The sequence below is a fragment of the Patagioenas fasciata genome, chromosome 9 (assembly GCF_037038585.1).
Source record: "Patagioenas fasciata isolate bPatFas1 chromosome 9, bPatFas1.hap1, whole genome shotgun sequence".
In the NCBI taxonomy this organism is placed as follows: Eukaryota; Metazoa; Chordata; class Aves; order Columbiformes; family Columbidae; genus Patagioenas; species Patagioenas fasciata.
The window spans coordinates 13,614,000-13,674,762 of record NC_092528.1 but is presented as its reverse complement, the minus strand read 5'-3'; the positions used below and the strand labels follow the sequence as shown (position 1 = coordinate 13,674,762).

Genomic DNA, 60,763 nt, shown 5'->3' with positions numbered 1-60,763 from the left:
TATTCTCCAACTTGTAAAGCCTTTGCCACAGGAATCCCTGGCTGGTCTGAGGCTCTTTGGCAGCATACAGAGAGTCTTCAAATGGATACACAGCAGATGGCTGTGCTTGTGCATTCAATGCATCTTTCAAAATCTCTGCTATTATGTGATTTTAAACTGATGCTTTTCATACCCCAGTGTCTTGGTGTGGTGGGTCCTGCCTGTATAACGGAACAGGAGTGTTCTGGGGAAGACTAAAATAATGGCAATAAAAAAGCAGTTTTGCCTGAATACAGCAGAACACCTATCTAGAAAGATAAGCAATTCTGTTGCAATCAATAGAGTTATGTCTGTGTACCAGTAACGTGTCAAGTGCAGGACTATGGTCTTGTGTTGTATAATAATTCCGTTTCAAGCTTTTACAACTGTGACTCTCCATCTCCTCAGCAGCCGCAGAGTAGCACATTCCAATGACTGCCACGGAGCTCTGCTGATTTGAAGCATTTTCATGTTGTTTTGCTGAGGAAGGTGAGGACGAGCACTTCGGGGCACTTGGGAGTCGGGTGTTGCTCCGTGAGTGTGGCAGCTGTGTGAGCAGAGCTGTCCTCTGCCTGCTGGCCTGAGCAGCTTCCCTGGAAAGGTTTATTAGTTTCCTGCTAACCAGGGGTCAAGGTATGGGGATGCAGTGGTGATCAGAGTTTGGATGAGGCCTGGTCTCTCTTCACCTCTTTTTTTCTTAAGTCACCACTTAGTCTGTTCACCATTTCAAAGAAGGAGCAGAGACAGGCATGAAATCCACGGGAGTACCTTTCTTTTTTTCTGTCTGCAAGTTGATGATGATAATCATGATGATGATTATTATTATATATTTTGTCACTTGAATGATATATAATCAGAAATCTGAGCCAAGCAAAATAAGGATGATAAATACGTTACCACAAGCAAAATATATGGAATATTTACCTCTGTGTTCTTTTAGTTAGCTGTTTTGCACAAAGTATTTCAACAGAGCAATTAATCCTCTTTGGTTACTCTGTATAACTGTATTAACAGAGGATGAAGTAATGATTGTTAATGATGGGTAAATTACTGTCAAAGCTGGTGAATCCCATGTGGTTTTGTTATGCATTTAAATTTATCTGTTGCATATTCCTCCACAGGGGACTAAGAGGAAACTGGCCGTTCAGATCCAAGTAACTAACCACTGTGTGTCTATTATCAGCAGAGGTTGTGCTCTACTTAAAATCTAACTTATTCCAAATGTCACTTCCAGATGATCCGAAGAGAAGTGCTTACAGACGCCTGACTTGAGGAGAACAGCAAGGGAAAGGGGAAAGGGCATTACATGCATCCATCTCATCAGGAAGTTTTGTCACATTGTCAAAACCCCAAAATGTTTGAGTTGCCAAACACAGTTTCTCTTGCCCTCTAAATCAGTTCAGTATGCTGTGCAGAAAAGCAGTCAGAACAGCAGTGTCCTTGAAGGACCCAGTACAGCTCGAATATTCTTAATTGAAAATAATGAACCAGATGTTCTGCATATACTGGGAAACTCAAAATGCATCCCTACTGTGGTGGAGCCAGACCTGCGATGGATGGAGTGGGACCACATGTTGCTGGGACATGTTTTTCCCCTGGAGCTGCCTGGGGTCTCCGTCCCCTCCCTGCGTGTTGTCCTGGGCATCTGCACCCCAAACCGTTCCCGACCCCATCCTGCCCTGTGTCACCGCTGACCCCAGCTCCAGGGTGACCCAGCCTTTCGCAGGGCAGCTCTTGCCTCCCTCCCTCTCTGTGCCTGCCCTCGCGTACACCCAGATGTGCTCCACAGTTGCATATTGTTTCATATACTTATTTGGAGTCAGAAAAAGCACAAACGGAAAAACAGCTGCTGTAACAAGTTACCTGACTTGTCCTTTTCCGTGTGGCTTGGCCGCAGCCCCGGCTTGCAGGAGCAGGGCTCAGTGTCCTCCAGCCTCCCCGTCTGGCATCTGGTCGGCTTTCAGCTGGAGCAGGATCCAGGCATTTACAGTGAGGAACGGGGGCTTGTGGGAGATGTTTGCATGCAGTAATGTGCTCAATGGCTCTCAGTCTAAGTATTGAAAAATGCAAAACACCCTGGAAAAACTGCAAGCCTTTGGTACCTAACTCTTTGATGATCATGTAGCAAGCGGCTAATAACTCTAATAACTTGGGATTGTTTAAGAGTATGCTTGTTTCCTCTTCTACTGCTTAGTTAGGAGAAAAATGAAATCTGACTTGCCAGCCCTGTTTAGAAAAATCTTTGTATACTACTTTTCTCGTCTGAATGATAGTGCTATTTATTTCACTCTTTTTACTCTGTTTCAGATTAAATATCCTGGTATGTATTGATTTACTATTTGAGTCATTATAAGGTAATCAATTTTCAGGTTCTAGCAAGGATTAATCTGCCAAGATGCAGTTTCACAGATGAGCTTTCAGTGAGACTTGCTGAATTAGCTTGCTGGATCACGTGTTGTATACAAGCATCGTTTGCACTGAGATTTATCTCAGATGGCAGCATCTCCTGTCTGCAATAGGAAAGTAGTTCACAGACTCGTGTCACCAAGAAAGGGTGACAGGAAAAGCTGACAAGTGGCCCTAACATCTCTAATGCTAACGTCTGACAAGAAGCCAGGCGCTGGCTGGGCCACTCGTGGTGTGGCGAGGGGAGCGGCTGCCCTGGTGTGAGCACGTTCCCAGCACCTGCAACACTGGGCGATGGTTGTGGGGGGGTCTGGAGCACAGAGGTTATGTTAGAGCTAAAACACTTGTGAGAATTTCAAGGCCCAAATAGCAACGTGAATAATTTTGGTACATAATTGTTTTGTTCAAATGCATGTGTAATAATTTATATTATAAAAGCACATTATAAATTTCAATGTACATCTGTGGTGTATATGGCTTTTAACACCTTTGCTCTAGTCTTCTGTGTGAAAATGCATCAGCTACTCTGTGAACTTCAGTTGATCTGTGGTCCTTCCTCTAGCCATCAAGTATATTGTTTAATTTTTTTGGACAGTACACACATCACTGATGGGCACTTCATAAATATAGTTAAATCCATCCTGGCAGGCTTCATCTTTAATTTTATGATGTGGTTTTTCTGTCTCAGATGACTGCATTTTTTCCTAACTGTTTTAACAAAAGCATCCAGCATGATTCAGGTTTCTTCTCTTAGCAATTGTACTTGTTGTGCATTCAAATTAACCAGCTCTGCTGTCTGGAGGGCTGTACAGTGCTCTTGAAGCAGCAGGTGAGATGCTTTAATCTGAGATTCCCATTAGAAGGCTGGTGTAATCACTCCGTCTGACTTCTTAACACCTATATGTGGATTTTTGCTCCCTCCTGTGATCAGGAGTGACTCACTGACTGCAGCTTCCCTGAACGGCTCTGGAGAAGTTGCCTGCTTGTCTGTGATACTTGCTCTTCTTCTGTCTCTCTCCTAGGGTGACTGCTGGGCTGGTACCAGCCCAGCTCCTCCTAAGCCTGGCTCTACCAGAGCCTGGCTCTACCTAGGGCTGGCAGAGATGTGGAGCAGTTGTGCCCTCCCCACAGGATTGTCCCATGTGGCCTCAGCACTCAAGAGCTGTCAGAAGCAACTTGCTGAAGAGGTGTTACAGTTTTTGTCAGTCTCTTTGCGCTCATAGAGCTAAAGGTTTTACTGTTTTTTTTTGGTCTGTGTGGTTTTTGTTTTGTTTTCCTGTGTTTTACTTTCCTCCCTGTGCATGCTCTCTTTTAAGAAGCTTGGAAAGCAGAAACATTCAGAAACAGCTGGAGCTGCTGGGTGAGAAGAAAACCATATCAGCGATTGATTTGAGTGGGAATAACAGAGAGTTGTTGGTGGGAGGTCAAGGCTACAGTGTGTCATGTCTAACTAGCCTGTTTACCTTCTGCAGTTCTTTCAGAATGTTTCTTCACTTTTTTTTTTTTTTTTTACGTGGAAAATCTGGGGGTGGTTCTTTCCTTTCTGCTTGTAATCTCTGGGTTTAGTTAAACCCACAAAAATGCTGAAAGAAATTGCTTAATCCCACTGAAGTCTGTCATCATCTTTCAACTTGATATAAATTTTTGTTTGATTTTGGAGGAAACTGGCGTTTAAAGTATTTTTTAGGCCATGACAGAAGATGGTATATGTATATCTGAGGGAAAGATTTTTTAATAAGTACAACTAACATACTGCAAAATGAGTGTCCTGCACATTCAGTTTTTAGGGGTATGTCAAGGAAATGTCCTAGAGGGTTGGGCTGAGCAGGCTCTGTCTGCTGCACTCAAGGTAGTACAGGTTTCACCACGTGACTACTAAGATTACATATCTGTGAGGGTTTTGCTTTCTGCTGTATTAGCCTCACTTCTAGTGCAAAGCTCAACTTCTAGGCTTTATGGCACTGCTGCAGCCTGCTCCAAAGGAGATACTTACTATGGTGTCCCTTGTTAATCCTTTTAAAATCACCTTTCTTTGAAAATACATGTTGTGTTCTGGTGGTTGCAGGTTTGGCCATTATCTGTCCATGTACTTGGCAGGACAAGAGGTGAAGCAGAATAAAATAGATTTATAGATATATATAAGCCCTGGCTTTCCAGAGGAGTTATTGGTAAGAACGGCATTTTTTTGGCCAAAATGTCCATGACTCAGCATCCATCATGGATCTCTGGAAGCCATTGTCATACCTGTCAAACTTTTGAGTTTCTTCCACTCTGCAAATCTCCTGAACTGCTGTTGTATAAACAGCCTTTTAATCAGATCTTTCTTACAAGTCTGTTAATTATTAAAAGGGCCATCTGTACTATCTGAATAAGCACTGTATCTCCTTCCCTTTTCCTTCCAAAAGACCTGCTTGTAACTGTGGCAGATATTTGTGTTCAAGCCATACATAGCACTTACGTCCTTGTGACTGTATTTCAGACTCATAGCTGACACTGAGCGGAACTTGCTGTTGAACTCTCTATCTAGCAGCCTGAAAACATCTGGTTTCTTGTGACTGAACTGAATTAGGAGCAAATTCAGTATTTTTTGTTGTTAACAAGCTTTAGCACAAATTCTGAGCAACCTCTATATCTTTCATGTTCTGAATGTGGTCATGAACGTTCCTTGGCTATAGCAGAATACCCATCTGCATCTATAACTGGTTTCCCATGCCTTTTCTCAGTTCAAGCCCTAGTGATAAGAAGGCAACATGGTGTAGTGTACCAGGCTGGGAAGACACCTCTTGAATGGAAAGCTTGTGTCTGTTGGTGGCAGATGCTGTACAGAAGATTAGTTAAGTTGAGCTGTTTCGGAAGCTACCCTCACTATTTCCTGAAAGGAAGTGTTTCTTTTTTAAAAAAAAAAAAAAAAAATAAAATCCAACACTTGATTTGGGGAAGCAGGGGAATTCAATTCTCCATCAAGGAAATCAGTAGGAGACATTTCCTGTGGGAAATGTTGATGAAATGTTGATACTTGTCAGCTTTTACAACAGCGGGTCTGTGCCAGCATTCTGGTGAAGTCACAGTGCTTTAATGCTGTCCTATGACTGCAACTCGCTGTGGGTAGGTGCTCTGCCAGCTTGTCACACACATGCAGTAAGGAGCATGTGGCCTCTGAACCCAGTTTCACATCTAAGCAGGTTCATGTGGTTGATTCCCAACAATAAATATTTGAGCCTAGAATGCTCTGAACTCCCACACTTCATGGGAGGTTGCAAAAATGTGATATTTTGTGTTCTGGTTTAGGACAAAGCTGAATGGAGTTTCAAATGGGAGAAAATGGCGATTTTTGAATGGTCACCCCTGGCCCACCTGAAGTCTGCTAAGTCAGGCTTGATAGCACAGATACACAATGGCCCTAGAGACAGCTGAAGGCTGAGCCAAAATATTTTGGAAGGACTGCAATAGAAATGGCCAGGGCAGATTGTTCTTGTTCTGTCATCAGCTCTACCTTAGAGAAATCACTGTTATTTTAAGTGAAGAATGAATAAATGCATTTGAAAGATGTAACAGTTCAATCCATTGACTAAGGACAACAGCAATAGCCCTGGTTTCACCTTGTGCAGAGTGCTTCCATCTTGTAAAGCATAACAGCAATAAGCTGAATTTAATCACATCTTTGTGCACACCCCCCAAAAAATGCTCTCACCTGGAGCTCTCAGTTGGCTGCAATCCCTGTCCAGGTGAAAAGTGTCTCCTCTGCATCACAGGGCTGCATGTTTGGGCAATAGGGGCATGCGGGAAGGGAGCAGCAAATGCCAAACTTTGGTCTGGAATAGTGTAGGAACCAGAACATCACTGGCATGGTGTGGGATCAAGTACTTGCATCCCACCTGGTTCTCTGTGTCGCAGGGTTGCTGCTGGGCAGTGGTTAACAACTGGGCTTTTCTGTCTGCCGTTAAAAGTATGAAATGGCTCTTCACTGTTTTCATGTAGCTCTTCTTGGCTGTTTTTCCATTGGCTGTGGGCGTTGTGAGGATTCACTGGGGGTGTTGCAGCGTTGGCCTATTCTGAAATGACTGCAAAAGGTGTTCCCCACAGCTCAGAGGAGCTGCATTACAACACATAGTTGGATTATTTTATCTTAGTAGGAATCATACACCTCCGTTATAACAGACAAACCAGGCTTGACCCAGTGGTAAAGAGAAGGCTCCTGGTATCACCCCACTCACGCCCCACTACAAGGTTTGAAAAGAAGTGGAGTGCTGAGTACAAATAAATACCCTTTTGCATGGCAAATAAATCAAGTTTCTGTATGGAGGATTAACATAAACTGAAGCCCTACTGATTTCTCTTGAAAATTCCTTGGGAAGACCAGTTGCAGCCAGCTCTTAAAACTGACTTCATTTACAGCATCTTACAAAATTATGTGAGAGATGAGGAACATGTGTCCCTTTTCCCTGTTTTATTCTGTCCTACTTTAGTTATTTTCTTTCGCAAAACCTGCCTTTTGCAGTATGTCTTAGCTTGATATAAGGGCTCCTTCTCAAATCTACGTTGTTTCCACTCAAGTGTGGAGAAAATATTGCTCAATACAGCCTAAAAAAAAAATGAGCATAAGAAAAGACTCATCTGGATGATTTTTGACCAATTGGTTGTGAAAAAATGCAGTCACTGTACCCTGTGATAGTTGGGAAACACCCACTATGAGGCTGACGGTGGTGATGGTAAAAGCCTGGCAGAAGCCAACACCAACTTACTACAGGTATTTGTGGAGGGAGTGCTTTTCACTGCACTAGGCAATAAGAATTAGCTCCCCTGCTCCTTCCCGGCAGAGTCTGTCTCACCCCAGCTGTAAATCCAAGATGCTGTGTGGCAAAAGCTAAGGCACAAGGTACTTTTTGGCACTCTGGTGTCCAAGGCTGAGAACAAAACACCATGACAAGATGATCCACTGAGTCATCTGCCCTGGGAACAGCGTGTGCTGTCACCAGCTTCTGGAAATCATTATAGCTGTTAATTTCCCAGGACAATCCCTTGGAGCAGTTTGTTTGCCCTGACAGGAAGCATTCACTGTAAATTTATGCAGGAGATGAATTTCTCCTATTTCTCATCAGCAGGGCCAGAGGGATGACTTGGACAACCAGCCCACAGGCCTTGGAGATTGGGTGCCTGAGCACGTGGCAGGGGACAGGATCATCTCACTGTTTGGGACAGATGCTGCACCTTGGCGAGGCCATTGGTGCATCTGTCCCCATGGCACCATCCCTGCTGCCTGTCAGGCTGTGCTTAGCTGGTGTTGAGAAATGAGCAGTTCTACTCCATGCACCCCTTCTACCAACCAGATAAAGAACTAGAACACGAAGCTGCTGGCAGCAGTTTTTGGTGGGCTCCAGCTGCACTGCTGAGGGCAAGTGTCCATCTTTGGGCCCTGAGCAGTTGCATTCAAAGTGGGCTCACCCAAAGCTGCGCTCCTGCTAAGAGAGCATGACTTAACTTCAAGGCTTTGTGCATTGAGGAGGTCTTTAACAGGAAGGAAATAAAGGGAAAAATAACACTCAGGCTTTCAGAGTAGATGAAAAATCCCAGTGTGATCCAAGAGCCATGGTTGGCTGTACCCACACACTGAATAGGAGGAAGGAGGAATCATTTCCTCAGGCCTCCTTTTGTGCCTGTTAGCTAATTAATGCCTCTTTAGATCTATCTGACTAGTTTAAGCTTGAGCACCTGGAAAGCTCTAGGTTGCATGTTGGCCAAAGAAAACATGTTTTTGCTATTAAAAGCACTCTCATTTTATCTTATCAGCCATGCTGTTTGCAAAGGTGAATTTGGGCTCTTTGCTCTGTTATCCTCACATGCAACTATTTAGTTGGCCAAAGGTAAGTTTCTGGAGAACACCTGACCTCACTGAAGAAAAATGTCCCATTCTGGGGATGGAAGGTTAAAAGTTTCATTTAGATTATTACAGCTTGTGTCATCCTCCGTAACAGAAACACCAAAGTGCGACTTGGGTGGCTGCACATTTGTCTACCAGCCCTGGCTGCTGGGGCCATCACAGGCTGGTGCTGGGAATCCCCAGCAAAGGTTCTGAGCTGACAGTAAGCAAGACAGATGCTGCAGTGTGGAGAGAACCACTCTTTCATGAGGTGAGTGGAAGGAAACCTCAAGCTGCTGCCAATAATACAAGGGCAGAAAAATACCTTCTTGTGATGATCTGCAGTAAGGGTGGGGCTGAGAATGAGTCTCTGCTTTTTTTTGTTTTTCTTTCCAGTATTACTTCGTAGAGCACTTGTAAAATATATGCCCTTCTGCAGAGTTTGGTTTTGCTTAACTTGATGAATTTGTTACTTCTTTGTAAAAGAGCTCATGGAAAGATGCCCCTGATCCAAGGTACCACTGGTTAGTAGAAGGATGTCCTCTCTGGGTATTGGTCTCTGTAAATCTGTTCTTGCAAGACACCTTCTTGGTGAAGCAGGTGAAGGCTGTTGGATGCTGTGCTGCTGTCAGTGTCCAGCTTTGAGCAGTTCTGCACTCTCATTCCCTGAGATGCTGATAACAGAACCAGCTCTACTGCCAGAGTCCCCCCAGAGTACCCCAGCCAACCTGCTAGTGTTTTATGCAAGGTGAATCAATACTCTTGTTTTGTTGGATTGATTTGGTTCTGGTTTGTTTTCTTCAGTGTGTTAATATGCTATTTAATGTATTGTTGAATTATCAATAGAATAAGAAAATAATAACTTTGTAAATTAACCCTTTCAAACTCAGGTGTCTGAAATTAGATATACATTGTGTCAACCTGATTTCCAAATGTTTTGGAATGAATGCCTGCCCCATTATTTATTAGCCTTTCTGTGTGTGGTTAGCCCTCACCATCCAAATCTGAATGCTGTAGGTGGAGACAAACCTGGAGCAATGACCACCATCTGGGGCAGCCTGTGCACAGTAGTGATGCTGTCCCTCCACAGCGACCTTGGGAGCTGGATGTTGTAGTGAGGGAAGCAAGAGGCTGGAGCAGTAATTGCTAATGCACTGAGAAGGGGCTTGTGCTGTGGAAACGAACTGTTATGATTAGATTTTACTTGGTCTGAAGAAAATATTCCCATTCCATCTATGTTTCTGATAGCAGCTGGGCCATCTGCAGGCTCTGCAGCAGGTTGTGTTTAGCAGCATCCTCCCCTTGCTCCCGCCTGTGTTTACAATAGAAGAGAGAGATGCTAAGGAGAGATCCAACCTTTAAAAGACACATGTCTCCAGGTCCCTTACTCCCATGCCTCTGCTAAGACTGTTTCCTAGGCTTTTCATGTGTAGATAACCCTTGCTAACCTAGCTGTTAATTTAGTGAGCTAAATAGAGCTGCTCACTTCTCTCAGCCCCTGGGAAGCAGTCACAGAGGGCTCTTGGTGCAGTGCTGGGCTGGGAAGAGGCTGTCTTTGTTTTGATTGTTGTTTTCTCCTGCAATATTTCAGCTGGGAACAGGCTCGACCCGCTATCCTAAACAGAGAGGACCTGTGGATTTCCTGCATGGTTAATGAAAAGCAAAATCTGCACGGCATCCTGAGTGGGGGTGCTGGGGAGGAGCTGCAGTGGTGGTTGGAAGAAGGAAACTCAGGTTTCCCCACCTACTATGAAAACGGAGCTAACAGCAGGGAAAGGCAAGGTAGGGTTGGGAAGTGTGCTGTGCAAGCCCCCAGGTGCTGGGGTGGACCAGGTGTCCAGCATTGCCCTGTGGCTCAGGAATGGCTGTAATGCAGAGTCATTGCGGGGCTTGCGAGTCCTCACCATGGCTCCTGCTCCCTGCTGCGCCTGCTGCTGTCAAAGACGAAAGAGAGGTGGCCCCTGTCCCCCAAACAGTGAACCTTTATAATTTTTCTTTTTTAATGTGATAAATGGAGTCATTCTTACATATATTTCTACAAGGTCAAACCATTTGTTTTCATGGGATACGCTAATATAATCTATTTTTTATTCCTTCTCAGCCATCTCTTAGAGCTTTGTTTGGTAAAGTGTTGCAGATATACTTCTACGTGACATATTTATGCATACCATCACTGATCTGCATTCAGCCCTGCACCACAGTAATAACTGATAGGTTGTAATGTTTATAAATGTTGCTTTGAGGTTTAAATTTTAGAGACAAGCCTAGGAAATAGATCTTATTATAACACACTGGAACCAAATAGGCTCCCAATAAAGAGAAATAAAGAAAACAAATTTATATCTGGGCATTAACATTCTCCCAGATGTTGGATACCATCTGCCAGGATTTTTTAGCTCTAAAGTAAGCTGCGTTTATAACACCTATAAACCTGGTGATTGCTTCCCCTTTTTCTCCCCTGCCCACGCTTTTGCAAGGGAAGGATACGTACGATAATCAGGCACGGTAAAACATTCCTTTTGGTGTATGGCAGAACAGTGCAGCACAGTCAGGGGGACTTGGCTGCATAGGCAGGACCAAGATGAGCGCTGTGAGGACTGAGAAGTTGGATCCTCAGGAGCGGGAGATATGTGGGTCCAGCTTCCCATTGCGGGGCCATGGGGAGCTGAAGCTGCAGCCCAGGAGAAAGGTGCGTCTCCATCAGCATTCCCACCTCTGGGCTGCCACAAACATCAGTGCTCCCAGGAGCGATTTCTCTATGTGAGGAGGTTTTTATCTTCCGAGTTGTTCATATTTGGGATGCCCCTGGTTTATTCTGGCAGTAAGGCTGCTAGCTCTTAGTATTGTTTTGAAGAGCTCCGTACAGGTATTACATATATTTATCTGCACTTCATGTGTACTGCTTACAGATGCTCAAGGTCTCAATTTTGACCTTACTGCTATGTGTTTGTTATATCAACAGTATATTCAGATCCCCTGGAACTCAGGCTTTTCCTGAGGGGGAAAAAAAAAGTATCTACCAAGATACTGAAAAGTCTTATCTAGTTTTGTTTTCACTCTGAATCCCAGAGATTCCACACAAATATGAGACTTACTAGAGACTTGAATGCTCAGCTGTGTGCATTATTTCCTTTGGATTGGAAGCAGACTGAAAACTGGAGAAGTGGACATTCACATGGTCCAAGAAATTAAATGTACAACTAGCACTGGGTTATTTTTTTCCCCTCTGAGTTATGCTGACAGCAGCCATAACATTAAGGATGAAAAGTTTATTTACTATATAAAAGCCATATTTTCCCTTCTTATCCCAGCTTTTCTTGGCTTGCGTTGCTTGGCAGTATCCCCTTAACCACTAACACCCAGAGGCATGGTATTAAACTGGGATGAAAAATGAACACACAGAAGAATATTGGAGATTTAAGTGGGTATAGTTCTAAGAAAACCAGTGGAAAATATGTTTACTCCAAGCATCTGTAGCACCTAATTGAAGCAGTGATATTTTCTGTAAGAACATAGGGAATGCTTTTCTGCTTTCTCTTTGGCTTTGACTTTCACGTTGAATTGATGTGACATAATCCATGGAATTATTTTCTCACAGCTGCAATGGAAACTTTCTGCCAATAGACAAGGATGTGTTAATCGCAGTGAAAAAGCTTGCATTCAGTCCAGCTTTGTTGCTTTCTGGAGACTTTGTTAGGAACTGTTGCTTCCTCCTAATTTATTGAAATCTAGTACACAGTGAAGACTATTATTTTTGATCTATTAATGTTGCTATAAATTTGAATAGCTAGAAAAGGGTGGCAGATTGTGATCAAAAGGGAGCTGATCTACAGCTGTGTATGAAATCATTGCCTATACTAAATGTGAGAATGAAATACGTATTTATGTGCCCATAAAGGATGATTTAGTGCTCCTGGGTCTGCAGTATTGGCATCACCGAATGAATCTCTGTGAATCTAATTTAGAAGGACATAAAAGATCCCTTTTCACCTTTAGGGCATCTGCAAATGCTGCTGGTTGGTAGTCTGTTGCTCATTCCTATTACTTTTCCCGAGCATCTCTAATCTGAAGGCTGAGTTCCCTCTGGTGCTGGGATTGGGTGTCCCCTGGAAGAGGCGGTGGGTGCCAGAAGGTCCCTCGTGGGGACGCTGTCGGGGTGCTGAGCACCGCTTCCTGGGCACACCTCGCTGCCCACGTTACCCCTGGTGAGTGCCCCAGCCACTCACCAAGGAGGGGAGATGAATTCCCACGCCTCACATCTGGCTTTCCTATTCCTTGCCTTTTGTCAAATGCGCTGAAACAGTAGCTGTTTCAGAAGTTAACTTGTTTTTTTTACATTCCAAGATACAGATCTACATTCTTTTGAGACCTTTGAAGATGTAAATTGAACAAGATAAATTTTAAAGCTCTTCTAATCAGCATCACAGCCCTGGTTTGTGCCATATGGAGGAGCAGAGGAACAAACTGGAGCTGAGAGAGTGAGATGGGGTGAGTGATGCACCAAATGGCCTCAGAACAGGTCACACTAGCAGAGATAAGTGCAAATGAGGAGATTTAATGGGCACTGTAATGTAGACAGTCATGACCATCACAACAGAGCATGACAGTACCATCAGGGTGCCTGGAAAAAACTAGATTTTCTCACTTAACCAACTGTATCATTTTACAGTCATGTTTTGGAGATTAACAACGAACAGAAGAGGCTACTGATGCAAGTGCTTGAGAGATGGGGAGTTCACCCTGCGAAAGCTCCAGCTGAAAACAGCAGGGCAGTGTTCAGGCTGTGCGAGCAGGGCCAGCAATGGGCTTTGAGCAGAGACAGTTTTATGAATGTATCTGTGGGGGAAACAGTCAGGGTAGAATCGGCGAGTCGCCTGCTAGGGTGGTGACTGGAGGCAGGGCTGTGCCAGGAGGTGCCTGTGCAGAACATCAGACATGTAATGCCTGGTACAGGTAATGCCTTGGGAACAGTCTCCAAACATTTCTCAGCGAACAGTTGGAATAAAAGCTAATGTCCCTTCCTGGACAAAGCTTTGCTGGTCCTTTGGATGGCTGTTGGCCTGAGTGGTGTACATTGTCCCGGGTGTGCAGTGCTGTGCCCATGAGGAGGTGGCTTCACACCAGGCTTAAACCACTCCCTGCTGCGTGAAACACTGTATGGATTTGCTTATTCCAGCAGAGCATGTGTTGTGACAGGAGGGATGGGCTGGCTCCACTTGCTCCCCACCCCTGCCAGGGTCACTCTGAAGCATTTTGTGGTGGGGTAGCCTTTGGGCAGATGAGAGAGGGGTCTGACCTGCTGGGCGGCCATGTCATTGCCAGATCCTCAGCATGGGGTGTTTGGGAGCTCACAGTGGCGATAGGAGCAGGACCTCCTGCTCACCTGAATGTCAGTTCTCTCACTTTCCCTGATGCAGAGCAGGGCTTATTCCGTGATTAGTCCCTGGGCACAGGTGTGGCTTACAAGGTGCTAGCAGCAGGAGGGAGCAGAATTCAGCTCCTTGGGGTCTCCACTGGTGTGCACAAAGAGCAGACAAGGGGAAAGGGCTGTGGCATCAGACACAAAACGAAAGAAGAGGTGAAAAGAAAGTTCTTGGTTTAAAGAAGGCTGTTCAGACTTTATCTCCACCTTCCAGTGCATTCAAAGCTGAGCTGCGTTCCCTGCTTAGTCCTAAAAGTTCTTCAAGCCCTGTCTGAGCACAGAAAGAGCCCTGATTCTGCCTCTCATTTCCATTTCTCAGTCCTGTTGTTGTGGTTTTGTTTTGGTTCGGTTTTCTCCTTTTTTTTTTTTTCTTTTTGTTGGGAAGATTAATCAGAGTGCAAACTGATGGGCTAAGAAAGGCAGAGCTCTTCCCCTGGTCCACCCTACACCTGCAGTGGAGGCTGGTGCCTCCAACCTGTGTCATGGCAGGGCTGGCTGCCGGGAAGCTCCCGTGGGGTGACAGCTCTCCTTGGGGCAGCTACGCTTTCACAGCTCTGTAGGTATCCAAACACTGATGGGGATTTCTAAAAATGGTTTTGACGATGTATTTTTACCATTGCAAGTACTGTTAACCTTTACTGGGGCCTCTGGGCTGGGCTGCAAAGGAAGCACTAAAATAAAAAATATTTATGTAAAGAAGTAAAACATTGTTCCCTCTCTTTTCCGGTAAGTGTAAATTAATGGCAGTTCAGCACTGTGCTGAAATAAGTGGGGTGAGATTGTGGGAGAGTTATTTTTAGGCAAAAATATGCAACGCTTTGTTGCCCTCTCATTTGCTTTTTAATGTGAACAAGGCTTCAGCAGGCTCCAAGGAGCACGTGCCCACCACCCGCACTGCCCTGATCTGCAGTGGGCCGGGGAGATCTGGTATGTCCTTAGGCAAGTTTTTAAACAAATACAAGGAACCAAATGTCACCTCCTGTGTCTGTGACTGTAGCCTAGACAAAGGGCTCTATGGTCTCCAGCAGTGGCCAGCTAGCAAGGGATATTTGGGAAGACCCAGCTCTACTCCTTTCCCCCAGCAGTTAGTGGGTGCTGATAACCTCACCAGCTTCTGTGGTGAGGATATGCACACAGAGAAACAGCAATCATGCTGTAACAGAAGGTGGTCAAGCTCTGGGGTTTTTTCTTCCCCAAATCCATGGTTTTTTTTGAAATGGGAGAGAGGGCTGATCTGTGTTTGAGGGTTTTTCAGAATCCTCTGCAGTGGCCTAATCCTGCTGCCACTGAGCTGAGCTGGGAAAGAGTCTGACTGCTGCTGAGGACTTCTGACAGGGGAGTCCAAACACCCAAGTGATGCCCCTGCATGGGAGAGGGGCTGGAGACCCCGGCAACGGTGCTGGTGGCACTTCCAGAGCTGTTAGGCCAAATAGCTCCACAGAGCCACTCTGGTTCTCTATGTTACTTTGCAGCATTATATAGATTTACCTTGGGAATTTTTTTTGCAGTTTACTATCAAGGAGATGGAATAACATTCCTCAGCTTCCTCATTGCATCAGAGTTTAAGCACTGTCCTTAACAAGACACAGAGAGCTGCATCCTGGGGCTGTGACTGCACCTGGGACCTTCCCACACCACAGCACAGAATAATAATAACCCAACACTGACAAGCTCTATGCGTTCAGTCAGGATCGAACTCCCGATGCAGTTACTGCAAGTCTGCTAGTGCTGTTTCCAAGCGTATGTTAAGGCTTGCTACCAATTCGAGCAAGTCTTACTTTTGATTCAAATTTTCTTCTGAAATATTCAACAAAGCCAAAGAAAGACAAAGCCAGAACAGTGAAGCAGAGATTAATGCACTTAAACTGGGAAAAAATATATGCAGGACTCTCTTTAATTTGCAGTTTATCTGCAATTTAAAAGAGTAAACACAGCCATACTGAGGATGCATAAACACAGTTTGGAGAGCCATTGAAATCTAGGTCAGGGTTTCAGCTCTGCCTGGGGAGCTCATTACGGGAACCAGGGAGACAGTGCTGCTCCAGAAGCCAGGTGGAAAATACTTCTCAACCGGTACAATGAAACCAGGTAGGCTTCTGTACAATCAACAGCAGCTCCACTGCAGACGTAAGCCATTGCTGAGCTGAAATTGCTAAATTATTACTCACACCATTCAGTAACAGGAAAGGAAATCTTGCTTTTATTGTTTAGCGGCTTCAGTTTTCACTTGTGTGCCAAGCAGGACCTGAAGCATTTGCCAGCAGTAACCAACTCACCTTCCAGGTGCTTGGAGGAAAGTATGGAGCTGTCAATCTGATAGTCATTAACAAAACACACTTTTTTTAGAGGGAGGGAAAAAAAAACAAAACCACAACATTAACTCATGTTCATTTGATTTGTAATCTGAGTATATGAATTTTGCAGAACATGACTCTGTTCTGAATTTGAGATCCAGTCTGTGTTTGCATTTCAAGCTAGTCTTCCAAGCAAAACATGTGAAAAGAGAACGTTCAAACAGGAAGGGTTTGATATCTTTTTTTCCTCCTCATAAATTTCTGTAGGTCTTGCTGCTGCTAATTGCTGGAGACCCAGCACAAGAGCTTTTCTTTCTAGCAAATCAGATTCTCATGTTTCCTGCCCTTCAGTTAATCAGTTATAATCTCCCGCTCTGTTTATTTAATTTCTAAAAAGCTAATTGAGTGTTTGTGACATGAGTCGGCCTGAGACTGTGAAAGCAAAGTTTGTTTGCGTGTACCCGCGGAGCAGATGGAGGGTGGGCGCTGGTGATACCCGTTGCCTGCTGCATCTCTAGATGTTCCTCTCCTGATGCCCAGCCACCACCACCATGCACAGCCAGTGGGTTCAGCCCGGCTTGCTCCCTGTGTGCTGGCTCCATCCCCTCAGGCACCTCCAGGAGGAGGTTGTCCCCAAGGAGGAGGCTGTTCCCAGAAGCAGGTTGTCCCCAAGGAGGAGGCTATCCCCAAGAGGCGGCTGGTCTGGCCAACAGCCCAGTGCCCGCACAAGCAGGGTAGGGGGCTCCTGGTGACTCACAGCTGTGCTCAACCAAGGCAATCACAACTGCTGAGGGTGGGTTGGGACCAAGCAAGGCAAGGACGTGTGCAGGAGCCACTGCAAGGCTGGTCCTCTGATTCTTCTGGAGGGGCTGGAAAAGCAGATTAGACAATAAAAAATTGAGGAGCTTTATTGCAACCTCATTTCTGTTTCTTCTCTGTTAACTGAAGGAACACACTTGTGGCAAGAGTGGTGGTCTTGTGTCCTCTCTTGCTCCACTGTCCCCATGTCCCCTCCATGGCTCAGACATGCTCTTTCCTTCTCACTGTGAATACACAGTGCAGAACAGTGGCTGTGCATCTACAGCTCCTCACTGCCTTGTGCTGTGGAGTCAGACTTCAGAGGGTGAAAACCAGCAGGTAGGGGTGTCAGGGCTTCTCCGCAGTTCTGTTCCATCCCTACCTAGAACCCTTGTCTGCACCCTGAGCACCACAGTGCTCCTCAGTGGCTATTGCCTCTGCTTTGCAGCATCTCTGGTGGGGCTGGGCCTTGTGCTTGGCAGTCGGGTCAGGGTGTTACTAAGGGTCTGTTGGATCTTCTGAGCAAGATTAGGAGATGGCTTTTCTCAATTTTTTTATTTAATTGATTGCAAGTGAGATTTTTTTTGACCATGTGGTTTTTTTCATTGACCATGCAAGAATAACTGAGCCACACTGATAATTTTTTTTTCTTTTCTCCTTTTAAAAAGGGTCCCCAGATCACATCAGACTTTGTCCCCCTTATAGCTTTCTGTGGCATCACATGGCTACAGGCTCAAAGGCTGTGGCCAGTGGAGGAATCCTCCTTCCTAAGGGGAGTTTCTGAAAGGATGGGTCTGTTACAAAGTATCTTAGTCATGTTCATGCATGCATATTATTGCTACAGAGGAGATTTCTTTTTTTCTGGCAACTATGTGCTCCTGGGATTGTACTTCAGCATCAGAGGAACAAGCTGTAACACAAAGACTCTTCAGAAGGTCCCACTTGAATTCCTGGTATGACAAAACTACCATTTAACCTCAAGCCATCAAGTACAAGGTACTTTCTGTTTCTGAAGTGATTTGAGACATTACACACAGCTCTATAAAAATGCAAAATGGGGCTGCTGTATTACCTCCCATAGTTCAGGAGGTTTGAAGGAATTGGTTCACCGTTTATAACCAAAAAAGCTCTTCCTTAAAACCATGGCTGCTGCATCTTCCTTTGCTGCAGGCTCTTTATTTTTGTGCTTTATAACAGTGCAGTTTATTTCCGTGGCAACAACTATAATGTGACAATTTGCATCCATAATCGCTTCACTGTTATTAGAAAATGTAAACCTGTGACGATGCTTTTAAAAAAAAGGATCTCTATCTAGTTGAAATAGCAAGCTACAAAAAAAAAAAAAAATTAAAAAGTAAGTGAATTTTTTTAATATTAAATCATGAGATATTGAGCTGAACATATGATTTTTCAACTCTCACTGCAGAAAAGTTGCCAGCTGTAGTGGGGGGCAAGCCTGCAAAGCAGACTGGAGAGCTGAGCCTGCGGATGAGGGAAGACCCAAGCACTCTCATTTCTATTTTACTTGAGCCTTGCCAGGGCTGTTCTTTGTTTTCCCTTCCTTGAGGGCTCCAATTACTCATGTACTGTTTTCCTTCATTTTACTAAGTGATGCACAAGTCGTTTCTACATTCCCGGTCACTTTTTGACATCGCTCTCTCCTGTGTACACGTGGGTTATGAAGATGTCACCCTGCTCGTCAGCAAATGTGTCGGCTGCCAGACTCCAGCCTTGGCCGAAGGCGAGAAGCCGTATGGAGGTCAGTGGAATCGTGATGGCTTACCATCAGCCCTGAATCGGGCTTTGCCCCAGCAGTTATTCACTGTTTTGGAACATGTTCTGTCTTTCATCTGTGTCCAAAATCTCAACGCTGTCCTTCACTGGCTAGTTCAGAACTCAACAGGGGCTCCGCTGGGATGAACGCTGTGTGCAATCCGTGAGGAACCAAGGGAAAAATTACTTTCTCTTGGTTCAAATTCCAAACCAGACATGGGGTCTCCTTCCTAGTTCTGTCTGTTGTGGGTCTTGCTTGCTTTAAATTGTTTCTAGAACATAGTAATTTTTTTTTTACATTTTCTTGTGCATATACTCTCATGTTTAATTAAATGAATGAGAAGCCTGCATGTATGATGAGACTCACCTACAGAGGGTGTGTAGCATTCCACACTTGCCTAATCTTCAATGCCTTGCCTTGATTTGAATGATCCTCTGTTTCGATGAGTTGATTAAGTCTATTTTAGCTGACTACTTGGCCAGAGGTCAGGCTACTCATAATATAAAAAGAGTTAAGAAAAATATTGTACATATGCTTTCCTGAAATTCTTATATTTCCTCAGTAAACAGAAGTAAGAAAGCTGGCACTGAGTGAACACAGCAGACTATCAGACAGGTTGGTTTGATTAGTGTAGGAATTGTTGTTCAGATGATATGATTTTCCATGAATTACTGACTGCATAAGCAGGTTGAGATGTTTGACTTCTTTGAGAAAGGTAAGAGCCTTTTGATCCCACATATGGCCATGAGCACTTCATCCTAGCTTGAAGCAGCTGGGCAAGTGAATATCACTTTTCTTCATTGTGTGTGATGTGGGTTGACAGTTAAAATTATGAAACAAACCTCCTCACCTTCTGCTTTGTCTCATTATGTTTCCATAGGCCAAAAAGAACAAAAAGCCCCATATCCAATAATGCAAGCACGAGCTTGCCTTGGTTCTGTGCTCCCTTGCCGAAGGGTGACAAGAGGTCTCTTCCCAGCCCCTGAACACTCCCAGAACATAGAATCATAGAATAGGTTGGGTTGGAAGGGATCTTCAAAGGTCACCTAGTCCAACCCCCTGCAATGACCCACAGCTCATCTGGCCTGGCTCTGCCTGCTCCTCATGTGCGCTGCTCTTGCACGTGCCGCTCACCTACACTGCTACATGGATTTGGCAAGTAACGTTTGTGGCTGTATATTGATGTTCTGCAATCCGCTAGTTAATGTGTGCTCTTGATTATGAAGAAATTAGTCTGATGTTATTTTTGGCAAAGTTGGATGGGCCAAATTTGATTTTTGCCTTCTTTTAAATTTCCTGCTTTTCCTGTTGCATGATACTGCAGTCTTTTAACAGCTATTGGAATCACTGTGTGACAAGTGCTCCTTGTTGTGTGTTCATTTTTTGCTTCACATTCAGTGTATTATCAATATTGATTCTCAAGATGGTTCTTGTGCCATTTCTAGAGAGACATGCAAATCTAGCCATTTTCCATTTAATATTAACTGAAACTACCTGGAATGTTACCATCTGCACAGCAACCAGCAGCCCATCTGTGACTAACATCAATATTACAAAGTGAAACAGCCTGCTTTTTATGTGGTAAATACGCATTGTGAAAATCCTTATCGGAACGTGGGTTTGGTGGGAAAAGGCATCTTCTCCCTAACACTAACTGTGAGTAATGCACGACAGTGATTCACTCTGCAGCTAGTCTCATAAAAGTCCACTGTTATTCTCTGAGATGAATAGGAGCAATATTTTTACAGACAAGTGTTGTTGTTGGTAAGTCCTTCCTAGGTCAGTTTAAACCAACACTCATAACCCCTCCTGGCTGAGTCCCAGCTGCAGGCAAACTGGCAGATCCACCAGTTGGTTCAGACACAGGCGCTGCAGCGATGCTTTGGAGGGGACACACTGGACAGGCCGCAGCATCAGGGTTGGGAATTGGGTACAAAGCCTCACCTAAGCCAAATATAGAAACTCAGGAGTGCTGAGCTCTACTCTTTAAGGGAAAAAGGAGAGTGCCAAGTGCTTGCCAGGGAAGAAGCCTGTTCATCTGGGCGCTAGCCACAGTGAGGATCTTCACATCTTCTGATGGTCTTCACCCAGGGCTGACACCAGTGCAGGATCCCTGTCTGAGGCCCTGCCTTCCTCCAAGTGAATGGTGCTCTTCTGCTTGCAAGAAATCAGCACAGTATCAGTTTCACTGTCTTAATGATTCCTCTTCTATTTTTCTAGATATACAGCTGCTTTTATGCAATATTTTCCATTAAGCAGTCCCATGCAGTACAACAAAAATAAACACTTAAAATATGCGTAAGATTAAACTATTAAACTTGCTCAAAGCATACAGCTCATAAATTAAAAGTGCTTATGCTCATACTTCAGTATTGATTGCTGAGTTTATAAAAATAGAAGAACTTGCCCTTAGGAAACAAAAATCATAGTTCCTTAAGCTTTTCTTTGTCAGGAAGCCAAAAAGACAACATTACATGGAAATGTTGCCATTTGTTCATGTCAGATGTAGTTTATTCAATTAGATATTTTATAACCCTACTGAGTTATATGAAGGAGGTTAATATTTTTTTTGTTTTTCTTCCTGCTGTGCTTCTAATACACACAAAGATAACTTAGTCTAGTAAAATATACAGTGTAATTTGGTAATGTGTTTATTGGATTCCAGTAAAAGTCTGAGACATTATTCAAGATTTTTCTTCAACTATTTTTTTCGTTCTCCATAATCTTGCAAGCTTTTTGTTTTCAGGAAATGTTTTAAAGAAGAAATTGCTAGAAACAGAGATGCATTTTTTTTTTTTCCCCCAAAACTGTCTGAAAAGAAAGACTTTCTGGTCTTTAGTTACTCATGTTTTACAAAAATTGTGTATGGTTTTGAAATATATTTGACATCTTGCAGAATGATAAATCCAAGAAGACCCTAAATTTACAGTAGCTTGCCTTTTAAAATTGTCTATGGAGGGTTCAGATCAATTATGGCTTTACGGATGTGGTTTTATAGTAGTTTGAACTAGCAAAATAGTTTTCATCTTACCTGTGGAGTTAGTTTTCTGCCAGATTGGAGTCTGGAACTCCACTCAGTTCCAGAGGTTGGAAAAATGCCACCCTGAATGCAAGGAAGAGAGACAGGAACACACAGCCGGTGCAAGGGAAAGGAGAGGACCAGAGTGACATTGACTTTAGATGCAGTTAACCAGTGGTGAAACAGCAGCCTAAGCAGCTGACAAAACTATGGGCTTGCTCACAAGTTTTACTGAACAGGGGCAATGGCACAGTGGCCTTGCCACAGGTGTAAAGAAAAAAGAGAAGCAAGGCTGTTTAGCTCACTTTGAGCTGAGAACCATGCATGTGGTCCACGCTGACTTCCTAAAAGCTCCTGTAAGCACTTTCACTCTGTGAATCTACAGGAGATGATGTTTCTCAAAGGGACAACACGCTCCCTGGAAAAACTGCAGAAATTCAGAAGAGGTGAAAGTGGAACACAGCCACCCCTTTCCTCTTGTGTAATTTGATTAGCTCATCCTTTGAGGCAGCCCAAGTTGTCATCCTCATGGTGTTTGGTTTAGGGCTTTTTTTAAGTTTTATGCTGTATTAGGAACTGCTATCATGTTTGAACTCAGTTGAGGACAGGAAACCAACTGCAGTTTGGTAAGCCATGTAGACTGGAGCTAACTTTTGTTCTCCGTTAACTCACCTGCCTGCGTTTTTCTGTGCTGCTCAGGATTTAATCACAGCTTGCTCATGAGATGCTAACCATATTTGTCTGAAGCTGTGTTGGCAGCTGACCGATGGGCAGCAGCGGTGTGTCACCTGGTCTGGTTACCCTTCCCCATGCTGGGCACAGCTGCTGTGCTGTAACACTTGACAGATCCCCCCACCTAAGGCGTCCCTTAACTCCTGCACCCTCAGTACATGAGAGGGTCTTTCACAATGGGGACAGCTTTGGGCTGCCACAGCTGGCCAGGAGCTTGTGGGGCTGACGTGCAGAAAATCCCCATCTGGCTTATGGGTTACACAAAGGAGCAGAAGTGCTGGAGATGATGGTGTGCTGTGGCCTCTGGGAGGGACACTGCAAACTGTGATGACTAACAGTGACCTGGAAGCTAAATGCAGTGTAACTAAGGGTGTAGGTTCACCAAATGCTTAATCTAATTTAAATGCAAGCTGCTTCCAACAGAGGTGTCCTCTCCACATCCCATGTGTGCATTCCTGCCCTCTCCCTTCTGTCACCTCTTGTTGTCCCTGAGCCACAGGTTGCCTTGGATCATTTTGTTCATCCAGCACAAAGCAGCTGATGTTCCGTGCGGTGTAGGTTTGGTTTGTGTCAGGCCATAGCTATCCATATGACAGTCTGACCTAGGAGGCCCCATCTGGTAGGACAGAGAGAGAAACTCAGACTACAGGGAAAACAATTTGAACAGTGCTTGGGGCTGAACTGGTTTCAGCAGTTCAGGAGACCAGAAAACAAAAAAATTGTAAACTTCTCTTAGCTACCTCATGTAGGAACCACACAAAACCTGGAGCGTTCCACCACACTCCAGTGAGCAGGACTGCAGAAAGAGGAGCCTTCTTTTGGAAACATGACTTGGAAGAACTCAGCCAACCAAAGGTGGTTTGATGTGGCTTGCTGATACCTTCATGCAGCTTCGGTTGGCTGAGTTTCTCCAAATCATGTTGGTCTGGAGACCAGGATGCAGCTTTACTGCTGTTTGCTCCTGTTTCGGAACAGGGATATGGGCAGGGTTTGAACAGGGCTAGTGGGCACACAGTGCTGCAGGAAACACAACCACGGCATCCTCCTCCCGCTCCCTTTCGTTGCTGTACTACTTGTGCTTTGATTTTAAACAGAGCTTTTCCATTCCAGATGTAAACACTTTCCAGGATTATCACCTCTGGTTTCTGCAAATGGACTTTTTCTTGTTGGAAACAAGTGGAAGAGCAGCATACTGCTGTGGCAAGATCCCAGCTTCCAGCAATCTGTTGCATGGGAGCTTGTCTCCTGAGCAAAAGATCATGTCTCTGCATTGAGAAGCCTATGGTGATTACTTCTGCCGGTCTTGTCAGGTAAGTGTAGCTGCAGAGCGCTAACAAAAGGTGTCACAGAACTGCTGAGAGGAGCAGTGGCTCAGGGAGGTTTTTGGGAGGCACAGGTGGGAGCTGAAAGTGACAAAATAAGGAGAGAAGTGGAACAGAAACCATTCTTGGAGTGTGGAGAATATTTGGCAGCTGTGAGAAGGATGAGGATGACTTATAGGTTTTATCTGTAATGCAAAAAAAAAAAAAAAAACAACAAAAAACAACCTCAGAGAAATCAGGAAAGTGGGGATGAAGGCAGGAAAAAATATGGGAGCTCTCCTTCCAGTTTTTGCTTCTCTGTCCTGCTCCTTCTGTTCTCTCTGTACTCAGTGTTGGCGTGTTGCTGCTCTACACCCTCGCCTGCAGTATTGCTGTGAATCCCACCCGCCCTCCTCCTCATGTGGCTCACAGAACAGGTGCTGCTGGGGTGTTTTCTGACATGTACAAGTGAAGGCTTTGCTGGGATGGGTGCCCACCTCAGGTGGGTGGACTGGGAGCCCCTTGTATTTCCAGAACTGCCATGCCTACCAGCCCAGCACCCAAAACAACGTGCATGCAGGATTTGTGAGGCTTGTGTGTGGCAGAAGCAGGGCTGCCATGTGCCAGGATGTTGTGAATGACAGCCAGATGATGAGAGATTTGGGGGCCCATCGGCTGCCCAGACAACACACCTTCCCATTAAAGCCTGAGGGCCCCACAGCAGCTTCTCTGCCACAGCTCAGGGATGCAGAGGCTGGTCAGCCTGCACCTGCCTGCAGGCACAGCTCCGTCCCAGGGCTGCTAATGAGGCATTTGCCAGCCTCACAGAGGGACAGCGAGGGGAACAAACCAATGGCACAGAGAACAAGCCCTGGCACACCTGAAGAGAGGGCTGCACAGGTACCGAGCTGGTCTGGGCTACAGACCCTGCAAAATTTGCAGTCAAAGCAAAGTCACATCAAGTAAATACATTAAAATAATTTAGGTGGCCTGCTTTATGCAGCAACGTACTGCATGTACCATCACTGAAGTCTTTAATGAGTTCCTGCTACAGTAAATTCTGATCTTTTGTATTATTTTTAATTCAGCACAATTCCAGAAATGTCATCCTATTTCCCACTGTCATACAAAGTGCCCGAGGCTGTGATTGAAAAATCTTATGAAAAGAGTCATATTCTGTTTCAAATGTGATGCGCTTCTGTCTTTAGAGCATTTTCTAGTTTCTTTTTGCCTGTGTGCCTTTTCTATTTTGATCTAACCTCCTCCTTTCCTCCCCCTGTTGCAGTACCTCTGTCTGCAGTGCCAGTTACTCCTTCACAAATAGTTAATGTGAAAAAACTACATTGCCCCATATCTGGGCAGGTCAGCTTTAAGTAGTCCTGACTCACAGCTTCAGCTGATGTTTATGGTGGATAACAATGAAAAGATTTTTTTTATACTGAGGATAATGGTGTATTTTGCACTGTAAGATAAACCTTAGATGTAAAAATCATTATTTATTTAATAGGAACATCAAAGAATACCACTGGAGAAGGGAGCTTCAAAGTTTCTCAGAATAATCAGATTTATGCTATTATGTGGGGTATTTTTTTATCCTGACTCTATAATAACAAGTAATAAAAGTGTAGTTATCAGAAATAATTGAAAGCATTACTAGACTGAGCTAAAAAAATAAATAAATTGTTTCCTTAGAAGCTAGAAACCTAGTAAGCGACAGGACTGCAGGGCTAATGAGAGAAAAAGAAGTCTGACTTGGAGCAGACTGCAGTGCTTCTGGAACTCACTCCCAACCACAACAAAGATTTTATTTTGGGAAGAGGAGAAGTACCATTGGGAAAGCTCACTGCTTAATTTCCTACAGGACATGCCTTAATTAAATGTGTATTTAAATAAGCAGGAGCTCAGCAGTGGGAGCATCCTACAGCATCATTGTGCATTGTGCTCCAGTGGCACAGAAGCACCACTGAGAGCAGCCCTGTCCCCCAGCATCACATATTCTAGGTAGACAGTGCCACAGAAAAGCCATGCTTTGTGGCTCTCCTGTTACAGATTTGTCTGAATGACTTTCTAAAGCCTCTGATGACTGACTGAGAAACAAGGCTCCACTTGATTAAGGAACCGAGTGGCTTGGCAGAAGAATGGGGTCCTTCAGTTTAAATTCAGCCTCGTTTCCGTTTTCTCAGTCCTTTCCATGTCTGCAGAGAAATCCCTTATGATTTTTTAACCCTTTGCTCTGCCCGGCTGAGCTTTGGGAAGATGCGTCACTGTGAGCCTTCTTTGTAGACAGCACCTCGCCGCTGGACCGACCCCACAGCCCCGGTGCGGCAGGAGATTCACCAGGGGTGGGAGAGCTGGGTCCCCTCTCCTGACAGGCAGAAAGGAGGAACCAAGGGGAAAAGGGAGGCATCCAGCAGGTGAAGCGTGTATCATCCAGCATTCAGGCCCAGGAGATGCAGTCTGTGGCTGGGAGGGCAGCATAGTGGCCGCTGTCAGCCCCAAGCCCATGTGCGGCTCGCTGGCCCTGCCTGTGATCTGCCCATGTCTGATGAAAGCCGGGGTGGGGAGTCCCCTGCTGCGTGTGTGACATTTGGTGAGCTGGCATTTGTGTTTGACGTTAATATATTCAGCTATTGCTCCAGCCCAGGCATGGTTGTGGCCACAGAATTACCAGGTTTTGATAATAGCTGTGAAAGGTTTGTTTATCCTGAAAGAACAGGGTTAATTTCCTATTCCCACAATAGGTGCATTGTTTGCATGTGTTGGGAAGGAAGCACAGTTTCTAAGTGGGCAGGGCAACACTCAAGGTCTCATTGGACCTGGCTTCTTATCCCACAGCTGCCAAGGGACTGCTTGATGGCCTCCAGCAAATCACTTCATCTCCCCATGGCTCAGTTTAACTATTGTGAAGCAGAAATAAAGGTGCTGACCCTTGGTAAAGTTCATACAGTGACTTCCATTAGCAGAGGGTATGGGAGGCTATACCAGTATTATTACTACAGCATGCATAAAGAAAACAATAGACAGAATTAGAACAGAATCAGAAGTAGTGGAGGAGGAAAAGGATGGAGCTTAGACTGGAAAAGAATACTTTATAGCACTGACAGCAGGCAGGAAAAGTAGTTAGGTGAGAACATGTCCTGTTGACTAAGAATAACCAGTGCTTTCTTTGTACATTAGGAGATGCGGCTGACCTCCTGGTGTCTGTGTCTGATGTCCTTACTCTGTCAGATTTCTTGACAATAATGCATGTATTGCAAAGCTCTCCACAGCCTTTGGTTTCATTGCTCGGCATCCTCTGTAGGCAGCCATGGCATGCATGGCCCATGGTCCCCACTCACTGCTGGCTGCTTGTGCTGTCCCAGCTGCCCAGCCTGAGCTCCTGACCCCTCCAAGAGCTCATGGTGGGGCTCACACCAGCATGTGGCTCCTGGCTGGATCACAGCATGGCTATCACACGTGCAGGCATGCCTGCATGGGGCCTGTTGGGACCCAGATGGGATCCAGCTTGCCAAATGACAGCTGTTTTAAAACCTGGCTAGTGACGAGAAGTGACACCTCCAAAGGCAGCTTAAGCTGTGCAGTTAGGTGTCCAGGAGCTCCAGCCAGGACATCACTCTGCCAGGGGTGGCCAGTGCTATCACCAAGCTGACCGGGGGCTGTAGGCAGCACAGGAATGCTTCAAGGTGGGCTCAGACAGAGTCCCAAGTTTAGACATTCGGAGGTATTGCACTGATTTGGGCTGTTCAGGAGAGCTGTGGTTCATCTGATGTGGCAGGAGACAATTTACCCTTCCATAGCTCACCCAGAACTGTTCCCTCTGACAACATTAACCACCATTTTCCTTCTGTGGGTAGTGGATGTGCGGTGGTCTGTATTCTTGGCTCAAGCAAGATATCCTTTTTTCCGTTTGCCTCACAATAGCAAAAATGGAAATAAGCTAGTTGAAACAAAACCTCTCATTTAGCGAGGAGGATGCAGCACTCAAAGCACACGGTGGCTGTTGCAGTTGCTCCCTTCACACATTACTTTAAAGGTTGGATGATTTACCCAGGATGTGGCCCTGACTCTCTCCTCCACCTCGCACAGCTCTCCTGGCAGCACCATCACCACCGCAGCACTGCTCCAGCCCTCCTGCTCTGCTTACCAAGCCTGAGCTGACGCAGAGTGAGCACCCAGGGATACTGCCCGCTGGGAATGGCCAGCCAGAGGGACAGCGAGTCACTCCATCCCAAAGACGAGCTCAGGATTTAACCCTGGAGCCGTGCCATGGGGACGGACCAAGTGCCATGGAGCAAATCCAGCCTGAAAGAGGGTGAGGAATGCAGGCAGTGATTTTGGCTGAGTGACACTAGGAATTAGGGAGTCACTCAGGAGAGCATGATGAGATTACTTCTCATAGGACAAAATGTTGTAAAACATGTAAAGTAGTCACAGCACTTATGGGCATGATACCTGGGAGAGAAGGCAAGGGGCCACTCATGGATTTTGGTAACATATGGTACATTAAGAAAGAAGGTTGCCTAAACTAGAAAAACAAAGATGATGCTGGGTGAGCTGTATATGTTTTATCTAAAAATCATTCTGAAGTTCAGAAATAGTTCTGAACTTGCAGATTTTGACAAGTTGCATAAGCTATTTTCAGAAGGCAAAAGAATAAAATGATATAAGTGAAATGGAAGAATATAGATGGTCTCAAGGTCTTGAATGTTCTCTATGTACTTGCAGATCGCATCAAAAGCATGGTGGATAAAAAGAGAATATACCTCTTGTTCTAGTAATAAAATAAACTTTTTTCCTAGATAAAGTCTGATTCCAGAAACAAATGCAACACTATAATAGTAATATCAAATATAATGGTATATTTTCCTTTTTCCTAAGTTCCACATATTTTAAAAGTCTGTAGTTCAAGTGGCCCAAAGTATATGACTTAAAGCTTTTCAAAGATAATAAGCTGCAGGCTGTTCCACCCCTGGACAGTGATGGATCTGTTGCAGAGAGTCCTTTCTGCATGGAAAGGAGCTCCTTCTTGTGGGATGTGCAAAACAGCAGGAATGCAAAGCTTCAAAGAATATTGATCTATGTATAGTTAGCAAAGATACTGTCATTTTAATTTTAAAATCAATACAGGCACTTGTAATGATTCCTAATTGCATGAAGCAAGACTTTTACACCCTTTGGCACTAGGGCTGGGGAAGTCAGTACAGAGAACTTAGGTGGGAGATTAGTACAACTCTAACCAGGCCACAGGAGAGGAGGACCAAAGGGTCACAGTGTAGGTGTCCACCAGAAGGATTTTTACTGGGTCAGAAGGAGTAAAAAGGAAGCTTATGCTCAACACAGTGAAGTATTTTGCAGAGAGTAATACTAACAATGATAGCATATAGAACTGTCATAAGGACAAATTTTTGTGGACCAACTCTAAGGAACAGAGGCTGGACCAAAAAAGACCTGCAATAACATGGGTGATAAATATAATAATAAATAAATATAATACCTTCTTCAACCTAGAAAGCAAGACAGAAAGGCTGAAAGAGTAGTATTCTGTATGTGATTTGTGGTATTTTTGTGGAGAACTCACTAACAGGCACATGATGTGCAGCTTGGAAGGGTGGGGGGAAAGTGCTGGGACAGAAACCTGAGCTTTCAGAGAAATTAATCTCTCTGACATTAAAACAACCTCAATTCACACATTTGTAGGAGAAAGACTCAAGTGCCAGGTTTCTAATGAAAAGGTAGCCATGATCAAGCCATGAATAGCGAAGAGGCATGGGAAAGGTGTTGTTTTTGTTGTTGGGTTTTTTTTTTTTTTTTTTTTAAAAAAGCAACATATTGAGGAAAATCTATATGGAATATGCTGGCTCCAACTGCAATATTGAGACAGCTGTTGAACTGCAGCCTGAAAACGTGTAAAATATTGAGAACTGGTAACACAAGCTCCAATTCTGAAATACTTGTGTGACAAGCAGAAGAGAAACTCGTTAAGCAGCTGAAAATGTCACAGAACTAATTGCTTCATTTTGCCAGCTACCTTCTGTTACATGCACATCAAAAATCATTCCGTAAGATGGGGAATGTTCAGCTTTTGAGGAGCAGTAGTAGATTCTGTGGCATCTGAGCATGTCCATGCTCCAAATTTCTGCTGTCTGGCACTGCAGTGAAGAAATGCCACTATTCTCGTTTTACAGACAGGGAGGTAGATCAAAACAAATGAAGTGATTTTCTAAAGGTTGTACTGAGAGTTTGTTGGCAGGTCAGGGATTGAACCCAAGTCCTCAAAGAATTAACTAAATCTTTAACCACTGGATTTTTTATTTTCTGAATTGTGAAACAGGTCATTGTAAATAATCCAGAACTGTTATTCTTTTCTCCTTTGGCAGATTTAAGGGCTTTCACATGCCACCTCCTTGTTCTCTCATGTGTTTGTATGGAGTATGCACCGCATATTTGGTTAAAAGCCAAGTGTGCCTCAGTTCCCCATCTGCTCTTTTTATGTGGCAACTTATCTCCCATCCCACCTCTGTATTGTCTTTTATAAGTGTATCTCTAATCTCAAGCAGCATTTAGCAAACAGAGATACCAATGTCACAAGGGGTGACTGCAACTGTAGTGCTCCTAATGGTCTCTGCTAGTGCCCCTATGGAAAACGTGAGCAGCCCCGGGAACAGATCACTAGGTGTTTGAGATTATTTTCAAGAACCTTCGCTAAGTATTCACCAGGAATAGGGAGACAGCTGTTAACACTCCAGAAATACCAAGTGAAGGTTTGAATGCCAATCCAGAAAAGGAACTGAGAATATAGTAGATGATTTATCAAGGGCATATTGGAGAAGTGTGAATAGAGAGGGTGCTGTCATGATGAATCTTACAGTGCCTGATATTGGAATGACTACTTAGAGATTTTCAGTTAGACACGGCAAAATTTATAATAATTGCCAGTGTTAAGAGAGTCTGTGGTAAATGGGTACCAAAAGGCAAACTGTGAAGAGCCTGAGGACAAAGGAATTTGTTGAGGACAATGGAATTTGGGTGTTTGGTTTTTGTCATTGCTTTTTGGGGGTTTTGGTTTTTTAGTTGTGTTTGTGTTGTTGTTGTTGTTGTTTTTTGTTTGTGTTTTTTGTTTTTTTTTGTTGTTGTTGTTTTTGTTTTTGTTTGTTTGTTTTGTTTTGTGTGGCTTTTTTTTAATGTTCTGACAGATATTTTTATAAACAGGTAAGAGGAAAATGGCATTTTATCACCATCCCACTTGCCATCAGTGGCAGTTCTCCCCTTCCATAGCTCCAGAAATCAAGGGGTGGAGGGAGGACAGAGGTCTGGGGAACAGCTCTGAGTGCGGCATTGCAGTATGAGTGGTGGGGCTGAAGGAAGAGCATCTGCTGCTGTTCCCAGTTCATCACTGCTGGTTTCAGAGGCAGATGGGAGGGAGCCAGTCACACAAAGGATGTAACTTAATCCAAATAATAGGCATTGGTAATAAAATATAAAAGGATACTTGGCAAGAGGATTGTTCAAAAGAATAAATGTTTCAACCTGAGGTGTGATCACACCTGAGGTGTGAATTGCTGAATTCAATGTGTTTAGAAAAGACAGATGCAAAACTGAAGGAGCTGCTGGCACTGCTTGAGTGACATGAGAGCTTGGTTTTGTCTGCATTACTTGGAATTGGCTTTTAGCTTCTGCTGCTCTATTATCTGCACTATTTTGGCACTAACTTAAGAAAAGTAGGAGCCAACTGCTCTGAGACATCTGTGTGTCCATCCTGGGTGCTCAGTCCAAGCCCAGCCTGGTGTCTAGCTGGCCACATGCATGCACAGATGACACTTTCATGCACACAGTTCTGTGCTAGTGCCAAGAGATGTGGCATGCACAATTTCTGCAGGCACATATGCAAACAGATATCTTGAAAATCTAGTCTTGAAAGTATGATGGTTATTTCTAGAGATGTAATTCACCTTGAGAATCTGTTTAATAATAGCATTTTAGAATGAGTCAATCCTAATGATTACAAAAAGAGACCTGTAATGGTTTGTCTTCACATTCTTCACATGTTCCATTAGTTTTTAATAGAGTGTATAGATACTAAGCTCCAAATCTATGCCTTTGATCCTCAGGTAACTCTTTCTAGGCAAACTGGACTCTAAATGCTGCTGAACTGGAATTCAGTTGTCCTGCATTGCTCTGCTATTGTGAAAAACCACTTCTGAAAGGTGAGGGAGCTCTGTGGTGTTTCATGGCTGTCTGACACGGGTTGTACATGTGTGAAAGGCTGGGGCTGGACTCACTGTATTTGACTGAAACACTCAGGCTTAGTTAAAATGTCTTTGTTTTGCATCTGAAAGGAAACCATATCCAGTAGGCAGTTCTCTGCTCTTGATGACAGTGAACACTCAGTACAAATGATGTAATATTAGATTGCTCAACACTTGACATGAAAAAGCTTATAGAAATTGGGTACATGAAGATTTATTGAGATAAACTGTGGCAAGCTCCCAGGAATTCTTCTGTGAGAGAAATAACCACTCTAAGAAAGCAGAGCCCAGAACACCTCTGAGGACTGTGCTGGCCAGAAGTGACAGTGAGAAATGGTTTCTCTGGAAGCAAAGGGAATTTGAAGAGCTCTTGGAAGAAATGGATGGCTATGAGAAGCTGGGGCTTTGAGCTGTCTCAAAACTACTTTGAGCCTAATTCCTGGCCTTTCTCTTACAAGTTACTAAAAACAATGGTTTGATATGTGCCACTTATTCAACACATATGATTGTTGAGCCTGAACAAATACTAACCACAGAGGGCAGGCACGAAGGCACCAGGTGAGATCACTGCCTTTGGACTACTACATGAACCAAGTGGGAAGTTCCTAAGAAAAGCTGTAATTGCTTTATGCAGCTCTGTCATCTGGGTTACCTTCCTGGACCTTCTTGATAACAGGCGAACTGCCAAAAATAGCTTCCTCTGATACCACAGGGCACAAGAACCCATAACGTAACACCAGTGCTGATGCATATGCCTCCTGCTGCTTCACATGCCTTTTGCTCCTTCCTGCCCAGGGTGTAATTAGAAGAATCCGCTATGAGGGGACATAACTGCAGTCATTTTAAGTTGGCTGGATGTTTTACGTGGTCCTCGGTGACTTGTGAGCCACACAGAACATCAAATGAATTATAGATATTAGCTGCTCCAAGACATCCACATTTTTCTACAGAAATACAGCTCTTGGTGTCAATTGTTCAGGAACTCATGAAGTTAGAAGCCCTAATCCGTGTATTTATGATCTTCAAATAACTAACTCTGGAGATAAACTGAAACAAGCCCGCCTTTCTGCAGCAATCCTTCCTTCTCGAGCACTGACACCTTTCCTGAGCGCTGTCATCTCAAGGGAAGGCACTGGGGCTAGAGCATCAATCATTTCTGAAGTGTTGTCAAGCCTGCTGGGGCAGAGCAAGCCCGAGCTGGGGACACTGCTGCCAGTGTGCCAGCTTTCTGACTTAAAAGCTCATCCACTGAGCCCAAATGGTGTGACTGGAAAACAAAGCAGCAAAACCCTAGCTGACAAATGTGGATGGAGGCAAGCCAGGACTAGAACAAAACAAAAGCTGCAAATAAAATGAAGATCATCTCAGCCCAGTTAAAAAAAAAAAAAAAAGACTCTTGCGTGGCCAGGGGAAGTCTATGCAGTGTTGGGTGACGGGCACAGAGTGGGTTTGGACATTGATTTGTGTATCCCCTTATGACACTGAAACATGGTGAGGAAGGCAGAGCTGTCTGCCCAGCACAAAAAAAAAGATGAAGTTATATTTGTTTTTCTGTTAGAAGGAGATGATGTGAGACGAGCTTTAGTTCGTTGTGTCCTGTCTTGGTTAAGGAGTAGCCTCTGGTCTGCTGGGCTACATGTGTTTGAAGTGAAAAGGTGCTGACTCAAGGAAGACCCAGAGAGACAGACTTTGGTGCAAAGCTGAGGTTTTCTTAGGCTAGCCCAGGAGCCCACCAGCTTACATGTGGTTTCAAAATGCAGACAGTGGACCCAGCTTGGAGATAGAAACCTGTCCCCAAGCACTGTTATGATAGCTGTGGCAATGGCAGTCACTGTCCGCAAGAGAGATCGCTGCAGCAACATCCTCTGTTCAGAACAGGGCACTCATGGTGCTGGGGCAGCAGCCAGAGGTCCGTACTTGGGAGGGAAATACGCTCCAGGATGGTTTTGGTTTGCTTAATTGCTTCTAGAGGGAGCAATCAGCTGGTGTAACTGTCTGACCTCCTGAGTTTTGGCATGGTGAAAGGTCACCAGCCTGGGACAGTCTGAACATCTTCCTTAGTTTTGCCAGTGATGCCAGGATTCATGGATGGATCCATCTGCCTCAGAAAGAGATGGAGCTTGTGTCAGTGCAGCAGGGAAGGGGACTGGCAGAGGCAGGACTGCTCATGAGAGAACCTGGCCTTGGCCATCTGGCCAGGGCTCGACCTGGCACTGCCACCAAAAGGGCCAGAAATAAATGCAGCGGACGGGAAGCTGCGGCGGAGACTGACCACAGGGCGAGAGCACGGGCTGCAGCTCCCCACAACACTCACGTACCATGGCAATGGCCCTGCCAACGCTTGGGAAGTGGTTCAACATCCTGTCCATCAATCAATTCCCTGTATTTTTCCTCGTGGTATCAGTCCCTGCGAGCACTGAACTGAGCAGATGTAGCATATTTAAGCTTCAGTCAGGGTTTACTTAAATTTGGCTACAGTAGTATCTAACCTGCTTGTCTCAGAAAGGGTTTTGACCATAATTTTCACCTTCTTCTTAATCTACAAACTTCTGTTTTTACTTCCTAGCAGCAGTGTGATGCAAAAGGACCGTGTAGACCTGAGGGCAGAGGCACGGTGGGGGGAAGTCCAGGCGAAGCTTCGGTGTCTTCCCTTGGTCTTGCCATTACCAATGTGCAGCCCAAGGTTTCAGTAAAAAAAAAGCCCACTTAGGACCCTGTTTGCAGGGTGACTTGAGGCTAAATATGGTTTTGTTCTTTGGAAGCTGTTTAATTGTACAAGGAGACTTCTAGAGCTTTCTTGGACACCTCTGCATGAATAAGGACAGAAGGATGAAGTTGCTTCTGCCCAAAAGTCTACCCAGCTGTGTGTACCAAAACGCAATGCCTTCGTGATTAAAGGTACTTGTTCAGTTACCAATAGCTGTAAAAATTGTTTCCTGAACCTTACTGTTTCTCTTTTTTTTTTTTTAAACAGAGTTTGTCTCCCATAGCACTATTCTTTTTTGCCTTTTAATTAAAAAAAAAAAGTCATATATGCTTTATATGTATTTACCATTTATTGAAAATATATCAAACATTTTCCTATAGACTGATAGTTGGTAGTTGACACTTTAGTCCTAACGCACAGTAGCAACTAAATCTAAAGAATTTTGGTTACATCCTCTCAGCCAGTCCTCCAAAGCAGACTGCTCTTGTACCTCAGAAAACTGAGACATTAATTCACAAATTAGCCTGACGTTATTAAAAACAAACCTCACCCCTTTCTGAAAGAATGGGTTTGAACTATGAACTATTTAGTCTACTTTGCCTTCAGAAACTGAAACTTCAAAAACTTCAGAAACTACGACTTAAGAAATTGTTAGCCTGAACTCCAGAAAGGGACATCTCTCAAAGTATTGTGATATATTCTTAGAGGTTTAAAACAGTTAATCCTGTCTTTATTGTGTTTGCAGCACAAATGGATTCAAGGGGGTGTCTGGACAAAACTATAGGCAAGAGAAGTTAAATCAGATGTCTCTTACCAAGCAGAGAGGACATGAGTTCTGGAAGAAGCTAGTGCTGGAATGCAGAAGGGAGTGGGCAAACCCAAGACACTGAGGCATCAAACACACCAAACAGAGGTGGTGGGTAGAGAAATAGTTTGGGAAAATAGAAAAAGAATGTTTGTCAATATGGTGATAGGTACTTTACATATATTAAGACATATCTCTATAAAAATACATATAAAGCTCCACCTTAACCAGAGCTAACTGCTAAGCCCTAGAGACATAGAAAAGTCATGAAAAGCCTGACAGAAGCAACAGAAGCTGATGATCATTAGCATGATCAGAGTCTAAATGCAGGCAGGAAAATAGGGAGACCAAAATGAAAGTATGAAATATCTTGCTAAGAAATAACAGGGTTGTCAAAGCAAGACCTGAACTATGTTAATTGGTTGAAAGGCAAGAAACCTTTACTTTTAGCCAAAGACTACCCAATCTGCCATCTTCTACATCATTTTGGCAAAATTAGCAAAGAAAGATTTCCTGTGAGTGCTACTCCAGCTTGCAAACACAGAAGTTAACCTTTGTTTTGGGCAAAGGCGAGCTAACTTGAGATGCTGAGGTCCAGCTCTGGTGTCAGGTCTGGCTGACTTGTGGTGAGGGAGGTATCACATGTTCTGGCAGAAAGCTGGAGGGTTTTGGGACTCCCTGTTGTGCTCACCCTGGCACACACAGGAGAAGCCGAGTTAGCTCAGGCAGGGTATATATAGAATAGAATTTCTCTTTAGGCCTCATCCTCAGAGGACACAAAGTACTTGTAAGCCACGGAAGTCACTAAAGTGGGTGGAAAACAACAACAACAAGAAAAAACTTAGTCTTAATCTGTAAATCTCTGGGGAGATTATTAGCTTTTTATTGTTTCCCTATCAATAAAATCCAGGAAATAGTCCTAACTGCCCCACCTCTACAACTTCCCTTTATTTATCACAAGAGATGTCCCTTCTAGGCTCTTTGGTTTACTCCTGCAAATAGATTATGCAAACATATCCCAGAATCCAGCGTGTGGAACAGAACAGATCCAAGCTCTGTTCCACCAAATGCAAGGTGCCTTCATGTGATGCTACTTCAGAGCGTGAGCTGACTGCTCTCAAGAAGGCAATGCACTGTCTAGTATTACAGCCTGAAAGTGTGAAAACACGCAGGTAGTCTCAGAAAGATGACTAGTCGGAAAGCATTTATTGGAGATGGCAGGAAAGCACACTTTGCAAGTGGTGGTATTATAAATTTTTATTTTAAAAAATCAATTTTGTGAATATTTAGACAAAAGAAGCCCTGGAGCAGTGAATAGAAACTTTGTTTGAAATGCCTTCATGTTGATTTATATGTATATACATATACATTCTCTATAACTTCTTATTTTTCAGTTTGAAAGAACTGAAGAAACAAAAATCTAAAAATACCTGTCTCAGGCAGAATGCAGAGCCAGGTTTCCAGAACAATGTGTTAAGTAAGAAAGAAACCTACAGCTAGTAACCAAAATACCTTGAGTTGTTAACATTGTTATCTTGAATAAACTATGTATTGTCTATTTCCTGAACAGAATGACCAAAAACTCATTGGGACCACAGATCTCCCAGTAGATTATGGCTAAAAGCCCACATAATGTTTTATGCCTCTTTTTTGGTTCATATCCAAAAGGGTTTGTTTGTTTGTTTTTACTCATTCCCTACTCATGAAAAAAAAACCTCCCAAAAACCAGCGAATTTAATGGGATTTGCAATACAGTATTCATTTTTCATTTGTTGGAGAGCACTTCCTCCAGACTGTAGAGAAATTGTTTCCCAGCACAGAAAAATCTGTGCTGATGTGGCTCAGATTTAAAATTTAGTAATGTATTTCCTCTACTGGGGACATTCTGAATTTCTTTAGGGCAGTGAGTCATTCTGGTGGCGGCACCAAACTCAACTTATTTATGTTGAATGGCAAAGCAACAACAAAAACTTCCCAAATTTTGAAAATATCACTGAAGAATAATAAAAGCACAATTATCTTCAGCCATTATGGCTGTCCTAATCTGAATCACATGGGAAAATGCTTTGTTAATGGCTTTCTTCTTTTACTCCTCATTGGCAACAAACCAAACCAAACCCCTTTCTTTGTTCTTTTTCCTTTATGCGTTGCTTTTCCATCTGGTTTTAGAAGAAGCTTGTCCCAGGGGTTAGAAATTATGTTGAAATACTAGAGATCTGAGGTCGTTTCCACAGACTTCCTGAATAGCCATGGACTGACCATTTTACTCTTCTGTAACACGGGAATAATTCCATTTTTCCTCACCAGGCTGTTGATAGAAAATCTATTTATTGCTGCAAGATACCCAACTACCACTGGAAAATTCAAGGCATATATATTTTGTATTTTTCCTTACAAGTGTGCACTGTGTAAAGTTTAAGCTAATAAGTCCCGACGATGATTCAAGAGGATATGATGATTCATAAGAGGAACAAATTTGAATAAATTTAAATATGTACATGTAAAAGAAATATGTGCAGCCTCCCAGCAGTCTTTGAAACATAAATGTGAGAATTCCTTTAGGTATAACGCTGGAAGTCCTCATGTCAGACTGTATTGGCAGGTGCCAGCCAGGACTGATTCATTCGGCTTTCTGCCGGCAGTCCCCAAAGGTGCAGCCCTGCACTGCTCCAAACCGCTGGGTGGGCGGTGGGAAGAGCTCCACTAACGCTGCCTTCTCCTTTTAAGCTCAAGTAGAAGGCTTATTCCTGTGTGTTCTGGACCTTTTTTTGTCTATTTTTCTACACCAGCTTCTCCGAGTTCAATTTTCTTTTTCTTCTGCTTCTTAGAGCATTATTTACAACTCAATAGCAAAATGTTATAAGCTGAGCAGACAGGGCAAGATATAGAGATATATATATAGATATATATATATATATATACACACATATATATAAAGAGCATGGCAGTTCTCCACTCTAATCACCTTCTGCTTTTATGTAGATAGTAAATGATGAGCCACAGAGGGAATTGCTATCCATCTCTAGGAAATGCATGTCAAAGGAGTCTAAGCACTGCATCCTGTCCACACCAAGGGAAGGTGATTTAGGCTTGACACAGCACTACTGGCTTTTCCTTGCGCTGAGGAGCTGTAGATGACATCTTCCATCCTTCTGCTGAGAGTCCATGTTTTAGCATGGGGTATTTACAATAGCAATGGCAGCATTCCCAGCCTGGAGTAACAGGCAAATTTCAGCCAAAAACAAACAAAAAAAGGAAGTGGCATTAATTCACATCACCTTGGGAACCCAGCCATGTGTTGGCCAGTGGCTGGGCTCTGCCCTGCCAGGGCCAGTCTCCTGGCTGCCATTTGTGTCTTTGTGCTTTGGGCTGCTCCTCCAACGTGCCTCCCGACCCAGCTGACTTCCCTGTGCTTTCTTCCTTCTGCCAAGCCTGTTTTGCTGCCTTCTTTCAGGTCCAGAGCTGCTCCACTGCCTGCTCTTTTTACAGCTGTCCAAGTGAACAGAAGTAGTTGAACCAACAATGAAACTTTGCCAGCTCTGGTCACTTGGGTCCTCCAACCTGAACACAGCATGCAAAAGCTTAAGCAGCAGTTTTGCTGATGGGGCTTCACCTCAAATCCACATGAATCCAAGGTAATCTCAAAGCAGTTCACTGCTTTCTCTTAAAATTAGTGTTGGATGGTTTCAGCTGAGATGGGGGCTGAAGGAGCTGTGTGTGTGCGCCATGTCAGGGAAAGTTTGTGATCTAAAGGTTTTATAATCTGCATATCGAAAACCGTCAGAAAGTTTAGTGCAGTGGTTCTGCTTTTAGTCGTGCAGAGCTACAGGGCACAGGTTAAAGCCCAGCTCCAAGAGACGACCCAGGTACCGCAATGCAAATGAGCAGAGGAGATGCTGAGGACAAGGCTGCCAGTTAAATTTTCTGCCTAGCCTAAGGGTTGTTCATGTATTTTATCCACTGGCTGATTAATGTAAAATACAAAAGCATTCTGCCTTGCCAAGCAGGGAGTGGAACTGCAGTCTCCAGCCTCCCAAGGGATGACTTAAATATGAAGCTACAGTGCTATACTCTTCCCTTCCTTCTGCCTGATCAAATGTACTTTTAATTCTTTAATGCAAAGTAATAATGCACCAACATTAGAGTCAAAGAGTTTTCCCTTGCTCCAGAAAAGCCTGATAGGGTGGCTGGAGACCTCTCCTGGGAACACTAGCAACTCTCCTCCCTTCCATGGATTTGAAGTCACACTCCCCTATTCCCTGAGGTTCGGGATGAACAGAGCATTGCCCCTTCCTGGCTGTGTGCCAGGAATATATAGGCATATATATGCACCAGGTACTGCAGCATGTTGCACCCACATGGTCTTGGCAGTGACCAGTCAAGTCCCCCAGCAAGCCACACACTAGCCTGATATACAGGGCCTATGGGCAAGAGCAAAAGTGCAGGATTAGTCACCCAAGGGCTATGAGCTCTTCATGATCCACTGCTGGATTGGAACACACTTTAGGAAGCCACTGTTCAGTCTTTAGACGTTTCTGACTATATGAAACACAGATGAATATGGTGGTCTTTCAAAAAGAGAAACTAGACACACAGTTTATTTCAGATGTCTATTCATTACAGGCAAAAAGTTTCAGAGTCACTCCTCCTGAAGCACTAAGGTCACCTGCTGCGGTGTTTCCACTGCAGACTTGCTACGACCCATGTCACCAATACTTTCTAGTTAAATCACTTCAGATGAACACAATGAAAGCCAATTAATAAACAGGAGAACTGGTGATTGGAAATATTTCCCTATTCCTGCCACCAGTAAGAGCGGACAGCAATCTGCTGTGTTTGCAGGGTTGAGACGAAGTACAAACTTTTTAATCCTCAATTCAGAGCTCACCTAAAAAAACTGAAGGCCAAATATTCCTCTTAGTTACACCAGTGTAAATTTAGGGAAATTTCATCTGAGTTAATGTATTGCCAGGTGGTGGATTTTGCTTCAGATCTCATTATCTGTTGGGCTTTTGGTTATATTCAGCCACTGTGTGTATACACATATACAAAGCAGTAATTTTTGCCAGCAAGGAGAATCAAGTGGAGTTTGCTATATAAATCAGCATTTCTCAGTCAATATGTTGCAACCCCTGAAGGGGTTATAAAAACCATCTGGGGGCTTGTAAAGTGCTGAAAATTTTATAACAATCTAAAGCAAAGAAAATGTCATTTCTTCCAGTTCTACATATAGGAGCACCATTCTCTTGGCAACCTGTCAAAACCATACATGAAACAATAAATTCTATGGGCTTATCACTTTTACCATAATTTTTTACTTTAGCTTTATAAAACATGTATGGGAACTGTGAAGTTTCTTTTACTTTTGTATAGGACTTCCAATCTAAACTGCTTGAAAAATGGTGCTCTAAAATTTTTGGCCTCGAAAGGTGGTAGTTTTCATTAAGGGCCTCCGCCTTAGTCTTCTCCTAAGCTGCTTGTTAAAACTACAGCCTATTTTGTCAAGCTTAGGCTTGTTTGTGTTGGAGCCAGTTTTTCTATTTCACCATGATTTTTTGCCTGTCAGCTTCCTCTTTAAGCCCAAATCATACAGGGGAACATCAACATTTCCCTCTGTGGGAAGAGATGTTTTGCTTCAAGTGGAAAAAATGGATGAGACTTCCTGTATTAGCAGCTTGGTGTACAGTTTGAAATCTGCCCTTTCTAAGGTGAGATACCATCTGTAGACCACTGTGCTTTTAAGTACAGCCTCACTGCACGTGCAGCTTGCCGATGAATTTTGCTTTCATGTACGCATCTTTAATCTCTGTGCATAGGTACTTATCTATGAAATTAATTCCAGTAGCAAACAGGTATATCCCACATGCACCCACCTAAAGGAATCTATGCCAGATCTTGCAGTGCCTACTGTGGCTGAGTTTCCCCAGCAGTTTAAGCCAGTCTCACTCCTGCCTGCTCTGTTGTTCCAGTGGCTCCAGCATTCATCAAGCCCCCTAAAAGGCTCCTTCAGAGAATAAATTCAGGAAAAAAACTCAGTGTTGTGTTTTTTCCTTGCCAGAATCAGATCACAGAATCACACACAAGGGACTGGCAAGCAGAAGAGGCTCTGAGACCCTCAGAGGGGCAGGGAAAACAGGAGCGGATGGTTAACTGTTTAGTGGGTACAAATTTGATCACTTCAACTATTTGCTAATAAGGAGAAACAGTGATTTCTTGCCAGGGCAAGAGGTGGTTGCCCACAGCTACTTCAGTTTCTAGCTGTGGGCTACATGGCAACAAGGAAGGGGAGGAGCAGAATTGCAACTCCAGTTTCACTGAACTGGAGCTGTGTTGTCCAAACTGGGTGTGAACTAAACTGAGCTTATTTCATGGTCATTTGTTTGGAATGTAACTTCCCTTATCCCTGTCCTGTTGGTACTGAAGACATACTACAAAGTTTGCACCTGCGAAGGCTGGGTTCAGATCCAAGCTGAGGGCATTTGGGAGCTTGACTGTTAGCTTAGGTCTTCAGCCTTTCAGACTAGAGCCAGGATTCTTGCCCCAAGATCTGGGTGCAGCTGCCTAGTCATGCTCTGGCTCTTCTGCCTCCTTTCCATAAGCCAGTTTGTACCAAAAAGTTCCCAAAACCACTCAATGGCATTTTTCCATGTGGTTTTCATGATGTTAAGCAGCTGGGCAAGAAATCTGACATGATCTACATGACTTTCTGTCTTCATCCATGAGAGAAAGTGGAGAGTCAAAGGTTGTCCCTGCTAATATGAAAAATCATGCAAAAGGTGGGAGTTTTTGTTGCTGTTCTTTTTAATTCATCTCTATTCTCTACTCAGAAATGGATATGAGTTTGTAGAAATGACACCATGAAGCATTTTGGGAAGAGGAAAAGAAGACAACTTTTAATTAAGATAGAAAAGCTAAGCTAGTTAGTAAATGGCTAGTTAATAAAAAGCCTAAGAACTATCCACCTCTGCTGGCATTACCCATGAAGAAAACTTTCCTCGGCACCCCAGCCTGCTGCTGCCAGCACCTTGTCTCAGCCAAATTCCCCTTGCCCTGGTTGTGGCTGAGGTCCGCGTGCCGCCATGCTGTGCCACCTCTCTCGTCCTCCCAGTCAGCTTCTGGTGTCACTCTGGCACAGGGGCTCTTTGCAGAGAGCCCACCTCCATGGACACAAAGCTCTCCACCTTAAACACCACCTGGTGCCAGGAGATGGGTTGGATGAGTCCAAACTCCTGAGGGAAGAAATGTGGTTTGTTGCATACTTGTCCCGTTTCTTCAAAGCTGGACCGTGCCGTGCATGAGAAATTTTTTTGAAAACAGGTGCAGAAAGGATGACTTAACAAGGCAGCGTTGTCCTCTGCTGGACCAACGCGCTGCCTGTTCTTTGAAGTTGTCAGCAGCACCATTTTGGTATGAGCCCAGGGCTGCCGGTGGGTGTTAAGATTCACATGTCTTTTCCCAGGGTTACACTCTGTCGTATCACGGTCATGCCGGCGCCGTTGCACTGGAGCAGCGGCTCACCTGCCTCAGATCCCACCTTACACGCTTTGGGAAGAGTAAAACCTCAACACTACCTGTGCGATCAAGGTCCTAGGGCACTGGCATGCATTTCCCTATCCCCACTGCTCGAGGACTGGGGTGCAGCAGCCCTGACTGTGGGGAGCGTGCAGGATGAGGTGGCCCTTCAGCCTAAATCCTCCCAATGCTGTGGCTGGGAAGGGACCTCATGGTGTTGGGGGACGTGTCAGCCCTTGTCCTCGCTGGTCTCCATTCCCTCGCTGCCCTCTGATCTGCCAGCCATCCTGCCAGCCTGGACCTTGTCCCCGTGGGCACCACACCAGCCACCTCCGCTTCTCCTGGCCATGGCTGGAGCCTCTCCCCGTGTGCTAGACAGAGGGGCCAGAGCTGCCGGTGGGTTCGGGAGGGCCCACGGGGCGGCTGTGCAGGGGCACGGGCACACTGGCAGACAGGCCTGGGTCGAGGGGACTCAGCCGGCCGTTCCCAGCACACGGGCCCCGCGGTGCCTCGGGCCGTGCTGCTCCCATCGGGCAGGCTCGCGGCCGGACCGGGCCTTTCCACCTCCCCGCTCCGCTCTGGAGCAGCTCTGCCCCGAGGCGGGCGGGCGGCCGCGGGGCTGGGCGGAGGGCCGGGCGGGGCGGGGCGGGGCGGGGCGGGCCGCGGGCCCTATAAACGCCGGGCGCCGCCGCGCTCCGGCCGAGCGGCGCGGTGCGGTGCAGCTGCTGCTGCGGTGGGACCGAACTGCGAGCCGCCGACGGGAGGTGAGCGAGGAGCGGCTGGGCTGGAGGAGGAGCGGGGGGGTCCGGGGCGGCGTGCGGGCTCCGCGGCGCGGGAGGGAACCAAAGTTTCCCTGTGGACACCCCGAAGGCCGCTGGCCGCAAGTGGTGGGTCCGGCCGCGTTGTCCCGGGTGCCGGCGGGCTGCGCCGTGCGCTCTGACCGGTACCGGCTCCCGCAAGTTTCTCAGCGCCGGATGCGTGGGCGCTGTGGCGTGAGTGGCTGCTTCTGCCGTGGTGAGGTTTTTCTTGGTTTTTCGGAAGCAGGGAGGTTTTATTTCCCCCACATGAAGTGTATTTCCAGGCTGGCAGCCTTGCTCTCCTCTGCCCCCGCCCCCCCCCCCCCCCCCCCCGCGGCGGGCTGGGGACCCCACTCCGCTCCCACGGGTGCCAGAGGGGCCGCACTGCCCCAGCATCGGCTCCGTCCTAGGAGCCGGGAAACTGGAAGTTGCTCACTCCATTACTGACAACTATGAAAACGAGCTTGCTTTTCTTGTATTAAAAAAAAAAATCATAGATCATTGAGTAACTGAAGTTTTCTTTGCATATCGAGCGATAGAGAAACGGGAGAGAAGTATTTACAGCCATCGCAGCTTGGAGAGGAGAGCGTGTGTATATTCTGTTATTGAAACAGGATTTGGATAGTGCTAGTGATATCAAATTGTGTGTTGAAGCAGAGAAGTGATTAGCTAAAACTCTTGTCTTGGCTCCCTTTTGAATAATGTGGGAGTGTGCTTCATGTACTGAGTTCTGGGAGGTTTTGGAAATGCGAAGTACGCCTCAGGAGAGTCTTATGTCTCCTGGTTAAAATGGTGTTCAGTATCTTGGATCAATGTTGTGCAACACGGGAGGATCTTGACAAGAGAAATAAAACCTTTGGAAATAGCATTGTGCTAACAAATAGGTGCTAAAATGTCAGATTTCCCTTAAAACTCAGGAATATCTGCTTATGGATTAGGGGCCTCAGCATGATTTATTTCTCTCCCCCTTTCTCGTGCCTGAATATGATTCTGAAATGTGGTTTGTTTTTTGTGGTTTTAATTGCGTTCTTGGGCAACTTCCTGAAAAAGAAACCTGGTAGACCGATTATTTTTTTCACTGGACTGAAAAATTATTACTTCCCCCTTCATTTTTTCTTGTGTGAGCATTTAGTAATGTCTTACCCCCTGCTTTCCACAGGAATTCATTAGAAACATGGTTTTGTAGGAACTATTCACAAAAATGTATGTAGCTGTAGGAAGCTATACTGTCATGTAGCTTCAAAAAAGGGGATGAGCTGCAGAAATCTATGAGCAAAGTGAAAAACAGCTGCATGCCTGATGAGTGATCAGATGAGTCTTTAAAGTGTGAGATGAAGACCAATGCAAATAAAAAGACAGAATTATGAAGTAGATTGATACAAATACATATAAGTTGTGCTAGCTTGGAATTTTAGCATTTAATGAGGTGTGATTAAACCCATGAGAATAGCAGCTGTTTGGCACAGGAGTGAACTTTGAGTAATGAATGCTAGTCCACAGCTTCTTTACAATTATGGACAAGTTCTATGTCAGAAAATCTGTCAGCAAATTTTATCAGTGCTCTTAAGATGCTGAAAAGCTGCTTACTGGGACATTACCCTTGCATCTGCTGCCTAGGTACCAGGATGTTATAAAAACACCTCTTTGCTTCAGGTGGTGATATGACCATCACTATAGACAACTGTGTGTATATATAGTTCCATGTACTTTATGTGGGAGGTGAGGTAAACTCATGTTAGTACAAAAAAGAAAACAACAGAAATCTGCAATGGATTTTGTCTCAAGGTGTATAGGGAAGTGTTGAAGCTTCTGTTTGGTGTTGTCATTGACAACCAGGAGAATAGTGTGCCTTACTGACATGTGGAGACTTTCAGTGTGAGTCTCTAAATTGCACAGCCAGAATTGTGTTCCAGTCCTAAGCTTCTAGAAGCATACTGTTAGGCAGAAAAATGTCAAGCAGTGAGCCTTGTAAGTTGCACTGGGTATTTTTAGCTTAAATTGAATTGTGTGTGTATGTATATAAACGTATAAAAATAACCACCTCACCTTATTGCTAGGAATTAAAATGGAGATGTGTATAAATTGCATGCACTTACAGTGAGGGAACTAAACAGTTCAGAGGGATCTCTGGCTGAAGATTTCTGTTGCTTTGGTGGTGGTGGGCTCAGTATGTACCTGGTTCATGCAGCTGGTGCGGCTTTTGATTCTTGCTGGGCAGCTGGTGCTAGTGCTTGAAAAAGCTGGAGCTCAGTGGAAGGTTTTTCTCAGAAGCTGGAGTTAAGGTTGTCTGGACTGCCTGGATTGCTTAATCACAAGCAGGCATGAGAGAGCATGCTTTTGTAATATTAATTAGGAGGAAGTTCAACCTAATCATCAGAGCACTTCCAGTTAGTTGGTCTGTTAACTGGATTCTACTGCTCTTTAGGGTCAAAGGTTTTATACATGGGAAGACAGGGAAAAGATGGATTAATCATCACTGATCTCTGAAGTGTTGCTGGATGCAGTCATCTTTACATGCCTCCAGGCATCCTCCCAATCACCTGTGACATGACTTGCAACTCATGTTTTACAGCAAAGTACTAGCCTGTAAGTACTATGTAATTCAGTGCACCTATACTAACCATAGACAACTTTTGGATAAGCAGAATGATATAAAGAATTGCCTCTTTTTAGCTTTGGAGAGCAGGTAGCGTGGAGTAGCCAATCACATATGAAGCTAAAGATTAACAGTGTAAATTAAGAGAACTATGAAAACATTGAAAGGGTTTTTAAAATTCAAGTAAATAGCTTCTGTGTGTGAAAATAGGAGAAAGCTGAATATGTGCAACCATGTACATGTTCAGGTGTGTCTCCTCTGCGATGGTTAAAATGATGGGGTGGGAGGAGAACAGAAAGAAATTAAAATCAAGGCGGTAGCATTCTACATCTGTAGCTACACAAATGTTTAGGCTGGCATGCTATGGAAAAAAGCCATCCTTTGTTCTGCTTTCTCCTGTCTCCTCTTTAGTACTAGAATCTGGTTTACTACTCAGCTACATGAATACTTGTGCAAGCACAGAAGAGGTCACTGCTGAAGTTGGAGCCAGTGATCATGGGCAGGAAGAGGATGGAGCAATTTTAGTGGTAGTGCTTGTATGAGCCACAGTTTCTCGAGATGTTTGTCACAGCCTTGAAATACACTTAAGTGCTAACTGAAATGCTTTATTTATCATTTAACACCTCTTCTTGAGCAGTGTCTGTGGAAACACATGAGTTTTGGCAGCTACTGTATCTTGTCTGTGGTCTGGTGTTCACCTTTAATGGCCAGAAAGATGCTGTTGCTTGTATTTCCAGGATGGAATCAGGAGGTGACTCATGCTGGGGTCTGATAAATATGCCACGAAGTGGCTTAAGTATGAAAGCATGTTCATCTTGTGGGTTGATCTCCCCACGGTGGAAATCTCAGTCTTGCTGACCATACTCAGCAACATGATGTAAACCATGTGCTTCAGGCAGTCTCCTGTTCTCTTCCTAGGCTTTAGAAACAGTGATCTGAAGTTCATTTTAGTATCTTGGGACCATGACAGCAATTATGGAAGCATCAAGACTTGACTACCAGTGAGTTCTGAACTGAAGACTGTGCTCAAGGCTGTGTGTATGTAGTGGCCTCAGCATGCAGGTAGAAACTGTTTATTTGTGAGAAATATTACTTGTCAGCAGACTGTAAGCTACACACTGGGGCCTCCACCAGCAGTACTGTGAAACTTTGGTACATCTTAGCTCCCTTAGTTCAGCTGCTGTGTAGATGATACTAACTGGTGTTCATCAGCTATGTTGCTTTGACCAAGCTTTTGCTTCTTTTTAAATGCTTTTCATGTTATTTAACAACTTGAACTTTAAACACCTATTCCCGCAGAAGGGCACGTTGTGGTATTTAGAGATGGTGCTTGCTGCTTCTGAGATGGCTGTGTCATCTTGTCTGAACTGTAGGCTTTTGTTGGCTGAAGGTTATGAGCGGTTTTTGAGGTTTCTTGTTTTAATGGGAGACGGGCAGCCTCTGTCATTGTCTCTGACAGGTTACAAGTACAAAAACAAGAGGAGAACTGGACATACCTTTTGACTTTTACCCTTCTATTCTGTTATCTTCTTACTTTACATCCTAAAACAACCTAAGAAATCCTATGTAGAAGTTAGTAGGTTTATCTGTTAGTTATATGTCTCCGTTTTGTTATGTACCTTCCTCTTCCAGAAGTAGTTCATGGAGCTCTCTCAGCAAGGAAGCAAGCTCGAGGCCTCCAGCTGCTCTGGCAGCTTGGCTTAGGAGGCTGCTTTCCCAGCTAATTGCCTGCTTCCTCTGCTGAGGTTCGTCATCTGCATTACAGAAATAGCCATGGACTGTGCGGGGGCTTCTCAGCCAACGCAGCTCACAACTCTGCCTACAGACTTCCAATCTGAGCTGAATCAGATGGTTTAATATACCAGGTCATGACCTGCTATTGCAGGATTCTTGTGCATAGTTCGTATTCAGTTGTCTCTTTTTTTTCTGTGGAAATTTAGGTCTTGCCTTTCCGGAAACCTGTAGTAAAGCCAGTGAGATTAATCACAAATGAGGTCAGATTAATGAAAAGAGTGTATTTTCTTAAATATAGGTCTTCTAGATAGCTGTTGGTTCTCTTATTAACTGGTTAATGTTAAATAATCTTGCAGATGACTGAGGAGGTGTCTATCTGAATAGACAGTAAGGGTTCCCAGCCCAGTGCTTCATTCCTGCATCATTACTGGTATGATTCCTGCATCCTAATAGCATCTGATTTCTGGTGCTTCTGTGTTTGGCTGGTTCTGTTTCTGAAACTAGGGAGGGGAAAAAGATGAATGTAAGTAAATGTCTATATGCTGTAAAGAAAAATGTAAATATCCCTGTCCTTTTTGGGTAACATTTAAGCTGGTTCTAAAATGGTTGTGAAAATAGAAAATGAGTGTCTGTTTCTGTGACCTCAAGTATGTTTCAGTGATGCTGTCCTAGAGATAGAAAACCATTATTGTTTTCATTTTTTAATATTAATAACTTTAATCCTTGGCTACATTACATTTCAAGACTTACATTTGTTATCTTGTACTTCAGATAGAACAATGTTTCTAAATTCACTTGCAAATAGGAAGCTGTTGATTGTAAATGTTGTACAGTGTGTTTAATAAATAAGTGAAAGGCTTGTCACCTATCACTCTGCAGATCTCCAACCACAAGTGAAGTAAACGATTAGAACAGCGTTCCTGATCTCTCCAAGTGTTTTGTCAGGTGGTATTATTCCCTAGATACAAATGCTTGAAGTTTCATGTCTTGGATATCAATGAGTTTGTATAAGTACAAGTTCTTATTATGAACAGAGAATACTGGAGTTGTTCTAGTTTATTTTTATGGTGAAACGAGTGTATCAAATACAACTGTGTAACCTTACAGAACTGCCAGCACTATTATTACCATAGCCTTATCTCTTGTAGGAGGAAGAATAAGTAAAAACTTAGCAATACTGAATTGCTTGCGTTATTTTAAGTGGGGTTTCTTAAAGGTGACTTAGAAAAATGAGAACCTGTCTGTTACCTGTTAGCAATTCAGCATCTCTAACCAAAGCATCCATAGGGTTTGCTTAGATATCATGTGGCTGATATGTCCTGCCATCTCTCTTAGCTTCCCAGAGTATAAAAATAAAATAACTACATAGAAAACCCCATTTTCAGATGTTCTGTAAACCCAGACTGAACCATAGGGTGTGGAATGATTGGATGATGTAGGGTGAACTAAATAAAAGGTGTAGAATCTGAAGACAAACAGTTGTCTCCTCCTCTGCAGCAACTCGCGTGCCTGTCAAAGCTCTATTGAAATTTTCACTGTTGGTTTGAGGATTTGATTCTATGTCTTTAGCTTTCATAATTTTTTTACAAAGATTTTTTTTTTTTTCTTTGCTTAACAGTTCTCTAGGTCTGAGTGCTACAGATATTAGTATCTTAACCCTTCTGAAGAAGGAAGTTCTGGGAAGTTCTCAGTGTTCTATCTGCTCCAAGCACAGCTCTCCATGCAATCTCAAAGTGGCCATGGAGCCATCTCCAGAGGGCTGTTTCTCCTCTCTCAGGCTGGGATGTGCAGGAGATGGAACATATGCCACTGGCCAGCAGATTGAAAATTTCCTGGGGAGGCAAGGAGCAAGTTTTTGTTTGTTCTGCAGGGGTGTAGAGCTGCAAGATTCCTGGTATCAGATGAGTCCTGCAACAAGTGGAAATGAATAAGGGTACAGGGTTTCCCTTTAATATTATTTGAGGAAGAAAAGAAGGTCAAATACTATAGCAGAATTGTGGGTTAAGGTAAAGGTGGTGGTGAGGGACCTGAGTTGGTAAAACACCAGCCATTATTAGTCTGGCACCTTGTGGAGTTAATATATCTGTACTTATGCAGCCTGTTACCAAAGAGTTAATACCCTATACCTTATTAATGAGAGCGTGCAATCCTGGAGGTTTGCCTTTGGTTCTTAATGAGCCTGTACTTGCATAGTGAGCATTGTTAATGTACAGTAAATGTGGGAACTGTGGTTCCATGGGCTTTTCTGCCACAAAAAATTAAAATGGGAGCTTGGGTTGTGAACCTACTGTTAAGTTTTAGGAAAATGCTTTAATCACCAAATATTGTTACCTCTACTGGAGTGAATCCAGAGCAAGAGGGTATAGCCTCAGTGCCATGTTGTGAAACACTACTGTGCTGCATCTTTTTGGGAAACTGGTTCTGCAGCATTAGTCATGATGGGCTGACTATCCCATGCTGTTTCTTCATTATATTAAAATCACCACATTGCATAAAGAACTTAAGATCAACAAAACCACTTATTTAATAAAGGGACACCAGTAAATTGAAAACATAGTTCTCTTTAATCTTCCTGATACTGTAAAACTTGATCATAGATCTTAGAGAAGACCATGGAAACTCTGCTTTAAATACAGGAGCAAATAAGACATAGAAACTTTAACAATAGGTGTTGAGCCTACCATAATGAGAGAACAGAGATAAAATTTTAAAATGGCGGTAGAACTGTGAAGTCCGAGAATTGTCTCCATATGTCCCCTGCCCTGTGGTATCAGAAAACTGTGTATTTGCTTCACGAAGCAGAGCTCAAGTTGGCTTTTTAAATTATATACAAATAAGGAAGGGAAGTAAAAGCAAATTCTACAAAAATGCCTGTCTATGTTCTTGAAATTCTGAAAAGTGCTTGTGTATGGTTATGACTAGGTGGTGAAACCCAAAGCTGTCTCTGGTCAGTTTCATATCAAGCAGTGAGCTACCGCGAATCACCACGAAACAGTGTAGAAGACAGATCCTGGTGAGAAAATCAGTCTGGTTTATGAGCAGGAGACGCTAGTCATGAGGCTACAGAAAGGTTTAAATGAAGCTTGTCCACCTGTTCTTCATGCTAAACAGAAACTCCCTGGAAATGGTGGTCAAGACTCTTCATAAAGAAGCACTAAACTCTAACTTTCTGCTAATGAGAGCTGTGCTTGGATAATGAGATGGTTCCTGTCTGGGTCCAGCCAGTTTCACCGGCCAGTGCTCTGCTGGGAAATTCCCTCTTGGCAGGGGAGGCTGGCTGGACATGGCTGAAAGGGAGGCGTTCTGAGTGGAGATGGTCCATCTTCAAACAAATACAAATGCACTAACGGAGAGAATTAAAAATAGAGAGAGAATGGATAAAGGTGGAGAGAGGAAAGCCTCAGAGCCAGTATCATGCTCTTTGCACTTGTGTGCAGTGTTGGCTGCAGCGCCTGAAGTCAGACCAATATCTTAACACACAAAATGTTTTTTAAAGAAAAAAACCTTCCAGTTTCTCTGAGTACATGGTTATCTCATGTTGACAGTAACTTACTCCTTTTCAGAGCAATTTAAGTACCATTTAAAAGCTAGCAATCATCATTTCTTAGTAATGCTCAGCATATACTAAACGTTCCAGGTATTGAGTAATAAAAATCTGTTTTCTTGTGTTAGATATTTTTGTGTGACCTTGCATCTTGATATACTGTGGCTTGTATTTTTGTATCTATGGGATGTCTGTAGGGTTTTTCCTCACTTTTTAAAAGCAGGAAGCACTGGAAAGAGTTGTTACACGAAAGGGAAGAGCCAACATTCAGGATGTACCAGAAAACCTGGAGGAGGATGAAACATTTCACAGTTCTGTTCTCCTGCATTAGGACTGTGGGTCCTGCTGCTCCAAACCTGAAAGCGTGTTTAGATGTAGCAGGGGCTGAGCAGCATGGTAGGAGAGGATACTGAAGCTGAAGGCTTTGGCACAGAAGAGGCTTAGGCAGAAGGAGAGTTGTGGACACCTGTGAGGGGGAGAGGAGAAGCCTACTGAGAGGCTGGAGTGTTTTAATATGCTGCCAAGTGTGCATCATCTGAAAAACAAGACCCAGCATGTGACCTTTCCATTGCAACCAGAGTGGTCTCATTGCCTTAGAGAAACAATTGCGGTGAGCTCAGCCAGCTCCTAAATGACTGTTAACAAGTCTGGTTGAGTATTTATTCAGTCCTGCTGGAGAGTTAGTTAAATGCCCGAAGTGAAATTGCTTTCTCTGAGCTCACATGTCAGTTGAAATAAGACTTTTAAATTAGTAGCACAGATGGCACTGACAAGGAAACATCAACATCTCAAACTTGGAGAAGTCTGCAAATGTTTGTCCCAGGCCAGGTTTCTCTGGGCTCACAGGCTGCTTGGTGCTGCCACATGGGCTCAGGGTCTTTGAGTTCATGGGGTTTAATACAGTGAGACCAGCAATGCTGCAAGATTCTGCCTTTAGTTTTGCTCTGTTTAGCTGCACTTGCTACTGTTTTGGTTACAGGTATTCACGGAAGTGAAGTCTGGTGTCTAAACTTCCTTATGCTTGATATCATGTCTTTAAAGAAACTGCAGAATCCATGTTGCAGCTTCAGGAATGAGTCTTGCGGCATATAGCTTATTGCTGTTTAAGTCAGGCTTCAAAAGCAAACACTTGGAGCTGTCTCACAGGATCCCAAAATACATACAGTACTTAATGCAGTCAGTACAGATACCTAAAAATTGATGTACAGTTCATTATTTCTTCCTCTATTCATTTCAAACTGCTCTTCAAGCTCTCTGGGACAACTCTTTTCTCCAACTTACACTTTAAATCTGGGTATGTTTCTAGCTCATGTTTCTGCCTCTTATCTCAAACCAAACTAACTTCTCCATTTCTGCTGGGAAGAGTGCAGCAGCTCAGTTTGGCTCTCTGAAAACAAAGTCCTTCCTAAGCTGGTACTTTCCTGTAGGAGGATCTCCATGCTCAGCAGCTTTTTGTGCCTTGGGCTGAAGACGTAACTTCTACCTGCTCCACCAGCGCCTTTCTAGACCCAGAGAAGACAGTCCATGTTAATGTAACTTTGCTTTCTGTAAATGAAAGCTGAAAGCATCGCGTCCTCTTTGTTGACATAAATACTTCCATAATAACTTCAGCCAAAAACTTAAACTATGCATGATGTGCGTGATCTAAATAGCTGAGCCTAGTGAGAGTTGAGTATGCTGCCCAGTATGTGTGAGGGGTAGTGTTTGCAATGCTGGCTAGAGGCTGAGGTCAGCTGGAGATTGGTAGCCTGAAGGCATTTCATCATTTGTCATGGAACAATACAAAACCACCAGCGCAGATACGGCACACTGCGGTGTTCCTCCCCTGCCTTGCGCAGAGCTCTGTGCCAGACCGGGCTGTTTGTCTAAAAATAGCAGCTTGAACTAGGCTTTGCAGTTGGATACGAGTACTAAATACTACTGCAGCATGGTGTACATGACTTGGTGTGGTGCAATTCAGTGAGGCAGGGGGAGTAAGATAGTTCATGGTAGACTTACCATGGAGAAGGCATCCCTCGTACAGCTGAGTGCATGACACTGTCATCGGTTTTGTTCAGAAACTTTAGCGTTAGGTTTAAGAACTGGATTTGTGTGACTAATTTAAGCTTTGGTTTTTGTCACACTCTAGATGCATTTATTTGCATCATTGTCAGTATTTCTGTTGTCTGTTTAGAAGTTTAAGTTGTGGGATATTGTCCTTCCTGTAAGTTCTCAGTCTAAGAAGTGGGCAACTTACCTTGAAGAGGGTTTTTTTAACTTTTTTTTTAGTCCAACATCTTTCAAAAGCCTGCAGTTATGTAAATGAATTTGCCTATACACCTTCATTCTTCTCTTTGTGAAAATATAACGGTCATAGGCAAAAAATGCCTAGCTTGTATTTTTGTTTGGCTCACTGAAGCATTACATTCAAATTTAACTAAGTTTTTAGCTTCAACGTTATGAAAGCTTGTTGAAAGCTTTTTGGTATTCTGTATAGCAGGTCAACTGTTTCCCATCTTACACATCCTACATACTTTTGAATTTTTTTCTCCTTACACTGTGCTTAAGCTATTTCTTTCAGGATATGCAAATGCAGTTCTTGTCACTGAACTGCGTAGAAGTTGAATATACTGAAATCCACACCAGAAACATTAATAACACAAATGCCACTTCTGCTTGACAAGGACATTAGCTCCCCAGTTACCTGGTTGAGCTATGCAATGGGCATGGCAGAGCAAGAAGTGACTTCTCTGTAACTAGCACTGCAAAGCAGTTCTACTCTTTTTCCCATGCTCAGAGCACTGCACAACTTTGCTTCACTTACTCAGCGGGTGTCTGCTGGAGATTGTGCTCCGAAATGGAGACCAAACTGCATTAATGGTGTAGAAGGAGGGAGAGATAGGGCAAGCAGGGAGGCGTTTAGGGAAACCAGGTGAAGGAGGCAATGATTTTTCCCTGAAACAACAACAACAAAAGGCAAAAATCCTGCAGCAGTGGCCTTGGGACCAGGATTGGGTTACTTTGACAAGGCTTCACACATGTGTCCTGGGGAAAATGTCAGGCTGTTGGTAGCTGTCACCTCAAGTCTGTCAGGGGCTGTCACCAGCAAAGTCGAGAACTTGGCACCTGCAATATATTCTGGTAAAGGCAAAGAAGAGAGAACTATCTGATTTCAATTAGTTTTGTACAAATGCAGTACATAAATGGCAACGAAACACAGTTTTATTTGGTTTCATGTAAGTGTCACTCCTGTCTTTGCCCTCGTAATGTACTTCTGGCAACGTGATGCGTCAAGGGGTAGATACACTCAAACCAGTCCAGTCTCTTCTGGTTTGCCAGCTGTATTAGGTGGAGCTGCTTCAATCAAAAGCATGGGCTTCAGATTACAGCTCAAATTGTGTGCTCTGATTGCATTGTCTGTCACTGTCCCTGGTCTCCATCACTACATGGGACAGGCTGTGTTGCACCAGTATTAACTGCTTGCTTGCTTGAAAGTATGCCTACTAAGAATCTCTAATATTTCTGGGTTTTGTAGCCTTTTTTTTGCCAAGGTTCCAGCTAAACGTGGAAGTCTGATTAATATTGGGATTAAGAATTTTTGTTTCAACTGCCACTTGGGTCTTCTGGTAGGGAGAACCAAACCACCAAAGAAAACCCTTAAAACCAAAACGTGGCTACTCTTGGAGTGGCAAGCCACACACTTGCATCCTGCAAGGCAGCATTGCCATGGGTGTAGAGCTGCTGCCTTGGAGAGGGGGAAGCCCTCCACAGAACAACAAACCTGGAAATTCCAGGTGGTTTGTTTGTACTAGGATTGAAGAAATCCTAAGAATATTCCTTAGCATTTAAAAAAAAAAAAGTACAAGTTCATTTTCCCTGTCAGGCTACTGGTCTACTCCATAGCTGCCCCCTGCTGCAGCCAGTGGTGTGGGACACAGGACATGTCAAGAAGTGTCACAGAACCTGCTTCAGGGGAGGTTGGGCTGTGTTTACGTTTTGCTCCTGCAGGTCCCAGCTGCAGCTACCAAATGCAGTCTAGTTTTTCGAGTAAGCCTGAGCTGATACCAGTTGATGGCTGGTATGGAGCCCTTTGGAAGGAATTGTACCTCAGTGACTCCAAAAACTGCTTGGGTGGTTAGTAGCTTGATGGGAAAGGTTTAATTAGTGGTCAGGCTGTTAACCTGCTTTGTAAAACAGCACTTTCACTTTTTCTTGCATAACTTAAGTCAGTCTGACAGGTTTCTCTGGTCACGGCTGTATTAACAGTTGGGTTGGGGAAGAAAGATGTCTCAACTCCTGTGTTATTTCAGGTTCAGCATTTGGTTTATTCTGTGCTGCAACAGTAAACTTCGATAAAGCCAATTCTGTCCCCTGAAATGGTGTAGATGAAAGCGGAAATGCCGTCTTCGTTACTTGCAAGTAGTTTAGCACAGTTAAAGTACACGCTATTAAAAGATGATTAAATGAATCTGTGCAAACACCAGCTGGTTTTCTGATAACGGAGAGCTCCGTGTGGTTTGGGCTTGCAGCGTAGGTGGGCTGTGCAGCGGCAGAGCTCTGGGTGCTGGGACCCTTCCCGGTGAGCATGGGGTGGCTGCCAGTGATGCCTCAGCCCAGGTGTTCTCCTGCCTGGATGCTGCTGGAGCCAGAGCAAGTGTGCAGTGCTGAGCAGAGGGCTGGAGGGGAGGAGAGACCTATTTTGAGTGGTATGCAAATGACATTTTCATCAGTTGTATGCCTTCTGCAGCCTGATTAGCCTTTAGGGAACTAGGGAACTTTTTGACTCCTCAGCATGTTTGAAAGACTTAACACCTAAGCGTGCTCTTTGGAACACCAGTATCAGCTCAGTGGGGGAACAGGCTTGCTTGGTGATCTGAAAATGGAAGTGAGGGCTCTTGAACTGCGCAGCTGAAGTGTCTTAAAAGTGTTGTGATTGAATGTCTCAAAGGTGAGCAGGGAACCTCATTTCATGATATAGGAGAGTCTTGCATGACTATTCCTGCTTACCCTAACAAAAAAAGGATTGAATACACTTCATGAGGAGGAAATACAGCCTTATAGTTACAGTATCCAGTGTTTAAGATTTGGGCTTGGTTCTCTAATCAATTGCTGAGAGGTCCTGAACAAACTGTTGCTGCTGCTTGTACCTCAGCTCCTGGGAGTTCAAGGGTGTAAGGATACTGAATGCTGTTGAGTGTTAGGTCTGCGGGTCAAGATGGGCCTGTTTTGAATGAACTTATTTCTGTAATCATTAGCTGCTAAATTTTCTTAAATGGACAAGTACAGGCTAAAATCCAAACTTAACCTTGCATTTTAAAGCCTAAAAGTAGTCTTCTATATTCCCATTATGGAAAATGCCAGTTATGCAGCTAACTCTTATTATTCTAGGCAGGTGTAAATTCTCATAACAGAAGGTTTGTTTGCATATGTATACATGCTTCTGTTCACTGCAGAAGATGATCTATAAAATGTACTGTGCATCACATCTTAGTGGGCAAGGACCATATCACAAAGCTTCTTAGCATTAATTTATCCTAAAGGGCAGTTTAAATAGGATGCCAAGACTTCATTTAACTGAAAAACGAAACTAACTGAATTTGTGTATCGTTAGGTGGTAGTCTCCCAACTTGGTCCTGTTATATAGTCACTGATATATAGCTATTTTGTAGTTATCTCTGCTTCTGGAAACCCTTAGACCTAAAATACTGGTAGCAGTAAAATGCAGGTGTGGGTCCCATGCCAGAGCTCTGTGAATCACGTGCGGAGCACGTGCAAGACTTGCCTCCTCTTTAGGTAAATAAGAATTTAAGTTGAAAATAACAATGCTGTAGTTGTGAAAGCTGACTTAACTTTCCCCTCTTGTCCTCTTACAGGTATCTCCAACCAGAAATCATGAACTGGCACTTCTCACTTCTCTTTGTTCTTGGGACGTTAACATCTGTATGTTCCCAGTTCAGTTTTTATCCTCTGGAGGAACTTAGCTCTGATGTTGGAATCCAGGTCTTCAATCAGATAGTGAAAGCTAAGCCTCAGGACAATGTTGTTGTTTCTCCTCATGGGATTGCATCAGTCCTGGGGGTGTTGCAGTTGGGTGCTGATGGCAAGACAAAGAAGCAGCTGACAACTATGATGAGATACAGCGTAAATGGTCAGTGATTCCTAAGGTGTTTTTGTGTGTAATTAATACCAGAATCTTCTTGCTGTTTTGAGATGCCTTTCAAAGTGTGGTAGATTGCATCATACACCAATTAACTCTGTTTACCCAAGCACAAAATGGACACATTTGAAATTAATTGGCCATTTGAGTATGGACATGTTCGTATACTTGAACTGGCTTATAAGCACCTTTGTTAATGACTTCAGGGCCCTGGCTAGAACTGGCTTCATCCTTGCAAAACTGATTTTCCAGAACAGTGTGGATGGTGGTCCAGTGCCAGCACTATGGAGGAAGGCTGCAGTACCCCATTTCAGGCTGTACTGAACAATCCTTAATGTGCCACTCCTCAGATAACAGGGCAAGAAAATATTTAATTCTCATCACCATGTTGAAAGCAAGGCGAACTCTAACCATGCAATTGATACTTTCACTTTGATGCTCTTCAGATTTGTTCATTTGTGTTTCTGCTGTCAGGGTCCCTGAATCTGTAGTTCTTGTAGTGCCCTCTTCTTGAAACAGCTGTTCCTGTGTGTCTCTGTGCCTGACACTGCATGAATTTGTGTTTGTATTCCTCTGCCAATGTCAGCCCTTTAAGAGGGTGTAGGCTGAAAGTTCTTGCTGCTTTACTTTGCATGCTGAGTATTTTCATGTTTGCCAGCAAGGCTTAACATCTTAGTGCCGGCATTCTACCTTCCTTCCAGGAACAGGAAACCCTCCAAGAGCTAAGTGCACATTTAAATCTTGAACAGTATTGTCATATAATGTGTTGTCCTGTCTTCATTTGCTTTGCTGTTTTGGTTCTGGGTTTAACGTACAGCAAAATGATTTGTCAGCTTAAGATCTAAATATTGTAGATGGAAATCTCTTCATGGGATAGTCAACTTTAGGAACACCTGAATGCTCAAAATATAAGTACTTGCAAAAATTTTGAAGCGTTATATCAGCTGTTTCTAATTGGCCAGCAGACTTTCTAATCCTAACGGTGAGACACAGAGGTTCTCAAACTCCTTAGAAGGTGGCCAGTACCATATTACAGGGACTTGTTATGGGATGCTACCTATCTCTTTGCACATATCTCCTCTGTTCTTGTTCATGATTGCGTAACAGTCCTTTGGCAACTACAGCAACTGCTTCTCTGGAAAGGTAATAGTTGGAAAGTATTTAATTTATCTTTAGCTGTCTTTTAATACAATTTAGCAGCGGGAAGCAAAGAGGAGAGCCAGCATGATGAGACCAGCCAGCTCTCCCCGGACCACCAGCAAGTGCTCCGTGGACCACCAGTGGTCCACAGAATACAGTTTGAGAACCTCTGTTATGGTATGTTCTCCAAAAGAATTTGCCCATAATATTGGAGAGTAAACATGTAGAAATTCATACAAAACGTACTGCCAAAGCATTCATGATACGTGAAACAGCAAAGCCATCTGAGGCTTTTTCTTATGTGCGGCTAAGAGAATAACTCTGAACTAATTTATTCCCTTCATATCTCTCATCTCAAGTTTGTCTGCATAAGGAAGCAGTTTGGAAATGTGTCTGCCTAAATTGTGTTGGAAAACAGGGGTAACCAACTAATCACTGCTGTAAAAACAGCCACCTAAGGATCCTGTTCACTCTGGTTAAATAGGAGGTTGCTTGCCTGCCAATAACTTCCCTGTGTAGACAAGCACTCAGTCATGAGCCATAACAACGGGGGGAACTGGGTATGGTGAACATAGCAGTTCTTCTGTGCTGCCATATGCCTTCTCTCGTACACAGCAAGGGAGCTAGCGAGTCCTCAATATGAACTGCTTTCAGGTCCTAGGGATTTTGACTGTAAGCACTGGAACCTACTGCTTTCCCCTTTCTTTTTTTTTTTTTTCTTTTATTTTATTAAGTCAAGTTCATGTGTTAAGGGATTGACACCTGCTTGTAGTTGATTTAGGCCAGGACCTAGTCCTTAAGGAAACTAGGACTTGACTTGAACCTTACTATGAAATCTTGACAGTATCCTTTCTTCTCCAGTAAACGGAAACGAAGGATGGTGAGAAAACTACTTTTGCTTTGTACTCTGAGGTTCAAGACCACCTGCATAATCCTGCAGACCTGTTGACTCTGAGCAGACTGAGCCCTTGACTTTCTTTGTCACTGTCACAGAACTGACAGGTGATCTGGGCTTCTGATATGAAATACATTTTGGAACAGTCTGTTCTGTGGAAAAGTGTGGTTAGTAGCACCACACTAAGGCTTGGACATCAGTGTTATCCCCAGCCTTGTCTGTAGCATTCTGAGCAGACAGCTTGAGGGGCAGCAGGCATCACAGTGAAGGTCACGTTTTTGTTGGGAAACAGTAGCATTCTTCAGATGAGAGATCAGAAAATGGTTATTTTGGAAGGCCTCTCAGAATGCCTGCTTTGATCTCTTTTTCTAGTCCAGCATTTAACATCTGACCTTTCATGTCATTAATAGTTGCATATAAAGTAACTGTTTGTTCATCATCTTATTCTAAATTTAAACTTGCTGTTCTTTCTGACTAGGAGTTGGTAAAGCGTTAAAGAAGATAAACAGGCTCATAGTCTCAAAAAAGAATAAAGACATTGTTACAATTGCTAATGCAGTGTTTGCAAAGAATGGCTTTAAAATGGAAGTGCCTTTTGTTACAAGGAACAAAGAGGTGTTTCAGTGCAGTGTCAAGAGTGTGGACTTCGAGGACCCAAATGCAGCATGTGATTCCATCAACCAGTGGGTGAAAAATGAAACGAGGGGTGAGTATTTGTGAGTGCTTTTTGTGCATGGCACCTCTCGGATTCAGATGGAAATACTGGGGAAAGGTGGGGAGGTAGAAAAATTTCTACCTTGCAGCCGAAAGTTGCCTTTAAGCTGGCCTTGAGGGATGTGTATGGTGTGTGTCCATCTGCCCATGAGTTCGGGGAGCTTCTGCTGTTCTTTGCCCTCGTACAACTGTTGAGAAATCCAAGCAGAGTTCTCTTGGAGCTATGCTTTCCCAAACATAAAAGATGCTTTCAAGCAGGTTAGATGTTTGAGTCAGTAAATCACACTTGTGGAAAGCTGTAGAGCAGTTCAGCATT

At 43.9% G+C, this 60,763-nt stretch overlaps 1 protein-coding gene and 1 long non-coding RNA gene across 5 annotated transcripts in view; both read left to right on the top strand.

Annotated features, from left to right (window-relative positions):
• The first annotated feature begins 9,641 nt into the window (after positions 1-9,641).
• Positions 9,642-39,008, top strand: LOC139828630 (uncharacterized). 2 transcript variants are annotated; one of them, XR_011740485.1, is made up of 7 exons: positions 9,642-10,063; positions 12,626-12,769; positions 17,691-17,791; positions 18,405-18,554; positions 23,431-23,630; positions 31,730-34,765; positions 38,834-39,008. It is a non-coding gene; the product is annotated as an uncharacterized lncRNA (long non-coding RNA). The 2 variants fall into 2 exon arrangements; XR_011740484.1 differs by lacking the exon at positions 38,834-39,008 and having other exon boundaries at positions 31,730-37,841.
• Positions 39,009-43,556: 4,548 nt separating this feature from the next.
• The window catches only part of SERPINE2 (serpin family E member 2), a 24,209-nt gene continuing 7,002 nt past the window's right edge, over positions 43,557-60,763 (top strand). The window contains exons 1-4 of one of the 3 annotated variants that reach the window (XM_065844853.2): positions 43,557-43,655; positions 57,415-57,689; positions 58,896-59,015; positions 60,212-60,439. In XM_065844853.2, coding sequence (XP_065700925.1) covers positions 57,434-57,689; positions 58,896-59,015; positions 60,212-60,439 — 604 coding nt within the window. In that variant the 5' untranslated portion in view covers positions 43,557-43,655; positions 57,415-57,433. Of the gene's footprint in view, positions 43,656-46,147; positions 46,275-57,414; positions 57,690-58,895; positions 59,016-60,211; positions 60,440-60,763 lie in introns of those variants that run through there. The other 2 variants (XM_065844854.2, XM_065844855.2) reach the window with 2 other exon arrangements.